Source organism: Lactuca saligna, chromosome 5, assembly GCF_052625555.1.
Source record: "Lactuca saligna cultivar CGN05327 chromosome 5, ASM5262555v1, whole genome shotgun sequence".
Lineage (NCBI taxonomy): Eukaryota > Viridiplantae > Streptophyta > Magnoliopsida > Asterales > Asteraceae > Lactuca > Lactuca saligna.
This window is the reverse complement of record NC_136421.1, coordinates 210,768,947-210,841,035: the sequence shown is the minus strand read 5'-3', so window position 1 is coordinate 210,841,035 and position 72,089 is coordinate 210,768,947. Positions and strand designations below refer to the sequence as shown.

The following is a 72,089-nucleotide window of genomic DNA, read 5'->3' as shown; positions in this document are numbered from 1 at the left end:
AGTTATAATCACGAGTTTAAATTGTTTAATTCGTCTCATGATATCCTCTTCACTACGAGTTGTCCTTCTTCTACACAACGTCTAATAAAGTGATATTTTTTGTCGATATGTCGTGATCTACCATGATCTCTCGGTTCCTTGGTCAAGGCAACCGCACTTTCATTATCACAGAAAATCTCCATGGGCTCCTTTATGGCAGGTACAACTCCAAGATCACCAATGAAGTTCTTTAGCCATATTGCCTCCTTCGACGCTTCGCTTGCTGCGATGTACTCTGATTCGCACGTTGAATCAGCTACGGTTTACTGCTTGGAACTTTTCCAAGTTACTGCTCCTCCATTCAGGGTAACGACCCAGCCCGACTGCAAACGGTAGTTGTCCCTGTCGGTCTGAAAGCTGGCGTCACTATACCCTCGCACCTTCAAGTCATCACTCCCTCCGAGGACTAAGAACCATTCCTTCGTCCTCCGAAGGTACTTAAGGATATTCTTCACTGCAATCCAATGGGCTCTGCTAGGGTTCCCTTGATATCTACTAACCATGCTCAAAGCAAAGGCTACATCAGGGCGAGTACAAGTCATAGCGTACATGATTGAGCCTACTGCGGAATCGTATGGAACTCGGCTCATTTCAGCTATCTCGGCTTAAGTACTCGGACTTTGAGTCTTACTCAACTTGGCATTGCTTTGTATCGGTAATTCGAGTTTTCCATACTAAAACGTTTTAGTACCTTCTCTAAGTAAGTGTTCTGACTAAGTCCTATTAGTCTCTTACTTCTCTCTCTTACTATCCTTATTCCTAAAATATAGGAAGCCTCTCCGAGGTCCTTCATAGCGAAGCACTTCCCGAGCCAGGACTTAACTTCCTGCAGAGTCGGGACGTCGTTTCCTATGAGTAATATGTCATCGACATATAGAACGAGAAAGCTTACTACACTCCCACTGGCTTTGACATATACACACGATTCATCTTCGCTTCGTACAAATCCAAACTCTTTGACTTTCTCATCGAAGCAAAGATTCCATCTGCGAGACACTTGTTTTAGTCCATAAATGGACTTCTCAAGCTTACACACTCTATTCGGATGCTTCGGATCCACAAACCCCTCTGGCTGAGCCATGTAAACATCCTCAGCCAACTTCCCGTTAAGGAAAGCGGTCTTGACATCCATTTGCCAAATCTCATAATCATGAAATGCGGCAATAGCTAGCATCACTCTAATAGATTTTATCTTCACAACTGGTGAGAAGGTCTCTTCATAGTCAACTCCGGGAGTTTGATTAAAGCCCTTCGCAACTAATCGCGCTTTAAACGTGTGTACCTTTCCATGCACGTCGGTCTTCTTCTTGAAGATCGATTTGCACCCAACGGTCTTACGTCCGGGCACATTATCAACCAAATTCCAAACTTGGTTATCATACATGGATTGGATCTCGCTATCCATTGCCTCTTTCCATTTCGCAGACTCCGGGCCTACCATGGCTTCCTTATAGCTATTAGGTTCATCAAGGTTTATTAGTGTACTATCACTAATATACGTGTCCCCTTCGGTAGTAATATGAAAACCATACAACTGGGGTTGAAACCTAACTCTTTCGGAACGTCTAAGAGGTAATGATATGTCAATTGGTTCAACCGGAGTTTCCTCCTCGGGTTGAGCACCAGCAGTAGAGGTTCCTTCATCTATCGACTCTCGAATCTCTTCAAGATTGATTTTCCTCCCACTGTCTCCTTGGCTTATGAGTTATCGCTCTCGGAAAACTCCTCTCCTCGCAAAAAAGACAACATTTTCCTTCGGTCTATAGAAGAGATATCCAAAGGATTTCTGCAGGTAGCCGATGAAAATACATCGCTCACTACGAGGTTCGAGCTTGTCGTGAGTATCTCGTCTTACGAAAGCCTCGCAACCCCAAACCTTGATATGTGCTAACGAAGGAGCTTTCCCCGTCCACATCTCGTGAGGTGTTTTGGCAACCCTCTTAGTAGGGACTCGGTTAAGGATATGTGCGGAAGTCTCTAAGGCATACCCCCAAAAAGAGATAGATAACGAAGCACGACTCATCATAGAGCGAACCATGTCTAACAAGGTTCGATTACGCCTTTCTGCCACACCATTCAGTTGTGGTGTCCTAGGTGGCGTCAATTGTGAAACTATTGCACACTCCTTGAGATAATCGTGGAATTCAAGACTTAGGTACTCTCCTCCTTGATCGGATCGAAGCATCTTGATCTTCCTGCCGAATTGATTCTCCACTTCATTCTTAAACTCTTTGAACTTTTCAAAAGTTTCTGACTTTTGCTTGATTAAGTAGATATACCCATATCTACTATAGTCATCGGTAAAAGTCACGTAGAAGCGGTTACCATCCTTCGTGGTAGATCTAAACGGTCCACATACATCGGTATGTATGAGGTCCAATAGACCCTCACCCCTTTCGCACGTACCAGCGAAGGGTGACTTAGTCATCTTTCCAAGTAAACAAGACTCGCATGTGTCATATTCCCTAAGGTCGAATGACTCCAACACTCCATCCTTTTGGAGTTGGGCTATGCGTTTCTTGTTGACATGTCCAAGACGACAATGCCATAAGGATGCCTTATCCATACTATTGGAAGAATCCAAGTACAAAACATCATTTCCTAAGTTATCAACAATCATAACAGTTTCATAAATTCCATTACATGGTATAGCTTCAAAGTAAAAGACACCATTTAGATAAGCTAAAATAGAACCATTCTCATTATTAAAAGAAAATCTAAAACCTTGTCTAAACAAACCATGAAAAGAAATGATGTTTCTAGCCATTTCTGGCAAATAGCAACAATTGTTCAAATCTAAAGATAAACTATTCCTAAGCACTAAAGAATACACTCCAATCTTGGTCACAGGCGATGATCTTCTGTTCCCCATGATTAGATTTATTCTTCCATACTTCACGTCTCTACTTCTTCTTAGTCCCTGCACATTGGAACAAATGTGGTAACCACAACCGGTGTCAAGAACCCAAGAAGTATAGTGAGATGAATCGTTAGATTTAATTGTATATATACCTGCGAAAGATGGCTTGATCTTTCCTTCCTTGATGGCTTGCAGGTACTCCGGGCAGCTTCTCTTCCAATGTCCTATCTTGTGGCAGTGGTGGCACTCTGCCTCCTTCGGATTAGAGCAGGGCTTAGCGGGATCAACTTTGGTCCCACTAGAAGAGGCACCATCTCGAGCTTTCACCTTGCGATAGTTCTTTGATGAAGCCTTCCTCTTCTTTCCCTTTCCTTGTCCAATTGCCAAGACAGGAGCGACGGGCGGATTGGGAGTTGGTGCAACAGACTTCTCCTTGAAGTTGCTCTCAGCGACCCTCAAGAGACCTTGGATTTTGCTTAGGGTGACCTCTTCTTTGTTCACGTGATAGGTGTAACGCCCGTAGATCCGGGCTAGTCAATTTAGAGACGATAGGCGTCAAAAATGAATTTTTGATGAAAGATTATTTAGAATGAATAATCTTAACTAAGTTATAGTATATGTTACAAGGTTTTCGTACATATAAAGAACGCCAAAATCCGAGTTATAACGAAGAAGTTATGACCTGTCAAAGTTTCGCGGCAGAACCGGCACGACGCTGAATGACGTAAAAAGTGAATTTACGTTAGAGTGATATTTAGCCTTATCACTCTAAACTAAAGTCGTAGAATACGTTAAACCATGAGCGTGGATAAAAAGAACGCCCAAATCTGACTTCGTATGAGGAAGTTATGATTTTTCGAAGTTTCGACTTAGCGGTATGCAGCCCGAATGCTCGATTTGAGACCGAGCGGTTTTTAGCCAAAACAATCTAAATGAGAATCAAAGTTCTCGTTAATAGGAGTAAAACGATAAAAAGATAGGCGAAAACGGACATCGGATAAAGAAGTTATGATTTTATAACGGAGTTTTCCTGTCCCGGCCTACTAAAAATAAATAATAAAAATAAAGTCAAAATTAGCCGATGGAGTCTAAATGAAAGTTGTAGATCGTAGTCTCACCTACGCGGGGATATAAAGAACGTCGAAAACGGAGTTCGTATGAGGAATATATGAATTTTTTAAGTTTATTAAATATTTTCGATATTTTATTTAAATATAAATTTTCGATGTTATCCAAGGGGGGAGTCACCGGGCTTATCCAGGTTACGCCCCGCGTAACCTAAGATTACGCCCTGCGTAAATCGGCCTTCCAGCCCCTATAAAAGGGTGTCGAGGACAGCCGAGTAGTTTGCTCATTTCTTCCCGTTTTCTCGCGTTTTTGCATCGTTTTTCGTGCAAGAAACATCCTGAAGCCCCAATATCATTCCCAAGCCCCGAAGCAAGTCCCGAGGCCCCGAAGATCCCGAGAAGTGCGATTCCCGAGCCGAAGCTCTGCCCGCGAGGATCCCGGTTTTTGTGAAGATCTTCCAGATCTACCGAAGAATATTACTTCTACAAGTCGTAGTGCTGTCCGATCATCTTCTAATCAAGTGAGTGTGTGGTTACTTTCTTCTAACGTATAATTATTAAGTATTTAGTATAAAATACGTGTTATGTGTATATTTTGTTGTTATATGCGTGAATTTATATTCACTTTCTTGTATCTCATAGATCTGATTTATTCTCTATGAAATATGTGTTATGTGGGTGTGCCTCATCTGTTATGTGGAATAGGTATTGAATGAGAATGTTATACAGGTTTTAAAATATGTATAAAAATATATATTTTTATCTACTAATATGTTGGGTAGAACATGGGTAGATAGTTGATGTGTGATAAACAGATGAGAGGCCCCGATGTTGTTGTTGTTGATCTAGTTATTCAGCGAGTATGGATTAGACCAAGAGGTTAGTTGTAGATCCGGGAGTATGGATCAGGTAAAGAGATAAAACTTGTTATTAGTCCGGAAGTATGGATTAAGACTAAGTTAATTGTCCCTAGTCCGGGAGTATGGATTGGGCACAGTTATTGATCCAGGAGTATGGATCAGATCAGGATTAGGGTATAGTTAATTGTCCTTATTCCGAGAGTATGGATTGGGTACAATTATTGATCCGGGAGTATGGATTAGATCAAGATGTTAGTTTTAGATCCGTGAGTATGGATTAGGGGAAAAGGTTAGTTTTAGATCTGTGAGTATGGATCAGGTGAAAAGGTTAGTTTTAGATCCGTGAGTATGGATCGGGTGAAGATAATAGTTTTAGATCTGTGAGTAGGGATCGGGTAAAGAGGAAAATTTTAGATACGAGAGTTTAGATCGTGTCGTTGTGAGGATAGATGGGGGTGGGATAAGAGTTGCCTTTATATGGTGAAATTGTACAAGTTTGAATGTTCTATATTTATAAATATATGATATAACATTGTGGGATGAAAACCCTATATGCTCACCAGGCTCCCAAGCCTGACCCACTCAGTTTTCTTTGTATCACAGGTATCGATACGAAGACATATTTCATAGAGAGATTTAAAGGAGATATAAATCAATTGTGTAATTAAATGTAAGTTCTGTTTATGCTTATATGTCTGTATCGGAACATGACATCCCGAGGTTTTATTATTAAATGAAAATACATTCTCTTTGAGAAATGTTTTGATAAGTTATTATCATATCTTGTTTTGGGAACAAATTCCGCATCCATTTTCTTTAAAAGATTACTCTAATTTTATAAAACAAAGCATAAACAAATCGGTCTTTTCTGGCCGTGAAAATGGGGATGTCACAGTTGGTATCAGAGCATTAGTTTAAGCGAACTAGGAAATTGTAGCAAATTTCTAGACTTAAGCTTAGAATGCTAACTAATGATTGTGAGGAGTGTGTCTAATATATGTTAGGTAGTACACCTAAATTGACACAAGCACTAGTTTATTTTAGGAATGATGCCTAAAATGCTTTTATGTGCTAAATGTTTTGTGTGATAGCTATATTGATGCTATTATTTGTTCGGATCTATGGTCTGTTGCCGACCAGATCTAGAGACCTTACGTGTTTAGGATTCTAAGCGTACGGCTATGATATTAGAACTAGCATGTAAACGTTTTGGAGTAATAAGGATGATTTAATTATCTATCGTGATTGAGGATCTGAATTCACCTTATTTGGTGTGTAGATCAAAAATGGTAAGAACCAGAAGTGGAATTGGAAATGTGAACGAAGACAGGAATCAACCACCTGTGGTTGAGCAAGCACCTGTTGTAGCAGCAGCACCAGAGCCAATGACGATGGTTGGGGTACAAGCGATGACAGATGATGTTGGATCGCCAAATGGAGGAGACAAGGCGATTACTCCAACAGAATCGTGAGGAAGTTTCACTTCAAGTGGAAGAGCCTGAAGTGAATGGAGGGCATTTGGAGGGAGGTAACTACAGTGGGACGGTTGGACGAGCAGAACCCCCAGTGGTAGAAAGGAATGACCCAAAAAGGGAAATAAATAGGGATGGGCGTATGTATAAGAATTTCTTGTGTGCCAAACCTCCAAGTCTTTTTGGGAGCCCAAAACCTGTAGAGATTATGGACTGGATCTCCGAAATGGATATGATGTTTGAAAGTTGCGACTGTAGCAAAAAACAGAAGACTGTCTTTGCAGTTAGACATTTAAAGACTGGAGTCTTGAGCTGGTGGAAGCTACTGGCAGATACGATGCCCCAAGGGGAAGCACTAAGGATGTCTTGGGAATCATTCCTTGAGCAGTTAAAGATGCAGTACTGCTCAGAGATAGATCTGATTGATCTGAACAATGAATTCCAGAACCTGAAGAAAGGTAAATTGAGCATTGATGATTATGCTATGGCATTTACCGAAAAGATGAAGTTATTTCCATACTTAGTGCCAACTGAACACTCAAAAATTGAGAGGTTCGCAAATGGAATGCCTGTCGACTTTGGCCCAACGGTCAAGATGGCAACTACTTTGAAGACAGTAGTCCGAGCAGCTAGAAATGTGGAGACCCAGTTAAAGGAAAGGGGTCTGGAGAGAATCGAGGTGGGCAAGAAAAGAAAGATTGAAGGATCTTCAAGTTCCGATGAGAAGAGAAAATTTTCGAAGTCTGATTCGAAGAAGCTCGAAGAAGGAGCACAATGGTGTGACAAGTGCAAAAGGAAGCACATTGGGGAATGCTCTAAAGAAATGACCTGCTTCAAATGCGGGTAGACTGGTCATTACGCCAGCAAATTCCCAAACAAAAGAGAAGCCTGCTTTAAGTGTGGTGAAGAAGGACACTTCAAGCAAAACTGCCCAAGAAGAGAAGAGGCTATAAATCCAAATGCACCACCAAAGCCAAGAGCATTCCACATGATCCTCGATGAAGCAGAAAACAATGCGAGGATTCAAGGATGAAGACTTCATGTCAATATATAAAGTCTGTATCAGGAAGTGTAGCCTACTAGAGGCGTAGTATAGGGTGAACTTGAACTTTTGTGTAATCGTTTCAAGGAATTAATATAAACCCTAGTTTTGCTAACTGATGTGTTGAATGATTGTCTGATTTTCTTGTATGGTGACTCGGTCGACTGCGGGACAATACTTGGGTCGAGTATGAGTAGGTGTGAAAGGTCGTAGATGCATATACTACCGGAAGCACAGGACTCGCAATTGGATCAGGGAAAGTCACAAGGTTACCAAGAAGCTAGTAATTGATTCCACTTTATTCGGGTATATCATTACCATTGTTTCGGTAATGACTAGTAATATGGTTCTTGTTCCGACCCTAGTGGTCATATTTAAATTTGAGTTCGAGTACAAGGAGTATGTTACGTGGTCTAGAGGACCAAATTAGATGTAACATCTGACTTAAGTCAGAAGGTTGAAGTTAATGCGATTGATAGTGTCGCGCTCGTTGTTAAAAGAAGTTTGCAGGTAGAAATGCTAGATGTTGAAATGTGATTATATCACATTAGAATATGAAGAAAGGTATATTCTATTCTGGAATTTAACTTTATTAAAGACCGAGTCTAAGCATCGCATCATGCGATGAGAGGTTAATAGAGCACGACCCATTGGTGTGTTACAATAGATAAATGAAAGTAATTATCCTAATAAGAAGAAGGATTCCACAATAAGGACTTATTTGGTAACTTGAGGTTACGATTGAAAGTACAACATAGTACGATAAGCAGATGCAAGATTGGGCATCTTCTGCAGTCAAGAAAGCCATAGAGTTAAATACTCTTTCGAGGAAACATAGAAATTACGGTTAATACCTAGGATGAAGAGATATCGTATGGAATCATTATAGAAGTTCTATTTTCGTTGATGATTCCGGGACGTAATCATCCTAAGGGGAAGATAATTGTAACGTCCGTAGATCCGGGCTAGTCAATTTAGAGACGATAGGCGTCAAAAATGAATTTTTGACGAAATATTATTTAGAATGAATAATCTTAACTAAGTTATAGTATATGTTACAAGGTTTCCGTGCATATAAAGAACGCCAAAATCCGAGTTATAACGAAGAAGTTATGACCTGTCAAAGTTTCACGGCAGAACCGGCACGACGCTGAATGACGTAAAAAGTGAATTTACGTTAGAGTAATATTTAGCCTTATCAATCTAAACTAAAGTCGTAGAATACGTTAAACCATGAGCGTGCATAAAAAGAACGCCCAAATCTGACTTCGTATGAGGAAGTTATGATTTTTCGAAGTTTCAACTTAGCAGTATGCAGCCCGAATGCTCGATTTGAGACCGAGCGGTTTTTAGCCAAAACAATCTAAATGAGAATCGAATTTCTCATTAATAGGAGTAAAACGATAAAAAGATAGGCGAAAACGGGCGTCGGATAAAGAAGTTATGATTTTATAACGGAGTTTTCCTATCCCGGCCTACTAAAAATAAATAATAAAAATAAAGTCAAAATTAGCCGACGGAGTCTAAATGAAAGTTGTAGATCGTATTCTCACCTACGCGGGGATATAAAGAACGTCGAAAACGGAGTTCGTATGAGGAATATATGAATTTTTGAAGTTTATTAAATATTTTCGATATTTTATTTAAATATAAATTTTCGATATTATCCAAAGGGGGAGTCACCGGGCTTATCCAGGTTACGCCCCGCGTAACCTAAGATTACGCCCTGCGTAAATCGGCCTTCCAGCCCCTATAAAAGGGTGTCGAGGGCAGCCGAGTAGTTTGCTCATTTCTTCCCGTTTTCTCGCGTTTTTGCATCGTTTTTCATGCAAGAAACATCCCGAAGCCCCGGTATCATTCCCGAGCCCCGAAGCAAGTCCCGAGGCCCCGAAGATCCCGAGAAGTTCGATTCCTGAGCCGAAGCTCTGCCCACGAGGATCCCGGTTTTTGTGAAGATCTTCCAGATCTACCGAAGAATACTACTTCTACAAGTCGTAGTGCTGTCCGATCATCTTCTAATCAAGTGAGTGTGTGGTTACTTTCTTCTAACGCATAATTATTAAGTATTTAATATAAAATACGTGTTATGTGTATATTTTGTTGTTATATGCGTGAATGTATATTCACTTTCTTGTATCTCATAGATCTGATTTATTCTCTATGAAATACGTGTTATGTGGGTGTGCCTCATCTGTTATGTGGAATAGGTATTGAATGAGAATGTTATACAGGTTTTAAAATATGTATAAAAATATATATTTTTATCTACTAATATGTTGGGTAGAACATGGGTAGATAGTTGATGTGTGATAAACAGATGAGAGGCCCCGATGTTGTTGTTGTTGATCTAGTTATTCAGCGAGTATGGATTAGACCAAGAGGTTAGTTGTAGATCTGGGAGTATGTATCAGGTAAAGAGATAAAACTTGTTATTAGTCCAGGAGTATGGATTAAGACTAAGTTAATTGTCCCTAGTCCGGGAGTATGGATTGGGCACAGTTATTGATCCGGGAGTATGGATCAGATCAGGATTAGGGTATAGTTAATTGTCCTTATTCCGAGAGTATGGATTGGGTACAATTATTGATCCGGGAGTATGGATCAGATCAGGATGTTAGTTTTAGATCCGTGAGTATGGATCAGGGGAAAAGGTTAGTTTTAGATCCGTGAGTATGGATCAGGTGAAAATGTTAGTTTTAGATCTGTGAGTATGGATCGGGTGAAGATAATAGTTTTAGATCCGTGAGTAGGGATCGGGTAAAGAGGAAAATTTTAGATACGAGAGTTTAGATCGTGTCGTTGTGAGGATCGATGGGGGTGGGATAAGAGTTGCCTTTATATGTTGAAATTGTACAAGTTTGAATGTTCTATATTTATAAATATATGATATAACATTATGGGATGAAAACCCTATATGCTCACCAGGCTCCCAAGCCTGACCCACTCAGTTTTCTTTGTATCACAGGTATCGATACGAAGACATATTTCACAGAGAGATTTAAAGGAGATATAAATCAATTGTGTAATTAAATGTAAGTTATGTTTATGCTTATATGTCTGTATCGGAACATGACATCCCGAGGTTTTATTATTAAATGAAAATACCTTCTCTTTGAGAAATGTTTTGATAAGTTATTATCATATCTTGTTTTGGGAACAAATTCCGCAACCATTTTCTTTAAAAGATTACTTTGATTTTATAAAACAAAGCATAAACAAATCGGTCTTTTCTGGCCGTGAAAATAGGGATGTCACAATAGGCCATCCTAAATTGATTGTAGCTCGGAGGCAAAGAGTGAAGCACCATGTCGATCGCCAAATCTTCCCCAAATTCAACATTTAACTTGCGAAGGCGGTCGACATACCTTTGCATCTTTTGCAAGTGCACGGTAAGAGACTCTCTATGACCCATCTTAGCGGAAATCATGCTCGTGAAAATCTCATAACGCTCTTGTCTCGCGTCTTGATGGTATCTCTCCAATAAGTCTTGGTGCATTTCGTACGAATACATGTCCTCGTAGGACTTTTGGAATTCAGAGTTCATTGTTGCGATCATGATGCAATGCACTTTCGTTGCATCACGCTCGTGAGTTTCGAAAGCAGTGATTTCGGCGGGAGTAGCAATTTCGGGGTTGATTTTCTCGAGCTTCTCATCGAGGACATACTCCTTATCCTCATAGCGAGCAATCGTGCGAATGTATCTTATCCATTCGCTAAAGTTCGTTCCATCAAAGGTGACCTTTTGACAAAGGCTCATCAAAGTGAAAGAACTCGCAGCAGCATTGTTGGCGTTCGACATCTATAAATAGAAAGGACAAAGATAGATTAGAATATGAATCCCTAATATTCACCCAATAAGAAAATTAGGGCTAGGATCCAACAACAATATTTACACATTAGAAAAGGGATGCCGTAATCTAACATGCAAACAATTTGAAGGTAAGTGAATGACGATTCACTAATTCTCCACCATGAAAAACATAACTTTAAGTCCTAAATGTATTGAGAATTCCTAGGTTTGGATGAGATTCATTGAAACTTTTCAATGACATGTTTAAATCTCGATATGCCCCTCTTGTTTGTGACTGGGATACCGAGGATCACAAAGCGGGTGTGAATTACCATGCAAATTCACATGGTGCCTTCATTGTAACGATCACCTATTCGATGTGCCGGTAAACCACACACGCTCCATCGAACTATGATAAACAATGAATCACCCTTTGCCACCTTCGTTTAGAACCAATTAGTGTGCCGGTAAACCACACACGCTCCACTAACTTCTTAGCAAGGTGCAAAGTGTAATTTCATGGGATTGCATCAATTCACTTTTTCCTAAAGTAACTAAGATTGTGAAATTTTAAGAAAGCATGTAGTTACTTTGTACTTCTTATTATACTTTTAATGAGAGGATAAGGTTGCCCTATCCTACTCGTTCGGCTAACGACCCTCCACCAATCAAGTGAGCGGTGGGTGTGAGTGTACACCCATTAAGCGTCATTTTATAGGCCGCAACCTTATACCCACCTTATAGACCGGTTTCGTGAATGAGGCCTACTAACGGTAAGACTAGCATTTAAGTTATACATATATAGATATTAATCTTGTAATATTATATTAGTATAGGGTTGTATTTTAAACTTGTAAAATTCTAGGGTTTGAAATTTAAATTGTCTAAATTAAACTTTTAATCACAAAACATAAATTTCAAAACTTGAGGATAGGTTTTAAACATTTAAAACATAAAGGATCAAATAACAAATAATTTAAATTAACAATTAATCACATAATTATTCATATTTGATTAATAATTATCATATAAGAAAATTAAATATTTTATTAATTGATGATTATCTTCAATTAGATCAAAAATATAGTCATATATATCATAAAATCGGATTAGGGTTGATCTGATATGATTAAGGTAAGTTTCCATAAGATAAATATGAAAAAATCCCGTTTTTGGTTAATACTGACGCTCGGACTCGCCGAGTACCCACACTGGACTTGCCGAGTCAGGCCAACTCGCCGAGTCCACTATGGGATTCGCCGAGTCCATGACTCAGAAACACAAAAATCGAATTTTGCAGTTAAGATTCAAACATTCAAGCATCAATTTAATAGAAACCAATCTAGGCTCTGATACCACTGATGAGTTTTGTACATAAGAACATTCCTAAGTGCGCATACAAACCCTAATGCTCGGATCTAGGTTTCTCTATTAAACATGCTTTGAATCCAAGACTTCTAATGACCAATTAGGTGTAAGAGCAACACAAACCAGAGTTAGAAGCATACCTTGAAACACTTGTTTGATCTTCTTGTTCTTAGAGCTTTAGAGTCACAATTATCACTCCTCTAATGGCTTACAAACACCAACTAGCAAAGAGGATGATTTGAGAGAGAGGAGAGAGGATGGAATTCGGCCAGGGTATCCTTACTTTAGAGGAGGTACCGAATTCCCTTTGCTATAGGGTCTATTTATACTTGTAGACTCCTTAAGGGTTACAACTCAAACCCTAGTTGGATAATCTTCTCTTAAAGCAATCCATATCCTTACCATAGATAGCCTTGGACGATTTTGAGCTTATCCTAGCCTAGAAATCGTCCAACCCCTATCCAATAAGGATTTACAGTCTAAAGTTTAACTATCAAACAATTGACAGTTTATACCATCTTATTTAATTAATCTCCTTAAGTCACCAAATTAATATTAATTAATCTATGACTTATATTAATCAAATAACTATATTATTATTCCTTATATTATTCTCATAATATATTAATAATATCTATTCTCTCATAATAAATCATCCTACCAAGTTGCTATGGTGAAGGCAATCCAAAAGGACCATGCACAATCGGATCAAATACTTGCTTAATATAGTTGCAACCTTAGACACTATTCCAACATATATTTGGTATGCCTACCAAATTTATTATCATATACCTGATGGATGAAGATATTTTGCATGATAAAATGATTTTAATACTTAATCCCATTTTGGTTCCATGTAATCTTGTATCGTTTTCAGTTTCCCAACATGTTATCTTTGTCCAAAACGATGAACAGTAAGTTGTAGTTATTTTGGTTGGACTTGAATTACATGCTAAAAAGATTATCACATGCTTATATTGTGGTAATCATACATTAGATGAGATTTGTGCAATTTTAGTCAGATCACCAATACATATGGTCAATTTCGGATGAGATGGAAAGGATCTAGACAATTCGAAGGAGAAAGTTATTATCATTGTATTGTTATTGATGATTTATGTCAGGTAGTATGAATTAACTTGGAAAAAGATTATAATTTATATCATTATGAAATTAAATGTTATATATATAAAAAAAGTAATCAATAATACTCAACATGTTTTGACTAATGTTTTGTTGTCATGCATGCTTGTCAATGCTACTTGGTTTTATTTAAGCATTCTTGTCTATGCTAATTAGTTTATTTAAGCTTAGGGAAATTGTTCTATACTTAAAAGCTACTTAGATAGATGCAATTTAGTCGTATATAATATAATCACCCACTAATGCATACATTGAATATTTTCATTAGTTTGTTTTATTTTGAGTGTGTTTTCTCATTTTTATTTATTATTTCACCAAATGCTTCCTGATGGTGTTCAAATAATGTATAAGTATGTCAGAAACATCCACCCACATATTATAGACATCCTACTTCAATAGATTTTTTACAAGCAATATTGCTTTGGAAAGCTGTTAATTAATTCAAAAATAGAAGGTATGATTTTCATTACAAAAATTAGGCCATCTTATTGAGACTTTATACATGTTTGATGGCTTTCGTTATTATTATTTATATTTTGTTTGCAGTCGTCTTATGGTTTTTTTACTACTTTGATCGACCTTGTGTTGCTCTTGAAATTGCTACTCAATAATGTGTACTTTGTTCCAGCAACACTTCATCCATTGCTTGCTAACCAGGGTGTAATGTAAATCAACTCCTATTTCCTCTATTTTAACTATTCTGAATGAACCATTGTTTTCATTTTTCATTGTAAAAAATGGGTATGAATCACCAGTGGACTTGAAAGAAGTAGATTAAAAATAGATAATAAAAAAAGGTGCGGTTGAAGCTCTAATATTACAAATTTTGTTCATTTTGTCTATAAACCTCTAATTTTGTGTTAAGGAACACTTCACATTGTAAACACAAAATCTATATGTGATTTGTATTATGCACGGTTAAACTAAAAATGATGAGAAAGTTTTTTTATGTGACCTTTTAAATTGTATATTTATTGAACAAGAGGTTAGAAGTTCATATGTTAGATCTTGATTATTAAATGATTATTTATTTACTAAATTATTGTTTATTTATTTCATAGTTGCTTTTAAATGATTGGCATGAACAGAGAGGAAATAGACATTTTTTACAAATTTGCCACGTTCATTTATTCTTCCCCTAATTTCATAGGTAAAAGTATCCCTCTTCCTTCACTAAAAAAGAAATCAATATCTAAGGTGTTGTTTGATTTTCTGAAGCAAAAATTCATGAAATCTACGGATCACCTCTGCAACCCTCTGCAGTAGAAGAGGTGGACCAAACGGCTGTAGACTATAATAAGAAGCGTGTTTGTTTTTTTAACATCTGCATACTGCTGCAGATATTAAAAAAATTAAAATAAACTAACTTTATAAACCGAAAATAGCTTTTTAATACGTAAAATTTAATAATGTATAACATTTCGGCAAAAATTAATGATATTTCAGTAAAAAAGAATGATATTTCAACAAAAAATAAAGATATTTTCAGTAAAAAATAATGATATTTCATCAAGAAATTATCATTATTGAATATATAAAAAAATGAAAAATAAATTCTATAAGAGTAAACGAAAAAAAAGGGAAAAATGTGAAATAATATTTTAATAACATATAATCAAAATTTCAGCAATAAAAAAAGAAGAAGAAAAGGTTGGAAGAGGTTGGAAGAGGCAGTATAAGTGTTGCGCCAAACAGAGCACGCACAGAGGTTTTTGACTCAGAAGACTTCTAAAAAACAAACAACTGCGAGATAAAAAGTGTTGCGTGTGTGCTGCGCCGCGCAACAGTAAGAGGTTTGAAGAGGTTTTTTCCAAAAAAACAAACAGCACCAGTAATTCATGATGATGGAGGCGAAGTGTTATGCACCCATTTCTGCCACATACTTTGTCTAGGGGTAATGTAGGAAACTTAGCAAAACAATGGGGATCTTTGGTAGTGGAAACACAACATTGGTATTTTTGCTTTGGTATTTACAATACTATAATTTGGTATCCTTTTCATTTTTTATTCTTATTTTTAAGTTTATTTTTTATTTTTAGCATTATATGTAATTATTTAAGTTATAAGGAACATTTATGTTATTTTGTGTATTGCTAGAATATTAGTTTCCATGATGACATTTAATATTTTTAGCATTCGACTTTCAATTTTCCTTTTTATAGCCATGTACTTTGAAAAAGGATATCTTACTTGTTACGTTTAAAAAGAATTAAAGAAGATTATATTTCTTGCTATAACAGTGACCTTGTCTATTTTAGTGTGTATGTGGCTATGATTTACCAATAAAAAAAGTATAATTGTATAACCGTGGTAACATTTAATAAAATTATAGCAATTTTTAAATAAAAAGACCATTTTACCCCTATTTATAAATACATATACATTTTATGTATCTATATTTGTAACTTATTTCTAAGAGACCTCATATTTAAAATTTTAATTTATAAGGACCACTTATGTAATTAGGAGTATTACCGGTATATTAGTTTCCGTGATGACATTTTAATTGTGTTATGTTATGAACTCACTTAATCTAATGAGTAACACACAATAAGAACAACTCAATGTAAAGAACATAATGCAATTCCTTCGCTATTACTCAAATGCTTTAAGAACAAATGGATCGGATAGCTGATTCGAGACAGCTACTCTCCCACAGGAAATATATCCAGAATTTACACACGGATTAATCCCTTACCCCTTGGCTCCAAAACCAAATCTGAACGTCCGATTCATCTACATTAGGTCGCCCACACCCACATAGGTAACGATTCGGGACAGGGAGTTGCAGATATGTAACATTTATGGACGCATCACTTAGATGCAACATCAACACTACGCCAATATTGGTATATGTACTACTTCGTATGTCGTTGACTTGACGCATTGAGATCTTGGAATTTTCTTTTCCCTACATATCTTCTTTAATTGGTCTTAAAATCTTCAAACTGAATTTTCTGAAGTTTTTCTTAAATTTCTTTTCAAATAATGAAGTTGTTTTTTATGCGTGCCTATATTTGTGGTTGTGTGTGTGCTTATGTCTGTTTGGCTATCCCCATATTAAAATTATACATTGATTGAAAGGAGTGGAGTGGGGTGGAGGGGATTTTCCCTTACAAGATTAGTCTCAAGTCTATTTTTAGACGATTATTCACAAAAATGAAAATGACGTAAACTAATATTAGAATTAAATGCAGAAAAATCTAGAAGATTAGCCCCACGTCTCTATCCTGCTTCTATGTAGCTTGTTGTTCCTTGAGCTTATCAACAATTTCCAAGGTTACTGGAATACAAAAATAGTTGTACTATTTTGTTATTTTAGATATGTATTTTTAAACATTATCATTTATCACAAAGATGAATCGATAGAATGTTTCGTAATTGTGGATTTGGATCTACAGATGTATAATGTGATGGATTTTATCAAGTAATCAAGGAAGACACAATTTATATACAAGAAAGCTACATGCTTTATGAAATATTTACTTGAAATATTTTTTATAGTTTTCTTTATATGATTATTATAATTTGTAGATCTGATGTGTTGATTATATTAATATTTAAAATGTTACTTTATGTAGTTTGTAATTAAAAAAAAAAAAAAAAAAATCACCACATTACATAAATGGTCCTTATGGTATAGAGAATAGGCAACTTTGGTCTAATTTTGTTTTTGTTTTCGTGAGAATGGTGGTCCGTGTGGTTTATGTTTACTACACACACAGACCACATCCAAGGAATCAATGTGACCAGTTCTATTTTTTCCGGTTTAAACACTCAAAGTACCGACCGATTATGTTGTTTTTGGTTTAAACATTCAAAGAATCGGTGGTTTCAATTCCTGACAATTGGTACCCGACAACCAAATTTACATGATGGGGTTGGTTCAAAAATCATGAATCTTGATAGGATATTTTGCTACATCTTACAAAATTAGTAGATACAAACATCCTTCGAGAGGTTGGCTCAACCAAGTGGACCCGAGAAGGAAAACATCGACTGGAAAGAGCCACAAAAAGTCTAACAGCTATTGGAGGTTTTATTGATCGCATTTTCTGAATGAAAGTAATAGGAGGTTTAATATGAGGTTTTATATCAATAGATGTACAATATAAACTTAGTTCAAGTACACATAGTTGCATTGACTAATAGTATATTTGAAAACAAAAACAGAAAACATTATTTTATATCTAACAAAAAAAAAAATAGGAATGTGTATATTAAAAAAAAAAACTTACATTGTTTTTCAATCTAACAAAAAATAGAAACGTGTACATTAAAAAAAAGATAACTTACATTGTTTTTCAACAAAATGAACTCGTCTAAAAGAACCAAATCTCATCCGGGTAATAATTTGTTGAAAGAAAATTATTTGTCACCATAATATTGCATATGTATTCAACTAGAAATAGAAAAACATGAATAAAATGAAATACAACGATAAAAGAAAATGAAAATCAATATGGTGAAGTCCTAAAGAAAAAAAAGTCAAAAACCATTGGTTTTCCAAATTGACAAACCATTTTTTTTGTCTGGTTTCATGGTTGACAATCCTGACAAATTTCGGTTAGCCATGCTTGACAAAGAACAATCTCAACTAATCCTTGTCCATTGTGTTTTGTTTAGCCATGCTAGACATGTTCCACAGTTAAAATAAGCGCTGCCATGACTAAACTATTTGTCCAAAAGAACTAATTATCTCTACAAAATTAATTTCCGAAAAAATTATTCGTACTCGTCGCTTTGCGTAGGTAAACGACTAGTGCATATATATATATATATATATATATATATATATATATATATATATATATATATATATATATATATATATATATATATATATATATATATATATATATATATATATATATATCGATTCGTGATCATGTTGAAATCTTTAAATCTAATCGAATCAATACATAATTTAAATGTAATAAGAGGAGAAAAGTTTCTCCTCATATTTGTAGCTTTAGATGTTTTTTGGTTCATATCTAATTACAATTTTTAAAATTTTTTTTAAACGATAATTATGCTCTACTTCAATTCTACACCTTAATTTCACATATATCCCTAATAATATTTTATCCCTTAAAAAAGATTTGTAAAAAGATTCTTATAACAAAAATATTGTGAGATTTAAAAAAAAAAGATTGTAAAAGTATATCGCTTTTTCAATAATTTGAATATATATATATATATATATATATATATATATATATATATATATATATATATATATATATATATATATATATATATATATATATATATCGATTCGTGATCGTGTTGAAATCCTTAAATCTAATCGAATCAATACATAATTTAAATGTAATAAGAGGGGATAAGTTTCTCCTCATATTTGTAGCTTTAGATGCTTTTTGGTTCATATCTAATTACAATTTTTAAAATTTTTTTTTAAACAATAATTATGCTCTACTTCAATTCTACGCCTTAATTTCACATATATCCCTAATAATATTTTATCCCTTAAAAAAGATTTGTAAAAAGAGTCTTATAACAAAAATATTGTGAGATTTAAAAAAAAAAGATTGTAAAAGTATATCACTTTTTCAATAATTTGAATATATACTATGCATAGGCTCTGATGTAATTTTGTATATTTTATTCATTAAAAATTTATTTAGGATTTTGTTTAAATACATTTGTATGCAGTTATTTATTAAAAAAATTATCTTTAAAAAAATTTCCTTAAAATGAGATCACTTTCATAAGGAAACTTTGAAAAATTATTTTTTTGAGAAACTATTTGTGAGATCCGTGTACTTCACATATTGATTAAAATAAAAGTTAAATATTAAATTGTAAGTATTAAAACATCAATAGTGTGTTTAACTCAAGATTAATGATAGAATTATCATGTCTTACTATAAAATATAAATTTGAATATAAAAAAAAAACTTTACTCATACATAGTAATACCAGTGTTTTATTTAAAATATTTATAATGAAATAATTTAGTTTGCTAATAACTTCTATTATTTTATTATTTTCAAAAAGATGTTTAAACAAATTTTATTTGGAAAATAAGAAAACAAAGAACAGAAAATCCAAGCAAAATATATATAAAAAAAAAGTATGTTCGTAGCAAAATTTTAGATCTGTATAACATATATAAATACACTGAAAAGTTTTTGAAAAAAATAGAATATATGTGAATTTGAATGATAAATAGTAGTAAAATTTTAGGTTAATAATATTGAATAAGAAAAACAAATGGAAAATTGATTTAAATGACCTTAAATGTAGGAATTAAAATTTAGAAGGAATGTATATTTTTAAATCCTCATAAATACATAATTAGGTGATATTTTTAAATATTGATAAATACAAGAAAACGACATTTTGATTTTATTAAATTCAAAAACACCATAAAATGTCAAGTATCATAATGACAAAAAAAAAAAAAAAAAAAAAACTTTCATTTATAGATGATTATTAGAGAAGATTAAAAATCCTCTTACATTTTATTTCTATTATCCTCTTACCCAAATTAAATGGTGACAAGTGGACTAAAATATTATCAACTAGTTTATAACCTGTGGAAACCACGGTTACAAAATTAATTAAACTTTGTAAGTAAACATTCAAAACTATTAATTAATTATTTTAAATAACATATTAATTAATATATACTTTTATATAAAATTAGAACTGTTGATTCAAATAAATATGTAAATTTTATTTGGATAAATTTTATTTTATTATAGTTTGTATAAAATTTATTTTATTTCTTATTCAAATGTTATTAATTTAATGTAATTAAAATGAGAAATTTAAATTTTGAATTTTGAAATTTAAAAGGAGAATCAATAGAACAAGTGGCATAATATTAATTACAAAGCTTAAAATAGTGACAGATAGTAAAAGAACTACTATTTTATTAATATAGAGATTTCATTAAATGTATTATTAAACGTAACAGATGTCAACGTTTAATATGGTAGGAAGATAAATATAAATAAAGTATAGTAGAATTTTTAATTTTTCTATTTTTATTGATATTTAATTAAATATAGAAACAGCAAAAACTTTACATTAAAAAAGGAATCGGTTGGTTTGGAATGCAATTATGGTTGTCTACTATTAAAACAATATTTAATATTTAATTGTTTAATTAGATCATTTGAATTCAATTATACAAAAAGGATATTTAGAATTTCAGATTGATTAATACTAAAACCTAATTATTAGATTTTAAATTAATTTTGGTTATCAAAATAATAACCGAATAATAATTCAATATTTATAAGATGCACCTCCGCATCCGGCACAAGAAAACCAAACGTCTCAAATGCAAATGATATGAACGCGTGTTGATTTTCCTATGCACGGTTTCTCATGTTTAGTGACCTTGCATGAAATTTGGTTTACCATACAAAAGGGCTTAGCGGCGCAACTTGTTGCTCGTTTGCTTTATCATTCGTTGTATGATGATAACTAAAATCGTATAATACTTTCTAATATATATATATATATATATATATATATATATATATATATATATATATATATATATATATATATATATATATATATCATACATACTTATAAGGCTAGCATTTTTTCTTGAATCTCATGCATTTGAAACCCCCATTCTTTTTTCCTTTCACCACATTCATTTGAAACTACCATGAACTTGTAATTTCATATAATAATAATTATAATTTGGTAATTAGGTTAAATAAATTTCAAATCTAAAGTGTATTCATATATAAACTAAATTTCAATATTAAAATAATATTTTTAATTTTACTTATAAAATTATGTTTTTTAACTTTTAACATATTATACTTAATTTATTAGTTTTAATATATTGTTGGATGTAAACCATTATCATTTTAAATGTATAATTTTTGAATAATTTTTATAAAATACTTAAATTATTAATTAAAATATAACATTATAGGCTCAACTTAAATATAAATTTTATTTAACTTAAACAACCCAAAGATTATTTTTTAAATAGTTAAAAGTGATAAATTGTAGTGTCTTTCTAATAATGATTGTAAGTTGGTTAATAAGGTTAAATAAATATCAAACCTAAAGTGTAATCATAAATAGACTAAATTTCAATTTTAAAATAATATCTTTAATTCTATTTATAAAGTTATGTCTTTAAATTTTAACATATTATACTTAATTTATTATATTTAAAATGTTGTTGCATGTAAACCATTATCAGTTTAAAACTATAATTTTTGAACAATTTTGACAAAATACTTAAATTGTTAATTTAAATATAACATTACAGTGTCAACTTAAGTATAAATTTCAGTTCCACTAAAAAAACCAAATAATATTTTGTAAATAGTTAAAAGTGATAAATTATAGTGATAAATGCAAAAACTAAATTGTAATATCAGTTTAACTAAAATATTTCCTAAATATATTTATATAATCGTTAAAAAATTTCAAATAAGTAGCTTAAAATAACTTACAATAACAATAGTTAAAAATAACTCTATATAAATGATTATATTGTTACCTTTAAAATCAAAAAAATAATGTTTGATGTTTTAAATAATTATAATGATAGAAATTAAAACATTAAGCAAATAAAATTTAAAAAATTAGTTAAACATAACAACTATAAATAATATTAAACCATATATAATATTTAATTTTATTGATGTGTAACTCGCGAGTAGAAGTCATTCAAATGATTGAGATTATGACGTTATAATAAATTTATATCTTATCATATAATTAAAAATAATCAATATATTATATCAAATTAATATACGAATTATTATATCAAATTTAACAACAATATTAGTGTTATATTTTAAAAAATATATATTTGTAAAAACTTCAACTATATAGGTGTTTATGCGCATTACAATGTCAACTAAAATATAAATTTCAGTTCCATTTAAAAAAACTAAAGAATATTTTGTAAATAGTTAAAAGTGATAAATTGTAGTGATAAAAGCAAACACTAAATTGTAATTTCAATTTAACTAAAATATTTCTTAAATATATTTTTATAATCGTTAAAAGTTTTCAAATAAGTAGCTTAAAATAACTTACAATAACAATAGTTAAAAACAACTATATATAAATGATTATATTGTTAGCTTTAAAATAAAAAAACAATATTTGATGTTTTAAATAATTATAATGATAGAAATTAAAACATTAAGCAAATAAATTTTAAAAAATTAATTAACAATAAAAACAACTATATATAAAATCAAATCATATACTATATTTAATTTTATTCATGTGTAACTCGCGGGTAGAAATCATTCAAACGATTGAGATTATGAAGTTATAATATATATATATATATATATATATATATATATATATATATATATATAATCATATAATTCAAAATAATCAATATATTATACCAATTTAGTATATACAAATTATTATATCAAATTTAATAACAACGTTATTGTTATATTTAAAAAATCATATATTTGTAAAGACTTCAACTATATAGGTGTTTCTGCGCAACGCGCGGGCATTCGCCTAGTGTGTGTGTATATATATATATATATATATATATATATATATATATATATATATATATATATATATATATATATATATATATATATATATATAATCATAGATATTTATTCATATATTACTTTATTGAATTGTTAACTATGTTGATAAAAAGCCATAATATAAAATAATATTTTTTCTGAATAATTTTTTACATATAATATAAAGTTATGATGTTATTTTATCAACATTTTTTTTTTATAAATTATCATTTTACAACTAAGTTATTTATTTTTATGTTTTTTTATTGAATCTTCCACATTAAAAGGAGATTTAATAGCATGTTTACGTAATTCAAGCCTTTTAATTCTATAGTTGTGTATTTGTGTTTTTTAGATATTCGTTTTTTAAAAAACAAATAAATAAAATGAGAAATTAAATATCCTCTTATTTTTGTTTGTAATATTTAATGAAATTTTAGTATACTAAAACATATATAATCATTTAATTTGGTAAAAGAATTTATAAAAATAAAAATAAAAGAATATTTAATTTCTCAAACAAAATAAATATAATTTCGTCATTTGGATTTTTTTGGTTAAAACTATTTATATCCAAGTTCATTTGATCGGATCGGGTGACCCGATCCATAAAAAAATAACTAGGTTATATTTGAAACGGTTATAACTGAAAACAGGATTATAACACTGAAATTCGATTAATTGAATCTCTCCAAATTGTAGAAGCAGATCTCCGATTTTAATCTTTGCGGCTTTTACAGATCGCGATTTCAACCGGTAAGAGTTCAATTTTATGGTTTTGAATCACGAAAATTTTGTTTATTTAATCTAAGCTTGAAATTTCTGGATATCTTGAACCCATTGTCATTGCATGTTTGTCTATATGATCATGCATTCATGCCAGACAAAGCAGCTGTTCTGAATTATCTTCATTGCTGTAGTTAATTAATACTCGCTGCAGCTCTGCCACGTGCTATCAAAGGTGGCAAGCATTAGCACCCCATACATACACCCTCCGACCTCAGTCTCAGCCTGAAAATTTCCTCTGTCAGAGAATCACTGAAATGAAATGAATTCGGAGAGCTTAATAGCATCGGCGGCGATCAACATAGGGCTCGCACTTGTGATCCTGTGTCTCTTCTCCGTGTTCCGGAAACAGCCTGCCAATGCCAACATATACTACCCTCGTCGTCTCGCTCTTCGCCATACGATTTCCTTCGATCATTCCTCCAACCGATTCTTTCCTTCCGTTGATTGGATCCGAGATGCTGTTAGAGTTACGGAGGACGAAATCCTTTCTACCCTCGGCCTTGATGCACTCGTTCTCATCAGATTTTTTAAACTCGGGTAATTACAAAAACTTTCATTTCCCCCTTTTTCTCTCTTACAATAATCCCTCTCTTCAATAACACGATAGATAGCTGTAGTGATTGTTTCCATGGCAAAATAACATAAATTAGGGCACTCAATACTACCGATTTTAATCTATTAGAAGTCCTGCATCAATTCAATTGACAGGATAAAGTTTTTTGTGGTATGTTCTGTTGTCGGATTGATGGTTCTTTTGCCACTCAACTATTCTGCTGTCTCCCCTGAGCTATCTTCAAGCTCGCGTTCCATGGACTCTTTCACCATTTCCAATATACCTAGAGGATCAAACAGGTATGGATTCTCATCAAAATCAAATTGTATCTTAGGGTAACAGATTATACTAATTCACCTCTTTCTGTTCCACAGGCTTTGGGTGCACTTTTCATCACTGTGCTTTATATCTTTCTTTGGAATATATCTCCTTCACAAGGTACTCATTTACTTTTCTTGATGTTGTACTTCATTTATAAAGTTAACTTTTTATTGCATTTGAATATTTTGGTGAGGTTCATAACAGGTGATGTGATCTCTAGGAATACAAGATTGTCCTTATGAAAAGAATTCAACAACTTCGTAACCTAAGGAATCAACCGAGTCAACTCACTGTTCTTGTTCGACAAGTTCCTTTATGCGATGAACACAAATCACTCAGCTGCAGTGTTGATCATTTCTTCTCCAAATACCACCCTAATGCTTATCATTCCTATCAAATTCTATATGCTGGAAACCATCTTGAGGTACTACTTATTTACATTTACTCTCACATTCACATACACAAACACAAACACAAACATGAATTTAATCTGTACTTTGTAGGAGTTGCCTGTTGCTTTTGTGACATTTCGGTCACGTTGGGATGCTGCCCTAGCTGCCCAAACACAACAACATCCAAATCCATTATTATGGATCACTCAAATGGCTCCAGAACCTAGAGATGTATTGTGGAAGAATCTTTCAATCCCTTATAAGCATTTGGTACTTTATAGAACTGGAGTAATTGTCACAGAAATTCTTTTCACTATATTCTTTGCTATTCCAGTAACTGCAGTCCAGGGAATAACACAGTTTGAAAAACTGAAAAAGTGGTTCCCTCCAGCCATGGCTGTTCAATTGATGTAAGTTTGTTTTTTTTTTTATGTATTTTCATTTTCATTTTTTTAAAATAAATTTGTGTTGCATTTCAACAGACCAGGATTGAGCTCGGTTATTACAGGATACCTTCCAAGTGTGATTCTTAGTGGATTTGTTTATGTTGTTCCTTTTGTTATGAAAGGAATGGCAAGAATAGCAGGTTATGTTTCAAGAAGTCAACAAGAGCAAAAAGCTAGCAACATGGTTTTTTATTTTTTAATGGGAAATGTTTTCTTTTTAACTGTTTTATCCGGATCTTTACTTGATCAAATTGGGAAGACTTTCATTCATCCAAAAGATGTCCCAAGTCGCCTTGCTACAGCTGTCTCTGCTCAAGTAAGTCCCATACTTTTTATATCATTTTCAAGATTTATATATTCTTAATTTCTTTTCCTATGTTCAGGCAGATTTTTTTATGACATACATTTTGGCAAGTGGGTTATCTGGTTTCTCTCTTGAGATTCTTCAACCTGGATTACTTACATGGGATGCTTTAAAAATGCGTACATGGGGTCGAGGAAAAAAGAAATCCAATTATCTTTCTTCATTTCCTTATTATAGAATTATTCCCTTTGTTTCTCTCTTTTTGCTTGTTGGCATTGTGTACTCCATCATCGCACCATTGCTTCTTCCTTTTCTAGTTGTCTACTTTCTTCTCGGCTACGTGGTATTCATCAACCAGGTTTGTTCTTTACTATAATACGCAACAAATAGCAACCTACTTTAATGTATTTGTTTGTTATAACTTATAACATCTTTTTTCATTTTGTTTGAAAAATCTACCCAGTTATAGCAATCTTTATAGTTATACTCGAATGGATTTTTGAAAGTACAATGTCTTAATACAGATGCAAGATGTGTATGAAACAACATACGAGACATGTGGGCAGTATTGGCCCCACCTTCATCACCATGTGGTGGTCGCCATCATTATCATGCAAATCACCATGATCGGTCTCTTTGGACTAAAGTCAAAACCCTCTGCATCTTTTGCGACAATACCACTCCTTGTTCTCACTATAGCTTACAATGAGTATTCCAAGTTCCGGTTTCTTCCTACATTTTACAAATGCTCTATAAAGGTATACTTGATTTTCTTGTACTGTGTTTGACGTGCATTGGACTGAGACTGAGATTGAGATTGAGATTCAACTGATGTTAATAGGACACAAATATTGTACTTTTTTTTTGCCGTAAACAAGAAGTTGGTTGGACAGGGACTCACTCTCATTCTCTTGTAATATTTTGTCTATGAAAAAGACGTTGATGCCCTAATGAATCTTGTGAATTTATTGTTGGTTAGGATGCGAAAGATAATGATGAATTTGACAAAGATGGTCCGAATGATGCTGCTTGTCGTGAAGCCATAGATGCATATCGTCCACCTTCTTTGCCTCAAGTGTGTGTTGGAATGGAAGAATCAACCTCAACGCAACCGTTATTATCATCGATTTCTTAGTTGTTTTTTTTTTCTTTCTATTTTTGGGATAGGGGCAAGGCTTGTTGGGTATGCAAGGATTTGGATGAACCTATTTTGTAGAAATGTGATGTTAATCAATTTGATTGGTTTTTGTTTGAAAAAAGGGTGTCATTCTTTGAATATGATCATGTCATTTTTAGGTTATTAGTAACTCAACTAAACATGTAAAAAAAAAATCCATACCACAAGTAGAGAGTTTAGTTCACTCATTTTGCATTGTCTAAAATGTATAAGTTAGTTTAAGAACAAAATGTCGCACATAGAACAAGTGGTATCATGTGTTCAAGGTTAGAGAGAAGAGAAGGTTCAAGAACTGATTTGAACAAACGCGCCCCAAAATGAAGGATCGCATAAAGTGTGCCCACTATGCTTGAAAGTGTTAATGTACCACACAGCGGTACGACACAGTCTTTTATGTATTTATACATGTTGGAGTCTCACTTCTTTTCATAAGGGCTCTTGTGGAGAAACAATATATATATATATATATATATATATATATATATATATATATATATATATATATATATATAAAGACACATCCTTATGTCTTTATATATGTTGAGCCCGGTCTCCCCATGATGGTTCTTTTTTAAAGACAATTTTGGACACTAGCTCTTTTTGAGAGACAATCTTAGGTTCCATATATATCCGACTAGAATCCATATTCCACATACCAACATTAGAAGCAAAAAAAAAAAAAAATTTAAAAAAATAAATAAAAAATAAAACCGAATTCCATACCTTTCGTATACACATGAACAAATCAAAGAAGTTTGGAGGTTTGGGCATCAAAACTTAGTTGGAGGCTTCAACCTTATAACCTTCCGAGTCTATCTTTTTCGGTGTTCTCCAACAACCCCATCATAACAAATCCATGACATGAGTATTAAAATTATTTAAAAACCAATGTCACAATAGAGAGAGGTTAATAGGTTATCTAGTTAGGTTTCAGCGATCGATAATCGCTAATGTCAATTTGCGATGGATCATCTTCAAGATGGTTCCATAGCCAATTAAAGCCTAACAAAAGACTTAGCGAGGGATATAACTACGGGAAGGTTTTTGCTTGCGACAAGCTTAGCGGCAAATTTTCCTTTGCGAAATTTAGGGAATTGGCTACGAAAGTTAATATGAAATCCATCGATGATCCTTCGCAAATCTTCGATATTAAAATTTTGATGTCCATTGGCCATCGTTGATCCGTGGAAAATATAATATATCTTTTTAATTTCTATTTAAACATAAAAGGCCCATAATTACATATTTTAAAAACAAAATACAACAATTATAAATTTCAAACTCCAAAATCCAAAATATTATACAATCCAACACCAAACATTAATATTTGATTACCAATACAACTAAAAACCAAGGTTGTTAATAACGTAAGGTGTGATTTGGCGGAAATGTTAAGTCTTAAACTTTTTTAAATCATAGCGAACCACGTCGTTTGTAAAGTGTGATTTAAGACGACAAGTTGTATACAATTAAGAATTATATATATATATATATATATATATATATATATATATATATATTCTACTATTATTTATTTTTATATACATATTCATTTTTATATACTTAAGACGATATTTTGTCAAAGCTTGGTGGCAAGTACAAACCTTGGAGCCATGACGCGCTATAGCGAAGCTATGACGAACTTTCTAGAAAACAAATTGATGCCTATTTGACTTCAAAGTGTAATGTACCATTTCTCCAACTTTAACATCCATCTCCCCATGCATCTTCTCTTGGACACGTGCGTACACAACCTTCAATTAAAACATGACTATAAAAGGTAGACTTTGTATGTGTATAATGCCAAAATATATATCCTAAAGATTAATTTTTAACCTAAAAAAAAAAAAGCAAAGTAGAGATAAATGTGGTTTTGTCACTTTTTAATAAGCAATTGTATTGAATCATATCACTAACCCGTCTGAATCAACGTGATATTAAAAAACATAAATGTATTGTTTTTGTTATTAATTGAAGGAGGATTTTGATGGAATTGATTCATGGCTTAAATAATAGAGCTTATCCAAATTCAAACTAATCACTAGAATTAATCTAAGAAAGATTGATTAAATTTATCTAATTTTAATGAGAAATCAAATGGATGGATGAAGTGGATTGGAAAGGCAGTTTATTAGGGACAAAATTGCAAAAATGGTTATCGGTGGTATGTATTTTTTTTGGGTTTTAATCCGAAGTACAATTTTTTTTGGTTTTATAGTCCTTGCTACTTTGGTTGGGTTTTTAGTCTTTCTGTGAAATGATTTAATACCTTTGGGTTATTTATTTTTCAATTTTCTTTCATTTCTTTTTGAATCTAACATTAATATATTTAGAAAGATAATCAATTGTGTCTTCAAAATTCTCTTCTTCACTCCTAAGAATTACAAAATTAATCCTTTTTTTCAATCGTAGAAATAACCACTTACTAATCAAAATTCACAAAGTAACTAGATAAAATAAATGATCTCCAACAGTCATGTATATTCAACTCATCAATTTTCACAATTCTTCTAACAGTAGGTTCACAATTTTTCTAAAGGTAGGCATGCAATCTGTTCAATCAGGAACACAGTGATCTTATTAGAGTATTCTGAAAATACTCAATTGCACAGATCCTTTCTTCTTCCCGACAATCCCTCCACTCTTCTCCATAGTATCTAAAGCACCCAAACAACCCTTTACAATATCATTAATATATGTAAAATCAAGCTCCACAGTTCCATGATTTGAAGCTTCAAAGATTGGAATTGATTCGCTTTTAAGATATCTCGAGTGAAAAAGAAATACGCCATATCTGGTCTTCCTCAAGGTCCGTAAATAGTGAAGAATCTCAAACCAATTAACAATAAACCATATATGTGATTATAAGTGTGTGATTTTTTCACCTGCAAACACATGCTTTTTTTTGTAGCTGCGTATAAGCTTGTTGGTTGATCGGTTCGATCTTTTTCAGAAAAGGGTACTTTGTTATTTAATCTGTATCGGACATCCGCTTGAGAAGCTAAATCCAGATTACCTCCACCTACTGATCCCCATCGTTCACCATCACTGCTCACTCACCGGTGATCAAATTCAATCTCCGACGACACCAAGATGCATGATTTTTTACTTGAATATGTGAAATAAAATTGGGTGTCGAGAAGAGGGGACGGGCAAATAAGCTGTGAACAAACCATGAGAGAGAGAAAAAGAGAGAGCCCTATATTTTAATTTAATAAAAAATTAAACTACATAAAAAAGATTAAAAAATATTTCAGAAAGGCATATTAATCATTTTAGTTTGGCAAGGGATCACAACCAAAATAATCATCATCAATCCAAAAAAATCATGGTTTGGATTAAAATTCCAAAAAATTATATACCACAGAGACCATTTTTGCACTTTTGTCTTTATTATGTGAATTAATTTAGTCAAGATATATAATTTTTTCTTATACGAAGTGATGAAGACGACATGTAATGGTGTATGGTGTTAGTTTTGGATTAAGGTGTTTAAGATCATAACTAAATTGGTATATATTTGAATTGAAACATAATCATTTTTAGGTTGTCTTCGCAACTAGTAATCGAGTAATGATAACGGCTATTTTATACATATATTTTCGGCGTTTTCTTATTATTTTATACTATGTTTTTATATTATTTGGAACTAAAAGGTACTTATGATGCTTTTAATTATATTTTACAGATATAACATGTTGTTAGAGCAACAAGGAAGCAAAAAGACTGGAAAACGGAACTGAAAAGACGCAAAATGGATGTTGCTACAGATTGACCCCTCGTCAGCATTTTGGCCATATCTCATGACTCGTAACTTCTATTGACGAGATTTAAAATATTCTGAAAACTAAACAAAATTTAGGACAACTTTCGTTTTTTGAGAAAATGCTGATTCTGTAACAACCCGAAATTTATATCCTTAATTGTAACCCTTTTCGCGACTCGTTCCGATCACCCAATCGTCGTTTCCGATTTCGTTTCCGTTTCCGACCTTTTATTAAGTCGTTAATGTGAATTTTATTTTATGACTTAATAAGTGTCTTAATACCCTTAGAACTCATTCTAACGTCTCATATTAATGATTGGAACATTTTTAGAACCAACCATATCGGGTTACGGCAGTTTGGTCGGGTACGACCAAAAGCCTCGTCTAACGCCGGTATCGAGTAGAATTCTACCATGTCCCAAACTTGGACACTATTTAAAGTGACTCAAGTCTCCATTTTGAAGCTTTTGCTCCATTTTACAACTATCACTCCAACCTCTCTCCTCAAACTAGATTTTAGGGTCAAAATCTCAAGTTTAGGGCTTCAAATCACCAAGGTACCTTCCTTAACTTGTTATGCAACATCTTTAGCCCTCAAATTCGAGTTCAAACCATGGAATAGGACCATTAACATGAGTTTACGGCCCTAGAACAGTCCTAGGCCGTAAACTCACATAAAGAGGGTTTTTGGAGCAACAAAACCCCTCCTTGACAAGTTTGGGACTTAGATATGGCTAAATGGCTTCAAGATTTGGACTCTAAACATTTAAAACATGGAATTTGTGAGGTTTGAAGGAGTTTATGGCCAAGGATCATTCTTGGGCCGTAAACTCATTAAACTAGGGTTTTCATGCCCTTAAACCCTTCCAAACCACTCCTTTGTCTTAGTTATGAATTATAGAATATTGGTTTTAGCATTTGGGCACCTTAAACATAATTTTTGGGGGATTTATGTGAGTTTACGGCCAAGGCATATGCTTGGGCCGTAAACTCCTTATAGATGGGTATAAAATCAATTATAAGGTGTTAGAAAGCCATCCAACACCACCAAAAGCCTTGGAATAAATCATAGAACCAACCAAAAATAGTTTAAGGACTTTAAACACATCAAAATCCCACATTTGAGAGTTTACGGCCATAGAACATGTCTCATGGCCGTAAACTCATAAAATGGTGTCAATTGGTGCCCCAAACTCATTTCTAGGCTTGTGGGAATTTTTAGAATCACATGTGATTAATTTTAACACCTTAACAACACTTATTCTATGAGATATGTGAGTTTACGGCCATAGAACCCATGCCTAGGCCGTAAACTCCCTTAAGTGTTGTATTTGATGATTTTAATTCAATCCAAGCCTTAGTTAGAATTATTCCAAGCATTTCCAAGTGTCCATACCCATTAGTGAGCCATTAAACACCATAAACCACCCCTCTATGCGTTTACGGCCGTAAACTCATGGGGAATGGGTTTTTAGGCCGTAAACATCATTAGGGAGTTTACTTTTGGGGAGTAAACTCGAATCCCAAGTCCCACGCTTCAATTCCCATCCGTAGATGTCACCCGGGTCACTCCAAACACCCGTTTTGAGGTGTTTTCGTTCGTTGGAGTGTAACTTCATATCTAATTAGAGTTGTAAATCTAATTAGATATATTTGTATGCCATTTCATTTTACATAGGAACCTCGCGTGTTATCAGGCCTCGATTCGACGTTTAGCACCCGAAATCGACACATTTCCGCGTCCGGTGAGTTCATACCCCTACCCTTTTTCAATGGTTTTTCAATGTTTTCAGGGGGGGAATACAAGCAAAAGTACAAGTATATCTTGTACTCAATCACATGATTTCAATTAAATGGTTTCATAATTGTACACTTTAAGAATTGAAAACCTTTTAAACAAACCGTTTTAACTTGCAGAGTTGCTTGTTTTTAACCCGATTTTCAATTCTTATTATACACTGTTATATAATGTACTTGATAATTGATTGTTCACATTTAAACTGATAGAATACATAAACCATTGTAATGTCTGTAATAAAACACTAAGGTTTGAGTGTAAAAGACAGACTCCATTAGAAAACATGAAACATCTATATGTCCTTAACAATACACCTAGGCTCGAGTGTGATAGATAAATACACCTAGGTTCGAGTGTAATGTCCTTAATAATACACCTAGGGTCGAGTGTAAAAGGACAGCCATCATTAAATAACACCTAGGCTCGAGTGTAATGTCCTTAATAAAACACCTAGGCTCGAGTGTAAAGGACAGGTACGTAGAATAAAGTCAGTTGTAAATACTACTTTCCTAGTCGAAAAGTAAAGAGTAATCTTAATGATTAGAGACACGTCCTTGTAACACTTCCATGGCACGAGATAGTGGAGGACTAACCCTGTAACCAGAATCTCCGTTCGTAGGAGAGCGTGGCTTGAGTGTATAGATCTATACGGGACTGACAATCCCACACCTGGCTGCTAGCTACAGCCGAACCGAAAGGTTCAAGGGTGACGAGAGTCATAAAAAGGATATTAACCACGGTTCGATTCATATCTAGTCTGAGTATGGTTAAGGACTCGCAATCTAGATTATTAACGTTTCAGATTCATTTACTAGCTTTATGTACGTAGTAAAGCTAATGTACATTTAGGGATTGCAAACACACACACAGTCAGGAAAACATGGGGTTTTCCTGGGAAGAACACTGAACATAACCATAACCAGTAAACACACACACACACAGTCAGGGAAACATGGGGTTTTCCTAGGGAGAACACTGAACATAAACAAAACCGGTAAAGACACACACACAGTCAGGAAAACATGGGGTTTTCCTGGGAAGAACACTGAACATAACCATAACCAGTAAACACACACACACACAGTCAGGGAAACATGGGGTTTTCCTGGGGAGAACACTGAACATAAACAAAACCGGTAAAGATATACACACAGTCAGGGAAACATGGGGTTTTCCTGGGAAGGACACCGAACATAGTCAGAAACTAGTAACAGTTCACACACACACACAGTCAGGAGAACATGGGGTTCTTCCTGAGTAATAGTAGTACAAAATTAGAGAAGTGTAATAAGTCAAACAATTGAATTACATTTCACAAGAACAATCATGTTTTAATTAAACATCGTTTACTTTACTTTCGGATTTGGAAACTAACTTTACATAAGAAAATATGGGATTTTCTTGGATAACCACTTTTCAGGAAAACAAAGGAACTCGTACATTTTTAGAAAAACTAACCGCTTATGAACTCACCAGCTTTATGCTGATTTTCAAACCGCTTGTATTCTCAGGTCCATGTTAGACAGGTACCCGAAGATCCTTTTGTGTGAAGACGGAGTTCTCAGAAGACTCATTTTGTATTGTTCATATATACTATGTATCACTTGTATAACTTATGCTTTTGAAACAAATGTAAATCTTTCATATATGTAATGTAATGGTTGATTTACTTTACTTACTATGTACATTGGATTTGATACTCTACGTGGAGTCAACCCCGGAAATGTTTCCGCCTTCGGTTTTCGGGGTGTGACAGATTCTCAGTTCCCTTGCCACGACAAAGTGTTTCCACGACATCACAGATCGGAAAATTTCGTGCACGAGAAGATTCTATCTCCCACGGTGTGGCAATCCTTTCTCCACGTCATGGCGACGCTGAAACCCATAAATAGAGCCGAAAATTACCCCTAACAATATATCTTGAACCCTAATTTGTTTCCTACGATTATAAACCTTAAAGAAGTCGTTTTGAGGGTCTAGATGGTAGCCAGATGGTCGTTAAGTTGATATGGAGCAAAGATCTGAATGATTCGAGAGTAGATTCATGTCGAGAATCATTTTGTTTGCTTTTCTGATCATAATTAATATTCTAATTGTGTTCCCTTTGTTTTTAATTTCTAAATGTAGGTGTTAAAACATTTTGCTTTGTGTTGAAGATTAGATGAATCATGAGATTTTGGATTAAATTGCATAGTTGGGTTGTTTATACTTATTTAATTTATTATGTCAAGTTTAATTGAATATCCATATATGTTAAAGATTTTTGCTTTATTACCTATTGCTAAGTTTATGAGATTAGAAGAAGAATCTAGTTATATATTCTGAATCATACTTGTTTTATTACAATAAAATGATTATAACTAATGTTGGATCAAAACCTAAGGCTATCCCTATTCATAACCCACTCCAACCCAATCATCTATTAAAAAACTATTTTTTCTCTCTTCCACATCAACAACCCAATTAAACCCAACCTTTTACCCCCATTAGCTATCCAATCAAATCCAATTTTATATTAAAAAAATATATCGATATTAGTATCATATTGTAGAGAAAAATTAATCTCGTATTTTGGTATATTTTATTTATTTATTTACTTCAAATAAAAAACTATCATTAACAAAATTATATTTAATTATAAAAGTCAATTCAACTCTACTAATAAATGATAGACACATAGTGGATTCGTTAATATTCAAAAGAGGCGAGCATTTGTGAACTTAGATTGCCACTCCGACCTAGGTCACCAAACTTTTTTTTAGTTTTCATCTTCTTTTAATTTAAACGTGGTGAGCGGCTCACCCAAATCATCCCATTGGGAGTAGTCTTAATGCGTGCATGTTTTAGATGACCAATCTTAGTATGGTTTAATTCTAATAACCTTTAGGATTAATAAAAAATAAATCTTTCATGATACGTACTGAACAATGAATTTAGGGTTAATTAATTGCATGCCGATGAAATTAAAACTCATTATAGTCATTAGTATTTGTGTATGGACCAAATACATAAATCAATTTAGGAATCGGTAAATAATGAATAAATCCATTGCACTAAAGTAATTCTTCATTATTTTGAGATGTAATCTAATTTGAATCAAAGTATCTGAAGTGATTCATTTCCAGTCAGTTTATTTAGTTAGTTTAGTTATCACTTGAGATTGAATAATAAAACCCTCCTTTTATTGCTTTCTTTTATTTGGTATAACCTAGAATAAAAAATTCTAATATTAATTCACTAATTTTCCCCTTGTATTTGACACTCTTGTTTATCAAAAATATATTATACTCGATGAAGATCACTGTCTGTAAGGTGTGGTTTAGATGCGATAGACTAGGAATTATAAATTAAAAACTAGTGCATAAATAACACATCAATGTTTTTGGCGTCGTTGCCGGTGAACGGTTTTCAATTAATTTAGTTTATTTGATTATTCGTTATTTGTTTTTGCATTTTTAGTTTTATTTTATTTTTATTTTCATTGATACAATGTCACTTGTCGGGAAGTTTTTTGTTGTTATGTATAGGAATTCTTAATCATACGCATTGCTTGGTTTTACTTTTTGCATGGGTTTCAAGATTGCAGGCGGTTAGAAAATTCTTGACTTGTTTAGTCTACTACTTTGGTGATTTGTCCAACTCAATCCACGATGCGTAGTGTAGCAAGACGTATTGTGGTGGTTAAGTGAAATATCGAACTCTTGCTATTATTGACTAGTTGGTTCAACTTCTTGTTATACTTATTAGTTAATGGTGCAAAGAAAACAAAGGAACTAGCCTAACAACCTCTGAAAGTTTTTGTTTTCACAAACCACTTCTTGCATATTGTAGCATGATTACGACAAAGACGAGTGATCATGATATCCTATTAATTATTTTATTGTGATTTTGTTTGTTATTTTATTTTTAGTTTGTTAAAATTTTGTTTTCCATGTTGATGCTCTTGATGTTTCAAATCTTTGTGAAAATTTTTCCCTTCGTATACCTTCAGTATTTTCAGCAATTTGTATCGAGTGCGGTTTTGTCACCATAGAAATTTTACGATAAGCGTTGCATCACCTAAGTGTGGTGTCACTTACCCACACGAGAGAGGGATCTAGGATTTTATAAAAGTCCATTACTAGAGGGAAGAGCATATAAAATCTACAACTGAAGTTCATTTTTTTTAGTCGCAAAAAAATCCACTATACAGCTTCCACTCTATGACATGTGCACACCCACGACATGGCGACATCTCTTGCATGAAAAAATCCACTACTAAGCTGAGTTGAGTGGAATTGTCACTGAGTTGGGGCTGGGTGGGATTCGTTTTCACGACATGACCACGAGTTGGTCACGACGTGAAGGTCAACTGATGGAAGTGCTGACTGTTGACTTTGACTGTGATCGTTGACTTGTTGACCTAGTTTGACATTTGGTTAAAACGACTAGATTTGGAAGTTAGACTAAGGTGGGACCTTGTTTGATTCTATAGGTGTGTTGTAGTGTCATTAGCGTGGCAATGGGTTGTGTTTTATTTGATCCAGTGAGACAGGTGAATCTTCTCACTATACTGTATAGGATGCTAGTTGTCTTTGTGACTCTTGCATGTGTGTAATAGCCTAAAAACCAGATAAAAATTTTCATTTTCAATTAAGAATTACAACCATATTTTGTTTCCAAATTCTATTACAAAATAAACATGTCAAACTATCAGAGTAACAACATCAGCAAGGACGGAAAATAGTGGAGAGTGAATGCCAAGCCATCAAGTCGGGCCCTTCCCATTAGTACTGGAAGTACCTGAAACAACAATATAAATTGTAAGTAAAGCTTAATGAGTTTTCCCAAAATACCACATAACATGAAAACAATTGGCTTGGGCTACCCCCATGGTCTTTTTCCCTGAAATGTCATGGGCTACCTCCATGGTCTGATATCCAAGTGCCATGGGCCACTCCCATGGTCTTTTTCCCTGAAATGTCATGTGCTACCCCCATGGTCTAATATTCAACTACCATGGGCTACCTCCATGGTCTTCCATGTTATGGGCTACCCCCACGGTCTTCCATACAAGTGTTATGGGCAACCCCCAAGGTCTTTCAGACAAACAAACACATAGACAATTATCATTCCACATGACAAGTAATGGGCCGACATTGGTGCCTTCAACCCATGGATATAGTGAGAAGACTTATCTCGGTCTGCTGGTAAATACTAATTGCTCGGCTATCGATATGAAAATACCACACTGAATATACACAATTTTCCCTAATCAGAATTAGGTCACAAAATCAAAACATGGGCCAAAACCCTAAGTCTAAATCCTAGAATATGTCCCATTCGCCTTTCCCATAATGGACCTAACCATATTTGTCCCATCCACAATAGCGGGCTCCATGGCCCAAAAGGCGTAAACCATGACATGAAAGGCCCATAACAGAAAACTAGGCCCACCTATCCTAAACAGGCCGAGGCCCAAAACTAGTTAAGGCCTAAAAATCCAATAAATGACAAACAACCCACTGGGCATATGCGTTAGTGTACTCGATCTTTAGGCATTACGCGTAGCGTACATCTTAGTATACCAACGTACTAAACTGTTAAGCACTTTCAGCCATTAAGTGTTTAATCCATGTAGTCACTTTGTCAACTTCCAGATCTCGGTCAATTAAGGGGTTCTAGGGCATAAAGTTGGCAACTTTATGCCTTTGCATGTCTTATGGGAGCCCAACATCCTATTTTTTCCATTAAGACTCACTTTAAGGACCTTCATGCATGGTTCCAAAACCACCATCAAGATAGCATTTTTTATGCCTCTAACACACCAAAGGGACTAAGATATAGCATTACAAGCTTCTGGAGTTGCTCAAACTCACAAAAGAGAATCCATGGACCAAAAATGAGCTTCTGAACAAACCCTAACTCCAAGTATGTTGGGGTGCAAAGTTCTTCATGTATGACTTTGTAGATGGTTTGACTTTTGTAGACCCACTTGCATGTGGTGCATTAGCCTTATGACTAATGAGTATTAGAGAGTGAGAGGGAGAGAGAGATACATGTAAACACCTCTATATAAGGTGAGTTTATACCACTTGTAGAGGTGTGCTTGAGAGATGTAGCTTATAGTGATTAGTGAGTGAGATATTTATGAAGTTCTAGACTAGATCCCTTTTTATACTCATTTACTATGATCGAATATATCTTTTAGCACCCAAATCACCATGTTCATTGTGCAAACTTTAATTCCGCATGCCAAACCATGTTCTTATGTCACTACAATTGGTATCAAAGCGGGTCTTCAAGATCAAGGTGATTTTTGAAGAACGATTCTTGGTTTGGCAACTTTTGTCGCAATTTGAAGCAATTTTGGTGGGTCTCTCTCTATGATCTCTCTTAATCTCATTGAATCGTGCGTTGCGTTTTTTATTCATGATCGTTTGTCTCGTTGGATCAAATTTTTCTTTAAAAACCCCATTGATGATCCAATAATTTCTTTTTAAGATCAAATCCAATCTAAAACAAAAATCAAGTATCTGTTACTGTTCATGTCCGAGTTTTGAAGCCCAAAATTAATATTCTTTTATTGTTCATTAATGGACCAATAGGTTGTGATCCATTATCTTTACAGTTTATTCGATCTAAAATTGATTCCCAAATTCATAATTTGTTCGATACATCATCTTCATCAATTGGTATCATCTTCAAATCGCAAATATCGTTTCTTTTATACGTTCATTGTATTTGTGAATCGATTACTTATTTGTATCTCTCATGCAACTGGAAATTGTTTATCAAATATTGTATTAATTTTGAATCGTCGATTAGTTCATAAAAATTGATATCGCATTTCTTTGAATTTCCAATTTCATCGGTAATTCCAAATTGCTGTTCATATTATTGATATGACTTGAATAATTTCTTGTTTACTTCCACCGATTATTCATTCTAATTCAATTACTCTTGAAAGGTCCAAGGAATTCAAAGTCAAAATTGAATTTCTTATATATTTCGATTCTTTATGATCAGCTGGAAAGATTTAACGAAAATACTTGAAAATCGAGATTGTCAAAGTGTATACAGGAAAGATTTGGTGATTATTGAAGTAACGAAGATAGATAGAAACAAAGTAATTTTGATGAATTGTATGTGATTTTGATTCAAAAGAAAAAGTCAGAATTGTTTTTGATGTCTTCGTTTTAGATTGGTGATTGAACAGGTTTCATATTGAGAATAAATATCGATATCGAGCAAGGTTTGCTATGGATAGATTGAGAACAGTCGTTTGAGTTTGAAGGTTGGAATCGAAATTTTGATGTTAATCTGATACAAAAGAGAAGAATGAAATGTGAAGAAAAAGTGAAGGGGAGGTATCGAATCGGTGTCAAGTTTCGATGGATTGATTTTGAAATAATGATTTCGATTTTGTTGGGGTTCAAATGTTGTCAAACAGATGGAATATGATTGAAGCAGTTGAGGTCGATGACATCTGATTTTGGATTCGATTGTGATTTTGGTTATGATCGAAGCAGTTAATGTCAATGTGTTAGGAGTCGATTTCGAATGTTTGAGTTTGAGTTAGATATTTGTTCGTATGTGAATGAGTTGAAATGATCGAAACATTGAATATCCAAGGGATGGTCAAACCTAACGAAGGGGAGAAAGAAAGGGATTTGTACGAAGGGTGTTTTTGGTGATTGAGATACGAAGGGGTATAAAGGAATTGTACGAAGGATTGACTTTTCATATGAATGGCATAAAAGTGAAAAGTTACGAAACTGGTCCCTAATCTTACGAAAGTTTAACATTTTCGAATGATTGGAACAAACCCTTCGTATGGTAGCTAAAAGCTTAGTATGATTTGAACAAATGACACATTTTCGAAAACAGCCCCTGAACCTTCGAATATTTGGCACTCAGAAAATTAATTGAAGTTTCGAATGTTTGACACTTTTCACCCAATTTCGAAAATTATTTAAAGTTTCATATGTTTGGGGGATTCTTCGTATGATTTGAAGACAAAGGGCATAATTGTCGAAAATAGTCCCTGAGGATTCGAATGCTTGGCGGTTCGTACCCAAATTCGTAAAAGGGCTGTTTTTGCTGAAAATTGAAGAAAGTGCATTTCAGGCCCCTGCAGTTTGTGCAAATTGATGCTTTTTACCCAGCTTTGGAAAAGGGGGAGAGTTTTGCATATTTTGTTGTTTTGGGCGCAACGGGTCACTGCTGAATTTGAAATTGAAAATTCCTACCTATTTTTGAGAAATTTTGTCAAAGGCAATTCGTGAACGAAGCTAAAAATTGAATATTTTTTGGATTTTCCGGAATGAAGCACAAAGTTTCTGCCACATGTTAAGGGGGAGTTTTGACACGAGAAATTCCGAATAGATCACATTCTTTTTCCTTGAAGGTTTTATAATCAAATTTCGATTATAAAAAGTGGGAGAAGTTTATATGGAAATTCAAACTTGAATTTTTCATATTACGCGGATTTGAAGACCAAAGTGATCATGTAGTTTTGAAGCTTGCGGAATGATGCAATTGAAGTTCGGAAATGATTTATTTTTGAAACGGGTTTGGAAATATTGAAGATTTTTGGGGTGTGCTTTTATGCTCAACTTTAGAGTGATCGATTTGGAGTTTGAGAAGCTCGTGATCATTCGTTGATGCTCATATTGTATGGTCTCACATCCTAGAGCCCAAATTGAAGAATCATGGAAGAATTGAAGATTGAAGTTCATTTCAATATGTGTCACATTTGAGGCTCGAACCGTGTAGTTGCTCGACTTTGGAAGATTTGAAGTGGGTCATCCATTCCTAACTTTGAGGGGGAGAATGTTGGGGTGCAAAGTTCTTCATGTATGAATTTGTAGATGGTTTGACTTTTGTAGACCCACTTGCATGTGGTGCACTATCCTTATGACTAGTGAGTATTAGAGAGTGAGAGAGAGACTGTTAGGTGCATTTCATGTACCCATTTTGTAGCTTTATTTTATAAAAGTACATTGCATATAGGCTTAAACTCATGCATTTTGCATGTTTTTCAGGATTTTTCATGAGGCAATTTCATTCAAATACTTTTGTGATATTACAGGGACTTTTGGAGGAAGGATATTTTTGGAGGAGGTAAATAAAAGTTGCGGACAAAATTTCAGGACTTGCGGAGCACCGAGGAGCAAGATATCAAAGAAATGAAGATTTTGGCTTTACAGAGATTTACACAGCCGTGTAAATGCAAGCCTTGCGTTTACGCGGACCGTGTAAACATAGATTTTTACGCAATATATTTTGTGTTTACGCGGGCTGTGTAAATGACAATGTTAATTTACGTGGACCGTGTAAACGTAAACGTGGGTTTTAAAGCAGTTTTTCACCATTCTTAAAGGGGGAACCGACTTTTTACAAAGGGTGTCGAGTTTTAGAGAGGAGAAGGCGATTTTCTTGAGGATTTTGGAGTTGATTAACACTTGGGAACATTTGATTTCATTTTGTAAGAACTTTAATTTCATTTTCTAGATTTGTGATCTTGTTCTAGCCATGAGTGGCTAGAACCCTAAATTCTCCAACTTTATGTCTTGACATTTGGATGTGATTTCAATCATATGATTTGATGTTTGCTTTCAATTTTCTATCTAGTGAATTTGATTTTGTCTCAATCGAATGTTTGATTTTAATTGTGATTCTTATTGGCCATTTGAATTAGGGTTAGATCATTCCAGTTATCTAATTGCAAAATCCGTAATTATTTTGTAAATTGGACTAGGTAACAAGCACTAATCTGATTTCTATTGAATGAAATTAGTGTAAATCTTTTCACACATTCTTACGCTCCCGAACTTGTGAGGAGTATTGAGTGTTTTTGGGAACATTCACATAAAGCTTAAAGCAACCTTTCAATCCAATTCTAAGAGCTTGTTTAGATTAGGTTAGTAAGGTTAGGATTAATCAAAGAGCTTGTTTTGGTTCATTATTGTGGTGAATCGGAAGTGTTAGAGCTTGTTAACACTTTCAAGTACCAACTTAGATAGAATTAAACAAATATCTTGTCATCCATGGAATCACATTGCTAATTTGTCTTGCATAGAGTTGGAGTTCTCACAAATCCTGAATTTGTTTCATTTAATTGATCATTTACTTATTGCTTTATCCTCTTGTTTAAATCATTGCATACCAACCCCCCATTTATGTGACCATTATTGTACCTTCCGCAAAAAGGTATAAACATTTGTTCCGTGTCTCTGTGGATCGACCCGACTTACCTTGTATTACATTTCTAGTACGAAGTAGTAGTGTTTAAGGAGTTATTTTACCCCTTTATTTGTTGGGTTTGACACGCTCAACAAATTGGCGTCGTTTTCGGGGACACGGTGTTACTAATTGTTTATGCCAAGCATTTTGTGAGCAGGTGCTTTCAGAAAAAAAAAGTCAGGTAGAAGATAAGTTTTCAATTGAAGGAAGTGGTGAGAAGGTTAATGTGTTTTAAAGGCCCACCTACTTAGAACAAAGCACATTTAGGGACCAAGTCGAGCCAACGACTTAAAACAAGGGCAGCTATCCGGGAGGCAACCCAGGGTTATTTTTCTCCTTTCTTTTTAAAACTTTTTAGTCTTTGGTAAATTTTAATTTTTTTTATGTCCCAAATGGTTTTAACTTATTTTTTATACCTAGAAAATGAATCTTCGGCTCCAAAAATACTTCACGGATAGCTTGGGGAGGATGAAGAGGAGGTTCTCACCACAATTGCAAGGCTCTAAGAACGATTTGGTAAATTCTTTCCATATCTTTAGTCATTCATATTTTGCTTAAAAATTCAATTGGTATGCATTTGTGACTGTTTTGGACCCATTCCCAACCCACCTACCATCCTCCACCATTTGAGTCTCAATAGGCCGACAATGCCTCTCTCCAAGCATCGAGGATAATGCTATATTTTAAGCTTGGGGAGGGGCATCCATCCATGCATAAATCGCGTTGTATGTAGGTTGCAGGTAGTTTTGTACATATTGCATTAATTTTCATTTCATTTTCTTTTTCATTTTTTTCTGCGTCGAAAAATTTTCAAAAACCAAAAAGATTTTCTTTCTATTCTAATTTTTATTATTTTCTTTGCATCTAAATTTTTGCATTGCATTCATTGCTTAATTAAAAAAAAAAATTCCAATCTCAAGCAACCGAATCTTTTCAAAACAGTTGAGCTGGTAAATAAGTCATGTGCCTTGAAATTGGCTTGCTCTTTTTATTGGAAAATCTAAAAGCAAGTTAATCACATACGAACACACCTCTCGAAGCTACTCGTGCAAAACAGAAAGTGAGAAGATTGTCAACACTGGAGCATAACAGCAGGTATGAGTCGATTCTTTGGGACATATGACCGGTCTTATGAGTAGTAATGCTCAATTGAACTTAAAATGCCAAATTCAAAAGTTCATAAAAAGAATGCAAAATCTCAATGTCCCGCCTTCCAGCGCTCTTAAAAGTCCTTTCTACTCATTCCCTTTAATATACGCTGCTTAAGGACATAGCTTTCAACTACACTTACGGGTCTTTGCATGTTAACATTTAGTCCCGCGAAAAATATCTAGAAGTCCCTCACGGTAATAAACCGTGAGATGTCCCACAATAGAAAAGGCAAGGACGAAAATATAAAGAAATTGGCCAAATAAATAAATTAATAAGAGTGTTATGTGTTAACTTAGTTATTTGTATATGTGTTACTTAAATAAAACCTATTATTAAGTTAATTTGTAACCTTTAAGATTCGAACAAGTAAACTCTGAGGGGTGTTTTACACCTAATTGCCTAAAGCTAACTTGTTTGGGGCTGATTGAGTTGAAAACTCGTTACATGGGTTCCATAGAAAGTCATGAACTTAATAATAGCAAATAAAGCTAATCTGTGGCCTTTGAGGTTCGGGCAAGTAAACCTGAGGGATCTCTTTAAATCTAGCACACTAAGGTCATTTGATTTGGATGTGTTGGTTGGAAGCCTGTTACACGGATTTCAAAGAAAGCCATGAGCTTTATTTGTAAAAAATATAATGAAGAAGTTTGTATATAATTGTGTTTATAGTTTAATTGAATATTGTGTTTAAAAAAACATACTTGACTGTCAAAAGATTCCCTTGGACTTGGATTTGAACTTATGACATTGGACTGAATGTTAATTACTTTGACTGGTGTAAGTGGTTTGAAGTTTGTAACCAATCTGGATAAATATTAGGGAATTTTTAGAAAAGATTTTTTCAGAAAAAGATTGTTGCTGACCAACAAATAGCTGGAATTGGGCATTGTTATATTTTATAAAACAAAGATGGTTGAGCATGTTTTGTCACATATAATTTCACGAGAGTAAGACCATAATTTGTTCCAAGAATTGACTTGATGATATTGAAAAGGAATAAGTGTTGTGATCTTTGATCCTGTTGAGTTGTATTAGGGAGTGGCCAAAGTCTTATTTCTATTATCATATAATATTTTGAGACTAAAGCCAAGTTGACTCAAGGCATGACAGGTACATTCTCAACTATGGTACAAAACAGGGTAATTGGGTTGGATCTTTTCATGTTTGTTTTGATTTCATGCATTAAGTTTCAAATAGTTTTAACTTTAATTTTCTTTTCTTCTATTCTATTTTATTTTCTCCAGCTTAAATCTTCTTGTTCTTTCTTGAGGACAGGAAAGCTTTAAGCATGGGGAGATTTGTTAGGTGCATTTCATGTACCTATTTTGTAGCTTTATTTTATAAAAGTACAATGCATATAGGCTTAAACTCGTGTATTTTGCATGTTTTTCGGGATTTTTCATGAGGCAATTTCATTCAAATACTTTTGTGATATTACAAGGACTTTTGGAGGAAGGATATTGTTGGAGGAGGTAAATAAAAGTTGCCGACAAAATTTCAGGACTTGCGGAGCACCGAGGAGTAAGATATCAAAGAAATGAAGATTTTGGCTTTACATAGATTTACACGGCCGTGTAAATGCAAGCCTTGCGTTTACGCGGGCCGTGTAAACGTAGATTTCTGCGTAGTATATTTTTGCATTTACGCGGGCCGTGTAAATGACAATGTTAACTTACGTGGACCGTGTAAACGTAAACGTGGGTTTTAAAGCAGTTTTTCACCATTCTTAAAGGGGGAACCGACTTTTTACAAAGGGTGTCGAGTTTTAGAGAGGAGAAGGCGATTTTCTTGAGGATTTTGGAGTTGATTAACACTTGGGAACATTTGATTTCATTTTGTAAGAACTTTAATTTCATTTTCTAGATTTTGTGATCTTGTTTTAGCCATGAGTGGCTAGAACCCTAAATTCTCCAACTTTATGTCTTGACATTTGGATGTGATTTCAATCATATGAGTTGATGTTTGCTTTCAATTTTCTATCTAGTGAATTTGATTTTCTCTCAATCGAATATTTGATTCTAATTGTGATTCTTATTGGCCATTTGAATTAGGGTTAGATCATTCAAGTTATCTAATTGCAAAATCCGTAATTATTTTGTAAATTGGACTAGGTAACAAGCACTAATCTGATTTCTATTGAATGAAATTAGTGTAAATCTTTTCATACATTCTTACGCTCCCGAACTTGTGAGGAGTATTGAGTGTTTTTGGGAACATTCACATAAAGCTTAAAGAAACCTTTCAATCCAATTCTAAGAGCTTGTTTAGATTAGGTTAGTAAGGTTAGGATTAATCAAAGAGCTTGTTTTGGTTAATTATTATGGTGAATGGGAAGTGTTAGAGCTTGTTAACTCTTTCAAGTACCAACTTAGATAGAATTAAACAAATATCTTGTCATCCATGGAATCACATTGCTAATTTGTCTTGCAGAGAGTTGGAGTTCTCACAAATCCTGAATTTGTTTCATTTAATTGATCATTTACTTATTGCTTTATCCTCTTGTTTAAATCATTGCATACCAACCCCCCATTTATGTGACCATTATTGTACCTTCCGCAAAAAGGTATAAACATTTGTTCTGTGTCTCTGTGGATTGACCCTACTTACCTTGTATTACATTTCTAGTACGAAGTAGTAGTGTTTAAGGAGTTATTTTACCCCTTTATTTGTTGGGTTTGACACGCTCAACAGAGACATGTAAACACCTCTATATAAGGTGGGTTCATACCACTTGTAGAGATATGCTTGAGAGATGTAGTTCATAGTGATTAGTGAGTGAGATATTTATGAAGTTCTAGACTAGTAAGGATTGAGCGATCACCATGCATATGTATATTGTTAGGGTGTTGTGATGATACTTGAGGCAAATATGGGTAGGTATGGAAGGTAGTATGGGCCTGTACTACTGAAAGCATAGGACCCATACGCGTAACAAGGAAGTCATAACCCCTAGGGTTTAGTTGGGAGTTAGTTCCCTGTTATTTGTGTGCATTATCTGATATCTTCTTGGTGTATTTTCAGTATGGTGGTTACGAGATGTTTTATGATTGGATCCGGATCGGGATTAGGGTAGGGCGATCAGGGTGCCCTAGCAGCTCCCAAGATTATCGGCCAGGATAGGCCAGCATTGACAGATGATCGCGTCAGGGAGATCATCCGTGATGAGGTGTTCGAGATTTTCTGGGGTCAGACTCTGGAGATGTTTGGGTCTATTAAGACAGCCATGATGGAGTATTTTGATAATAGATATGCAGCCCTAGCTGAGATGGCTGCAACAGCTATAATAGCGGCAATGGAGGAGCCAGTCGGGGCTTCTAGTATCGGGACTTCGATAACACGAAGCCCCTAACCTTCGATGGGACTCTGGATCTGATCGTAGCCATGAGGTGGTTGTATGATGTGGAGGGATGTTTCTTCACGTGCTCATGTCTTGTTGACCAGGAGGTCAAATGTGCCCTAAACTTGCTGAGGTCTGGGGCAAGGGACCGGTGGAGATTGATGATATGGATGACCAGAGTGCTACTTTTACTTGGGAGCAGTTCAGGGAGATGTTATGTGCTTGCTACATTCCACGGGTCGAGCGCGAGCGGCTTTCGTGGGAGTTATTGGATCTGAGACAGGGTACAAAGTCGATGACGGAGATCACCCGCACGTTTACTGAGAGGGCGATGTTTTGCTTGGAGTTTGCTTATGAGTAGGCTCATATGACACGTTATCTGAGTATGATCAAGGCGGATATCCATCAGTTTGTTGCTACCCAGCGATGTGATACATTGTTGGAGTTATAGGAGGCCGCTAGGCAGTGTGAGTCGGAGATTGAGTTATAGTTAGGGGAGCAAAGGCAGGACCCGATGCAGTCACAACCGGCACCGAAGCGATCCAAGACCGCTGATACCGAGTCTGGAGGACAACCATGCCACACTTGTAGTAAGTGTGGAACGGCTCATTCGGGGAGTTGCCGATCAGGGAGCGGGTGCCACAAATATGGCAAGTAGGGTCATCTTCCTGGGGATTGCAGGCAGCATAATCCAGCTCCCGGGGTCAGAATTTGTTACTATTGTGAGCCGGTGGGCTATATGAAGGACCAGTGTTCCCTACTAGCCACCAAGCCAGCGCAGGCTCCCGCGTCGGCTACACTGAGGATTACCAATGGGAGGCAGGGTAGAGCGGAGCCCCCGAAAGCTCAGGGACACGCCTTCCAGCTCACAGCAAAGGAGGCCAGGGAAACACCAGATGTGGTTGCTGGTATGTTTCTATCCCTTATTTTACTGATTATATATGTTTTATACTTATCTATTTTTACCTATGGTTAGGTACGTTTTTAGTGAACTCCTTGCCTGCATTGGTTTTATTTGACTCGGGGGCGAGTCAGTCGTTTGTATCTCAGACATTTAATAGGGATTTCAGAGTGCCAGTAGGAGAGCTAGAGTGTCCATTGCGAGTCTCTATCACCAACGAACACGAGGTTTCTACTTCTTCAGTCTACCGGGGATATGAGTTAGATATCTTTGGGGTGTCTTTCCCGATAGACTTGATTCTGATTCCCATGGGGGATGTATGCGTGATCGTGGGTATGGATTGGATTAATCATTTCGGTGCCATGATTGGCTGTGGGGGTCAGCGGGTAGTGGTTCAGACCCTAAGAGAAGGATAGTTATTTGTCTATGGAGAGGGTACCAGATTGGGATCAAGGTTTGTTCAACAGCTAGGGCTCGACTAGTACATTCAGCACAGGTGTGTAGGCTATCTAGCGTATGTGGTGGATACACGGGTCATGGATTAGATTCTAGTTTCAGAGGCTCCAATACGCAAGGAGTTCCTTGACGTGTTCCCAGAGGAGTTAACGGGAGTGCCTCCGGAGAGGCAGGTCGAGTTTAGGATCGACCTAGTGCCAGGTGTGGCCCCTATCGCCAAGGCGTCGTACTGTTTGGCATCGCCAGAGATTCAAGAGTTGTCATCACAGCTGCGAGAACTGTTGAGCAAGCATTTCATCCGTCCGAGCAGTTCTCCGTGGTGAGCGCCAATCCTCTTCGTTAGGAAGAATGATGGTTCACACCATATGTGAATTGATTACCGGGAGTTGAACAAGTTGACAGTGAAGAACCGTTATTCACTCCCGAGGATTGATGATCTCTTTGATCAGTTGCAGGGAGCATCTTGGTTCTCCAAGATAGACCTGAGGTCCGGGTACCATCAGGTCAGGATTAGGGAGGGGGACGTGGAGAAGATCGCGTTCTGGACTCGTTATGGACATTACAAGTTCATGGTGATGCCGTTTGGGCTCAGCAACGCACCAACAATAATTATGGACATGATGAATCGGGTATGCAGACCGATGCTCGATCGCTCAATTATTGTATTCATATTTGATATATTGGTGTACTCCAAGACCCTAGAGCAGCACGAAAAGCATCTACAGGAATTATTGGGAGTTCTGATGCAGGAACGACTTTATGCCAAGTTCTCGAAGTGCGAGTTTTGGTTACGAGAGGTTCAGTTCCTTGGACACCTCATTAACTAGGAGGGGATTTTGGTCGACCTAACCAAAATCGAGGCAGTTATGTAGTGGGAGGTTCCGAAGTCTCCCTTGGATATCAGGAGCTTTCTAGGATTGGTAGGGTACTACTAGAGATTCATTGTAACATCCCAATTTTCAAGACCAAAAATTTTATTTTTAAATAAGTTATTACATAAAACCATTAGTATAAAAAGACATTCATAATAATATCTTGTGTCAAACCAAAGTGTCAGTAATCAAAACATATTATCATAAAACCATATCAGAGTGTAATCCCAAAGATCTCACGTGCGGAAAACATAGTGTGATGCGTTGCGATCAAGCCGGCTCCTTTCCTTTAAACACGAAGTACCTGAAACCAAAACTGAAAACCGTAAGCACGAAGCTTAGTGAGTTCCCCCATCATACCATATACCACACAATCACAAAACATACATACTGCCAGGCATTTCTGGGGTGCCCGACCTACCCGGTACGACCATTCTGGGGTGCCGACCTACCCATGTCAAGCCATTCTGGGGTGCTGACTACCCATGTCAAGCCATTTTGGGGTGCTGACTACCCTTCGGTCCTAATGATCGAACCTCTGGGACTATTTCACCCCTTACTACTACTATCACATATCATAACGTAACCGATTATCAGACATATTTGGGGTGTCTGAATTACTCTTCGGTCCTAACAACCAAACTCGGGGACTGCTCCCCTCCTACTACCTCTAACTCATATAACATATCATGTTAGCATATAAACATAACATCACATACTGTCAGACGTATCTGGGGTGTCTGACTACCCTCCGGTCCTAACAACCGAACCCTACTACTATCACATATAACATATCAGGCTAGCATATAACATATCAGGTAGTAGCAAACCTAGATGATATCACCCAATTAATAATTGGGTCCCACTACATAACCATAAGTACATTCTTTGGGTAATTACTACATTACCCCTAGCTTGGCTTATTCAAGCCCATGGCCCAATCTGTAGGCCCAAAGTCAACTAGGAATCAAAGCCCAACACATGGCCCAATTTTCCAAATTGGGCCTAGGCCTATACATGGTCTCATTCTAAGGCCCAACATCATATAATCATTAAGGCCCATACTATGTCCCATCTATGGCCCAATTTTCCAAATTGGGCCCAAGCCCCTTACATGGGCCTTACCCCAGGCCCATTAGATTATTCTAGTTCATTAGCTTGACTTTGGATGGCCCAATAATTACCCAACCCTCAAGGCCCAAAAGAAAGGCCCAACAATAAACCCAAGTGAAATTAGGGTTTCACATAAAATGATGATTAGGGTTAAGTTTCCTACTTAACCCATTAAGGACTTAATCCATTAAGTCCATTATCGCTTAGATTAATCTTTGCCAAAGTTTATTATTTAATATCTCAAGTTATTAAATAATTCTTGTGTGTGTGACCCGATTAATTCTTAAAGTTAGAGTTTCATTGGCATTAGGGTTTTCCAATCCAAAAATTAGCCCATTTATCAATTTGTTGGTCTTTTATGTCAATTAGGGCTTTATTGGGCCTATTAAGCCCACTAAAATATTATTAAGCCCATTAGGGTGTCATTGGATCCATTCGAGTCCATTAAGCTTCATTGGGCCCATTAGAGCTTCTTTGAGCCCATTAGGGTTTCTTAGTCCCTTGTCCAATCATACAAACGAGTCCAAACACCATCAAAGCACACCGCCACTCGACACGGCGGCCGGTGGCGGCAGCCACCACCCTAAGGTGGTGATTTTCAAGTTCCTTTCATTATTCCATTTTTTGTTACAATTACAATGAAAATACCAAAGTAACACACCCACTAACTAAGCTAAACATGCACACACATAACCACCTTGGTTGCTGTCGGTGGTGAGTGGCGGCAGCCACCATGGCTGGCGGCCATGGTGGGCATTCTTTTCCCTTTTCAAACCAAGATAAACCACACACAACACACACGCGACTGGGAGCACACAACCTTAAATTTTCTTCTAGCAAAACGAACCCAGCCACCCGCCTAAGGTGAGTGGCGACGGCAGTGGCGTAACAACGACTCTATGATGGCAGAGAAGGAGCAACGCTCATCGTCGAAGGACAGCAACATCAGCAACGTTCATCATGGCGGTGGTGAAAGGTGGCCATGAGGAAGGTAGGCGGCTGATCATTTTCAACGGCCCCCAACAGCGGGCTGACGGCTAGGGTTGTGATCTCGACAACCGAATCACATCGGAGTAGCATCCTTGTCTTCGTCGGCCGCTAGAATGCAACAACGGTTTAATCCGACTTCGATGGCGGCTATGAGGCTGATGACTAGCATTGGTGACAACGAGGTCAGCTGATGGCGATAACGAGATGGATTCTCGATCGGTCGGCAAGGCAGGAGGTCGTTTAATTGCTTGGTGGCCGCTAGCTTGTCGGAGAACGGACCAGGTGGGGGGAAAAGGGACGGCTGGCGGAGGTTGAAGATGAAGAGGATGAATGGAAGCGGATGAAAGATGAAGGGTTTAGGGTTTGCTGCAACATATATACCCACTCTATCTAAATGTTTCCATATTGACAATAACAATCCCTCCCTTCATATTTTCTTTCAAAGCATAGCTAATATTTACCATTCAAACCCTGAATACATAAATTTCTTTCATAATAAGTCTGGATTTTACACTTTTAACCCCAAATCTCTTAAAGTGTGACAATTAGCTCTATGAGACCCTCATTTGATATATAATTATTTATTTTAGGGCTACTATTCGCTCGTTATTTTATTTATTTATTTAGTAAATAAACGGGTGTTACATTCATACAGGATTTCTCCAAGATTTCAGTACCCCTCACTCGTTTGATGAGGAAGGGGTGGATTTCCGGTGGGGCTCCGAGCAGCAGAGAGTGTTTGAGACCCTCCGGTAACGACTATGTGAGGTTTCAGTATTGAATCTCCCGGAGGGAGTTGAGGATTTTGTAGTATTCTATGATGCATCCATCACAGGATTGGGAGTGGTCCTCATGAAAAGAGAACGGGTGATAGCCTACGCATCATGGCAGCTGAAGTCGCACGAGATGAGATACCTTACCCATTATTTTTGGAGTTGGGAGTGGTGGTATTCGCTCTAAAGATTTGGAGACATTATCTCTATGGGGTCTGTTGTACCATATACACGGATCACAAGATCCTGAGACACATCATGGATCAGCCGAACCTAAACATGAGACAGCGTAGGTGGCTAGATGTAGTCACTACAACTATGAGATATTTTACCACCTAGGTAAAGTAAACATGGTGGCGGGCGCTCTGAGCCGCAAGTCAACTGGATCTTCCACTCCGATAATATGTATGAGGATATCAGTGGATTCTCCACTTGTGAGCTTGATTAGGGAAGCTTAGGCTGAGGGTATGCATCAGGAGAATTGGAAGCTTGAGAAGATTAGTGGTGAGAACACCCGGTTTGTGCAGGATAGCCGAGGGCTATTAACTCACTATGGTCGGCTCTGGGTTTTGATGTCTTGTGGGGTCAGACAGACTGTATTGGAGGAGGCTCATAAGTCTTGCTTATCTATTCACTTGCGGCACAGAAATGTACCGGGATTTACGTTTGAGTTATTGGTGGTCAATCATCAAGGGGGATATCGTATGGTAGGTTGAGAGGTGCTTGACTTGCCGGATGGTTAAGGCCGAGCATCAAAGGCTGCATGGTCAGCCACAATCGCTAGAGATTCCCATGTGGAAGTGGGAACAAATCACAATGGATTTCATTACCAAGATTCCAAGGACGACGAGGGGCTTCGACGCTATTTGGATCATTGTGAATTGATTGACCAAGAGCCCCCACTTTTTAGCGATATGGGAGATTTCATCGATCGAGCAACTGGACGGCTTATATATCCGTGAGATTATTGTTCGCCATGGGGTAGTCGTCTCCATTGTTTCATACAGAGATGTTCGGTTCACCTCACATTTCTAGCAGAAGTTCCACGAGGAACTGGGCACTTGACTGCACTTCAGTATAGCTTATCATCCGCAGACTGATGGCCAGAGTGAGCAGACCATACAGACTCTCAAGGATATGTTGAGAGCATGCGTTGTTGATTTCGGTGGGAGCTGGGACTCCTGCCTACCTCTAGCAGAGTTCTCCTAACAACAACTTTCATTCCAGCATTGGCGCTCCGCCTTATGAGGTGTTGTATGGACGGAGATATTTCACCCCAGTCTGTTGGGGGGAGGTCGGCCACAGGGTGATGGGTTTGACCGAGGTGGTCCTGCAGATTACCGAGAGGATTCAACAGATCAGACATTGGTTGCAGACTGTACAGAGTCGTTAGAAGAGTTATGCTGACAGACGCAACTTTGAGTTGGAGTTTCAGGTCAGTGACATGGTACTCCTGAAGATCTCGCCCTAGAAGGGTGCAATCTGCTTCAGGAAGAGGGGGAAATTAGGTCCCTGATACATCGGAATGTTTTGGATCATTTCCAGGGTTAGCAAGGTGGCATATAGACTAGAGCTACCAGAGGATCTTAGTCACATCCACAACACTTTCCATGTATCATAGTTGCGAAAGTGTGCATTAGATGAGGAGGCAGTAGTGTCCTTGGATGACATACAGGTCGACGAGCACCTGAATTACACAGAGAAGCTAGTGGTCGTACTGGAGAGGAAAGTGAAGGTTCTATGGAACAAGGAAGTACCTTTGGTAAAGGTATAATGGGAGCACCGGAGGGGATCTGAGTGGACTTGGGAGCCAGAGGCTGAGATGTGGGGGCATTATCTGGAGTTGTTCATCGCAGAGGACTTTGAGGAAGAAGTCTAGTTCAAGTGGGGGAGAATTGTAACACCTCGACTCTCAGGTATAAAATTTATAGTCTTATATTTCCATTTTTAAAGTTTGACTCGACGAGTTGGTTGCCCTGACTCATCGAGTAGGAACAGATTCGGTCGTGGATTTTAAGTGACGAACTCGCCGAGTTGAAGGACACGACTTGACGAGTTGGAGCTGGAGGATGAAACCCTAATTTCCGGGGGTTTGAACCTTATTTAAAGCGTCATTAGCCTCCCTTACAGACCCCCTTGAGCTCAGAAACCTAAATCGCATTTCCTCTCCGTATTTGCGTGTTATTAAGCTTGGAAGGTGGATCTTGGTGAGAAGAGCTTGAAGACCAAGGAACTTGGAGCAAGTAAAAGTTGTGGATCTGAACTCTACTCCATTTTAGCATCCCTTGAAGGTAACAAGTTGTTATGTTGACTTCCTTCTAGCTAGATCTATCCATGCTTGAGATTAGGGCCATTTTAGCATGTTAGTGATTTATTTCGTGTGTTGGGCATGATCTGAAGTTGCAACTTTAGATCTAGGCTCATCTTGGTCCTTAAAGTCATAAAGCTTCATCCTTTAGTAAGATAATGCCTTTTCATCACTTAGAACCTCTTCTTTAGCTTAATTTGGGCCATTAGCACCTTGCATGTATGTAAAGTTTGCACCTTTATGTAGGAAGTATGCTCTAGGAACTCATATTTGCAAAATGGAGCTTTGGGTGGCTTATAAACATCTGAATGCAGAAAAGACTGAAGGGACTCGACGAGTTGCATGGACAACTCGGAGAGTCTGATGAAGATTAGCCTTTGAAGGTTCTGCATGAACTCGACGATTCAGCAGGACGACTCGACGAGTCAGTTAGGGTTTTCTCGACTTGTGGACACGCATGGAATCGACGAGTTTTCTGGAAACTTGACGAATCAACTGGGGGTTTTCACGACTTCTCGTGTTCTGGAAGGACTCGACGAGTTAGTGATCTGCACTCGACGATTTGGGTCAACATGGACTGTTTACCTTGACCGTTGACCTTGACGTTGACAAAGGGTTGACTAGTTTGACTTCTGGGGGTATTTTGGTAAATTGTACATTTATGGAAATGGTCTTATGGTAAATATAGGTGGTGGAGTTCGTGGTTGTGATTCAAAACTTTGAGCTTATCATTTCAGTTTGACATTTGTGAGGTAGGTTTTCCTCATTATACTTAAGGGTCGAAGGCACCAAGTTCGACCCTTTGGATTATTATCCTAATATGTTATGCGAGTATGATCCGTTAGATCAGTATACTGGTAGATAGGATGTTATTATGTTGCTATGACCTGTTAGATCGGTTGGTTTGTCTATAGACTGTTATGTGATCATCTGTTATATGTGCACATGTTTGATTGGTGGTTGAGGCTTATCTGCTTTGTGCGAAAGCCAATAGACCTGGGTGTTCCAACCCGATGGTTGTGGGTCGTGAGTATTCCATCTTGAGGATGATTGGACTCATAGTATGTGGGCATTCCAACCTGTTGGTTGTGGGTCTAGGGTATTCCATCCCGAGGATGAATGGACCCATAATATGTTGGCATTCCAATCGGATGGTTGAGGGCCTGGGGTATTCCAACCCGATGGTTGACTGGACCCATAGTATGTTGTTGGTGATTATATGTATATTGTTGTGTGTATGGGTATTTTAAGGGAACTCACTAAGCTTTGGGCTTATAGTTTCAGTTTTGGTTTTAGGTACCTCAGATGATCGCGGGAAGGCAAAGGCGTGATCGTATAGCCCCTAATATTTTATGACTATGTTTATGGGATACTCTGATATAGAACTGTTTCGAAAGAAAATTTGTAATAATTGTTGGTTTCTAAATGTTTTTAAAAGTTTAAATTCGGCATGATTTTTATGGATGTTACATAAGGGTTGGTCACGAAGTGAGGATGGACAATTGACATAATGGGCTGTTGACTTTGATTTTGACCTTTGACTTTTGGCTTGGGTTGACTGTTGGTCAAATTCTACCTTTAGCAGGTAGACTTAGGGTTTATCTTGTGTCGATTGATAGGAGGTGTCGAGTACCCATCTTTTAGCAGGAGAGCAATTAACTGTCGTCGGCTTTGTGTTTCTGGTGAGTGTAACGCTCGTGTTTCCAGGCTAGACATTATCATTGATGTAATAGTCTAGGTTAACCCTTGTAACTCTTTTTGGAGTATTAATGATGAAATCTTTGAGTATTATGTGAATTATGTGTTTATTTTCTTAGTTATTATAATTTAATGAATTAAGAATAAATAAGCATCAAATTTGAAGTGTGGGATAAGCCCAATATTATGCATAAAGATTTAGTGGTCGAAACAAGGATTCCGAAGATATAATGAATGTCGAAATCCGAGTTATAACGAAGAAGTTATGACCTGTCGAGGTTTCGTGACATAACTGGCAACGCTGAATGACATAAAAAGTGAAATTTATGTTAGAGCGATATTTAGCCTTAGTGATCTAAACGAAAGCCATAGAGTTCGTTAAACCGAAAGCGTGCATAAAAAGAACGCCCAAATCTGACTTCGTATGAGGAAGTTATGATTTTTCTAAGTTTCGACTTAGCAGTATGCAGCCCGAATACTCGATTTGAGATCGAGCGGTTTTTAGCCGAAACAATCTAAACGAGAATCGAAGATCTCGTTAATAGTAGTGAAACGATAAAAAGATGGGTGAAAACGGACGTCGGATGAAGAAGTTATGAATTTATAACGGAGTTTTCCTGTCCCGGTCTACTAAAAATAAATAATAAAAATAAAGTCAAAATTAGCCGACGGAGTCTAAACGAAAGTTGTAGAGCGTAGTCTCACCTACGCGGGGATATAAAGAACGTCAAAAACGGAGTTCGTATAAGGAAGATATGAATTTTTGAAGTTTATTAAATATTTTCGGTATTTAATTTAAATATAAAATACCGATATTATCCAAAGGGAGGAGTCAGCGAGCTTATCCGAGTTACGCCCAGCGTGACCTTAATTACGCCCAATGTAATTTGGTGGTTCAGCCCCTATAAAAGGGATTTGAAGGCAGCCGAGTTCTTTGCTCATTTCTTCCCTTTCTCTCGCGTTTTTGCATCGTTTTTCGTGCAAGAATTATCCCGAAGCCCCGATATCATTCCCGAGCGCCGAAGCAAGTCCCGAGGCCCTGAAGATCCCGAGAAGTGCAATTCCCGAATCCCGAGCCGAAGCTCTGCCCGTGAGGAGCCTGGTTTTTGTGAAGATCTTCCAGATCTGCTGAAGAATACTACTTCTACAAGTCGTAGTGTTGTCCGATCATCTTCTGATCAAGTGAGTGTGTGGTTACTTTCTTCTAACGCATGATTATGAAGTGTTTTATACGAAATACGTGTTTTGTGTATATTTTGTTGTTATATGTGTGAATGTATATTCACTTTCTTCTATCTCATAGATATGATTTATTCTCTATGAAATACGTGTTATGTGTATGTGTCTCAACTGTTGTTTGGAATATGTATTGAATGAGAATGCTATATAGGTTTTAAACTATGTATAAAAATATATATTTTTATCTACTAATATGTCGGGTAGAACATGGGTAGATAGTTGTGTGATAAACAGATGAGAGACCTCGATGTTGTTTTTGATTCAGTCATCTAGCGGAGTTTAGATGACGACCACAAACTTTTCTAGACAGTCCTGTGGAACGCTAGCAGATTCGTCACCTGTAAGTGTTAATGAACTTGGGTGTTCATTCGCTGTACTCCATATCCCTCATGGCTGCCTTATTTGACATATATTGTCGGGAAACCCCCGAATGCATGTGTTGTCGCCCTGATGAAATATTTTAAGACTAGGTCCCTTGTGTTAGTTGTTTTAGGGATGTAAAGTGAGAATAACGGGAATGAGTAATTGGGTTATTGTTGGTTGGTGGAATTAAATATAATTATTTATTTGGGTTGAAAACCCTATATGTCCACCGGGCTCCCAAGCCTGACCCACTCAGTTTATTTGTATTACAGGAAGTGGCGCAAGGGCGTAAGATGGATGAATCATCAAGTTGTTTTGTTTACAAGTTTGTATATGTATATATTTGTTGAATGACTTGTAATGTTATCGTTTATGCTTTATGGTCTGTATCGGAACACGACATCCCGAGTTTTGATTATATAATGAAAATACATTTCTTTATGAAATGCTTTGGTAAACATTATTTTATCACGTTTTGTTTTTGGGAACAAATTCCGCAACTCTTTTAATCAAAGGATTACTCTGAAATTATTTGAAAAGCATAAATTAAACTGGTCTTTTCTGATCGTGATTTTGGGGATGGCATAGTGAGTCTCCTCACTGTACCTGTGGTTGGAAGGCACTAATTTTGGCCCACTAGGATTTGTAATGTTGGTTATCTTTGTGATTTTTGCATGGTATGTTGGGTTAGGCCTATTGTATGACAGGCTGGGCCTATTTATATGATGGGATGGCCTTATGGATCAGGAAGGGCTAGGCCCAATGTATGTTATGTAGGGTGTTAGTTGTCTATGTGACTCTTGCATTTGTATGTCGGGCTGGGCCCATTGCTTTTCGAGGGCTAGGCATATTATAGTGGGTTGGTCCCGATGTGAGGGCTAGGCCCAATGATATGTATGGTATGTGGTATTTTGGAAAAACTCACTACGCTTTGTGTTTATGGTTTTATGATTATGGTTTCAGGTACTTCCGGTTCGAAAGGGAAGGGCTCGACTTGATCGCAGCACATCCACCATGTTTACGTAACGTCATGATTTTAGGATTGTACTCTGATAATTATTTTTACTCTGATATTCTTTTGAGTGATTGAAAAAGGATAAATAAGGTTATGGTGGAATTAAAAATAAAAATTTTACTTTATAATTTTTGGGAGATTACATATTTTAACATATAAAAACTATTTTTAACAATTTTTTAATTTATACAAAAAAGAAGGTTTTTTTTTATTTGAAAATATGTTTTTTTTATAAATATGATTTTATAAAGCAAAAATAAACATATTCGAAGCTACGATTTTAAAAATATATATGTAAAAAACTGAATTTATAAAGAATTCGCAACAAAATTTTAAAATTTGAGACGAACGTGTAAATTTTGGATAAAATTTGTAATAAAATTCAAAATCTAGGACAAAAGTGTAAATTTTGAATGTGGATAACTTGTTCATAGGGTAAAAAGGGATCAAAATGTATTAACTTTATAATAGATTTCCTTGATATCTATGATCTAACTAAACTATTCGTCGCTTTCATATAGGTCATGAAATTTGTGTAGAATAATAATGTTATTTATGAGATACAAACTAAAAAAAACATGATACATCATTTTTCAAATTGTATCCTTATTTTTTGTTTAACTATCAAAATTAGGTTACAATTAGTTACTAGTTTAAGGCTATGTCAAATTTCTCCCCCATGCTATTGTCTAGATAGTTAGGTAGTTTAGATATGCTCATTTCTTGTATTATAACTATGATTAAAGTCAAAATTTTACATATTCTATTCTATTCGCCTACAATACAATACAACCATTTTAAAACCATGTGCTAGCTCGTGATAAACGGTCTCTACTTTTCTTCTTTATATAAATTATAGTTTAATACTTTATCTCAAGAAAGTAAACATTATTCTATTCTACTTATCTCAAGAAGACAAAGAACACGGAGTAAGGATTAATTTTACTAGTTACCTCAAGAACAAAATAGACGGAGATGAACACAAGTCAGTAGAGAGTTGTGGGGAAAACCCACTGAGTAATTGAGGACATAGGAAATAGGCAACGGGCGGGAAAGACTGGAGACACACTTAGGATAGAGGAAGTCGGAGATTGGGTGGGTGACATGTCACGGACTTAAGTTTGACACTACTTCTTGCCCATGTGGCGTATCGAGCCCCCCCCCCCCCCCCCCCCCCCAACAAAGCCTCGTTACCAACCCTCCCAAATTACACATGCTAATAGGTTTTTGCCTTGCCACAAGCTCATCATGGAAGCAACACTAGCCCCCGGTCAGTTGTATCTCTAGAACGCTATGACCCCCTTCATTGTCAAGCTCTTCAGCGACTAGGACAGAACAACAACAACTATCATAACAATGCCCTTACGCTAGTATGACCCCTTTTGAACTCAATCTAAGCTAACTTTTCGATTAATACGGTCATTGGATAGTTGACCCGTGATGACAGTTATGATGTTAAGGTCCAAAGACCAATAATGTGTAACTTTTGTTTAATTTTAGGGTTTCCTTCACTTTCTCTTATACTTCTTAACCCAACTTTCTTATTTTGTAAACTTAAAAGGTCAAAATATATTGTGATAATCAAATATATATATATATATATATATATATATATATATATATATATATATATATATTTATCGACATTCTGTTTATCCGTTTTTTTCATAACTTTTGGGACAAATTCTGAAAAAACCTTTTTGTTCCGTCTGAAGTGTTGTTGCAACCTACCCGTTTCCATCTAAAATTTTCAAGGGCGTCCTTCTAAAAATTGTAATCTAATCAATAAAAATTTAAAATACAAAGTGTATCCAAGGACACATATGAGGATAATGTAAATTTGTCCTATCAGAGAGTTTGAAGTTGTAAGCAACATGTAAGGAAGTACTTAGTATAATTTTCTATTTCTAGAGATTAACAACAACTGTATTTCTTTTGTTCATAATAAAAAGAGGTATGTTATGTGTATAAATAATTTGTTAATAACAATACACATAAGTTCAAAGGTAATCTTCAGAAAAATCCAAATATTTTGATTATTGATTCAAAATAACGTAATCTTTAGAAAAGTCTCAATTTTTAACCGAATTAACGAAAAAATACGAGATACTGACTAAATCTACGAAACCAACAAAAAAAGGGTTATTTGGAAGTTTTAACCAATATTCAGTCTTTTTTTAGAAATAAATTTTAATTTTGGATTAAACCGTAACCTAAAATATTGAGATTTTCGTAAAACTAATTAGGAAGTATTATGGGACATTTAAATTGGGATAATGACTTGAAAGGGTAATATATTTTTTGATTTGTACACATTTAGTCACTGATTTTTTTCATCCACATTTTCCCTTAAACTTGTTAAACTATACACATTTAGTCCTTACTACCGACTACTCCAGGTTAGCCGGTAAAATGACTTAATAGGGTAATATATTTCTCACTTTGTACACATTTAGTCCTTAATATTTTTGTACACATTTAGTCCTTAATATTTTTTTTGTTGCAAAATAAGTCATTTTTGTATTTGTACTTATTCAGTACTTATGAATGATTTATTTAGGTTTTTCTCACGATATCTTACGTGGGATAGCCATATAGTGGTGGGATAGGTTGAGGTGATCCTTCTATATGTCGTAGGCCAAGATACCTGGTGCGGGCCGGCTATAAGCCGTAGGCACGGAGGCTCGAGAAAAGCGGTTGGGTTAAGGTGGCATGCCGAAAAACCCTGGGTATTACAGTCCGATGATTGATTAGACCTGTTGCATGTTGGCATTCCAGTACGATGACTGATTGGGCCAAGGTATTCCAATCTGATGATCGTAGGCCCGTTATGTGTAACATCCATAAAAATCAAGCTAATTTAAAACTTTTTCAACCATACAAAATGTAACAATACAAAATGTAACATCCCCCAGAAGTCAACTGGTCAACCCATGGTCAAAGTTAAAGTCAACAATCAAGGTCAGTAGTCCATGTTGACCTCAACTCGTCGAGTACCCTCAGCTACTCTCCGAGCTCCTTGTAATACTTGTCCGCTCTCCGAGTCGCCAGAGTGACTCATTGAGTTCCTAAGGCTCGCGGTCGAGGCTTCTATGGCCACTCATCGAGTTCCCCCTCCCACTTGCAACTCGACAAGTTCACACGCATCCAACGCTTGGGAAAAACCCTAACCAACTCGCCGAGTCACTCTACTGACTCACCGAGTTTACGATAATCTTCATCGGACTCGCCGAGTTGTTCATCCAACTCATCGAGTTCAGGGCCATCTTCATATGACTCGTCGAGTCGACCATGCGACTCGTCGAGTCCCTTCAATCCTCCATCCATACAGATGCTTTTTAAGCCATGCATGGCCTCCATATTGCATATCTAAGCTCTTAGGCATGTTTATCACATAAAGTTGCAAACTTTACGTGCATGCAAGATGATAATGGCCCAAAACAAGCTAAAGAAGTGGCTCAAGGCAAGGGAAAGGTCATATCTTGATAAGGAGTGCAACTTTATGACAAATAGGGGCTAAATGAGTCCAGATCTGAGGTTGCAACCTCAGATCTTGACCCAAATTGAGGAATCACCACACAAAACCCTAAAAAGGGCCCTAAACCCATAAATGAAGAGATCTAACTAAAAGAGAGCCAAGGTAACAACTTGTTACCTCCAAAATGATGCCAAGATAGAGAAGAATTCGGATCAACAACAACCCCTTGCTCCAAACTTCTTAAACTCCAAGATTTTACTCCAAAAGTCCCTTTTTTCCAAGATAAGAAGCACATAATATAGGAAGCAAGCACGAATTAGGGTTTCTGAACTCAAGGGCGGCAGTAAGAGAGGCTAAGGAGGAATAAGTGGTCCTTAAATATGGTGAAAACCCTTGGAAATTAGGGTTTCATCCTCTAGTTCCTACTCGTCGAGTCCCTTCTTGGACTCAACGAGTTAATCACTAAAACACGCGGACCAACCCGCTACTACTCGACGAGTAGGGAAGCCAACTTGTCGAGTAGACCTTGAAATCAATAACATTCTCACATAGAACAATACCTGAAAATTAGGGCGTTACACAAAACCATTAAGTTATTACAAAGTTTTCTCAAAATAGTTTAGACATCAAAGTATCCCAGAAATCAAGATCATAAAAATAAGAGTAGGTGCACAATCATGCCTTCGCCTTCTCACAATCATCTTAAGTACCTGAAACAAAATCCAAAACTATAAGCCCGAAGCTTAGTGATCTCCCCCAATATACCCGCACAACAAGTAGCAAACATATAATAACAACATATTATAGGCCCAATTAACCGTCGGGTTGGAATGCCCTAGGCCCTCAACCATCAGGTTGGAATGCCAACATACTATGGGTCCAATCATCCTCGGGATGGTATACCCTCGGCCCACAACCATCGGGTTGGAATGCCCATATACTACGAGTCTAATCATCCTTGGGATGGAATACTCACAACCCACAACCATCGGGTTTGAATGCCCAGAGCTGTTGGCTCTCGCACAAAGTAGATAAGCCTCAACCACTAATCAAACATGTACACATATATTAGATAATCACATAACAATCTATGGATAGAGAAATTGATCTAACAGATCATTACAACATAATAACATCCTATTTACCAGGATAACGATCTAACAGATCATAATAGCATAATATCATCCTATCTATTAGGATACCAATCTAACAGATCATAACAACATAATAACATCCTATCTAACAGGTCATATGATACTCGAGAATATAACATATCAAGACAACCATCCAAAAAGGGTCGGCCTTGGTGCCTTCGACCCTTGAGTATAGTGAGGAAAACTCACCTCACAAGTAGCTCGGGATGATAATGTCAAACTCCTCCAAATATAGCTCCAACTCAAACACCTACATCCACCAATGATCCACTTCCATAAATTCCCAAATTACTAAAAATACCCCCATAAGTCAAAATGGTCAACCCTTGGTTAAATTCATAGTCAACGGTCAAAGTCAATAGCCTATGTTGACCCAACTCGTCGAGTGTAGCTCACTGACTCGTCGAGTCCTTCCAGAAGTCAAGAAATCGTGAAAACCCTAGTCGACTCGTTGAGTTTCCAGACAACTCGTCGAGTCCATGCAATATCTAAATGTTGGAAAAACCCTAATTGACTCGTCGAGTCGTCCCACTAACTCGCCGAGTCCATGCAGAAACCAACAACGACCAATCTTCATCTGACTTGTCGAGTTGACCATGCAACTCGTCGAGTCCCTTTCAGTCAATTTCTCATCCAGACGTTTTATAAGCTACCCCAAAGTTCCAAATTACAGATCTAACCTCCTAGGGCATGATTTCCACGTAAAGTTGCAAACTTTATGTACATGCAAGGTCCTAAATGCCAAAACCAAGCTAAGGTAAAAGTTTTAGGTAATGGGAAGGCCATAACTGGCCAAAGACTAGAACTTTATGACTATAAGGGCTTAGAGAAGTCCAAATCTGGAGTTACAACTTCTATTCATGCCCAATACCTAAAAATGACCCACAACCAACTAGAAAATAGCCCTAAACCTTTGCATGAAGAGATCTAGCTAGAGAGAAGTCAAGGTAACGACTTGTTACCTTCAAGATGATGCCAAGATGAAGTAGAAATCAGATCCACAAGCTTCTCCATGCTCCAAGCTCCTTAAACTTCAAGCTTTCTTCACAAAACCCACCTTCCAAGCTCCGTAACACACAAAATGGAGAGTAGGCGCGGTTAAGGTTTTCTGAGCTCAAGGGGGATGGTAAGGGAAGCAAATGGAGGTTAATGACCCTTTAAATAGGGTGCAAGACCCTGGAAATTAGGGTTTCATCTTCCAGCTCCTACTCGTCGAGTTAGGGCCCTCCGATTCGTCAAGTAGACCTCGTAAATCACGCGGGATGACTAAAATCTACACGATGAGTTGGGGCCACTAACTCGTCGAGTAGGCTTCTTTAATTGCATGAAACCCCTAAAATCTCATTCTCGGAAATTAGGGTGTTACATTATGCATGATAATACGTTTGTTGTATCGAGTTTTTTGGGGGAAACTCACTAAACTTTGTGCTTACCCAGTTGTTTATGTTTTTAGGTTCTATCCTTGATCGTAGGAAGGTGAAGACATGAATTTACATACTCATCAACAATATTGAGGATTCTGCGTTTCTTATATTACTCTGATTTTCAATAAATGTATTTTGGAATTAACGTTTTTTTTCTTAGTAATGGATTTATAATTAGGGACTTTACCTTATTTAAAAATGAAAATTTTTCTTTGTGAAAATGAGACGTTACACATAAACATCAACAGCCCTACACATTTCATCAATGGTTCACGTAAGATGTCGTGAAAAAAACTTAAACAAACCATTCATAAGTACTAAAACATTGAGGACTAAATGTGTACAAAATAAAGAATATATTACCCTATTAAGTTATTTTTCCCAACTAACATGGAGTAACAACTTAAACAAACCATTCATAAGTACAAAAACATTGAGGACTAAATGTGTACAAAATAAAGAATATATTACCCTATTAAGTTATTTTTCCCAACTAACATGGAGTAACCAGTTATAAGGACTGAATGTGTACAGTTTAACAAGTTAAAGAGGTAAATATAAACGAAAAAAATTCTGTAACAAAATGTGTACAAATCAAAAATATATTATCCTTTTAAGTCATTATCCCCATTTAAATTTAATGAAAGGGGTAGTTTGCAATTTCAAAGAAATACCAACAAATTTAAAGAAAACGGGTTTTTGACTTTTGGGGATATTCTGCCAACTTCTAAAAGTTCAGGGACCTTAACTGAAAAATCCTAGAAATAGATTTCCATTTACTGGGCCATGCCGTGCGTATTCAGTCGTACTCCTCACGTATTTCATCCGTAATCTTTACGCATAAGGCTATTCCACTGCAACTCAAATACCATAAACTATATATATACGACCCCTAAGCTTGATCATACGGAGTACAAATCAAAGAGAAGCATACAACACAGAGAGAAAATACGTGCGACCTGGTAAGCTTCTACATATATTCACTACGTGATTAAGTCCTTAACAACCCTCTTGATCATGAACCCAAGCCTATAATCATAAAAGCTAGTTATCAAAAACTCTTTCCTACTTATAATTATTCATAAAAAAGTTACCAATTTACCATTGGAGATATTCTAAAATTTACGGCAAACTAAAATTGAGATTGTTTAGGAAAAAAAGAAAGATAAATACATAAACATACCAAACATATTGCATGTTACGATTAAGAGTTACTTCTGTTAAACCAACAAGTTGGATTATAGTTTCAATGGATGTTGTATGTGTAACCATATATAGTCAAGCTTGGTCAACATGGTCAAATTATTGAAAACGCGATTGTACAAAATTTTGTTTTTATGCAAAACAAGGATATAAAAATAAAAACATGTTGATTGAGCACATGAGGAATAAAAGGACATGAGCAAAATGTTTTTTTAATAACTATAAGATCTAAAACTTATTATAATTAAATTATAATATTCAGATGAATGTTTATTTGATTGCTTTGGAATCAAAGTTATGACTTTATATCAATTATAATAAACTAATTAAATAAAATAATTGGAGCATTTCTACTCATCGATCGATCTTATATATCTTTTTTAATTTGATTTATCACATTTTCCTATTAGTTTTTATCAAAGAGAAATATATTTACTTAAACCTTCTTCTTATTCAGCATTAATTTTTTTTTATTAACTAATTTATGCTTATATTTGATAAGTTAATTATAAAGACATTTTATTTAATATGTTATTTTTAAACACATATAGTATTTATAAAATTAAAATTAATTAAAAATAACTAAATATAACCAATATGTTATTAATTTATTATACATACAAAATAAAATAAATAATATTAAATATAGAGTAAAATAATAATAAAACTTGAGTATTTAAATATAAGTATTATATTACAACTTAAAAAAAACATAGTTAGTTAATATAAAAAATATTATATTACAACTTGATAATATATTCACTCTGATTGTAACACAAAAATATTCTATGGGTTTTTAATATTGGACACCTCAAAAAATGTTTCGAGATGCTCTACTGATTATGTAATATTCCAAAATTATTTTTAAATGAAATTTGAGGCACTTGGCATGACTTGATAAATTTTCGTTGATATAACATGATATTATTATTTAAGAGATACACACAAAAAAAAAAAAAAAAAATCTTTTTTCTTAAAAGATTTGGTTACTTGAAATAAATCCGAAAATTTCCTAATATCAATGAAGAAAAAGATAAGGATAAATATATTTGTAGCATATATAAGCACATCTGGTCTCTCCTACAGTTGCTCCACCGATATTATTGTCTCTTTTACCCTACTGCTTCAGATTCATTAATATCCCCAAATTCTAATTCTATTGGGTTTTTGAGAGTTCCTGTTTCCTCTATATAGTGGGTTTCATCCAACAATTTATTAGCCATAAATCCAGCATAATCAAGATCAAATCTTTGCTTTCTAAACATATATTTGACCCAAAGAATTCCCCTTTTTCAAAAAAGAAAAGTTCAATCTTCTGATTTTGTTTCTGGGCCTGTCTTCCTCGATCTGTGTTTTTCAGGTCTGCAATTTGATAATATGGGAAAGGTAACGGTGGCGGCAGCGGTGGTATGTGCCGCTGCTGTTTCTGCGGCTGCTGTTTTGGTGGTGCGCCATCGGATGCGGAACTCTGGAAAGTGGGCAAAGGCTATGGATATACTCAGGGAGTTTGAAGACAAGTGTGGGACTCCGATTGCGAAGCTCCGTCAGGTTGCTGACGCCATGACTGTCGAGATGCACGCCGGACTTGCCTCCGATGGCGGCAGCAAGCTCAAGATGCTAATCAGCTACGTTGACAACCTCCCTTCTGGGTATGTACATACGATTTACAGTATCTCTTTTATCTCTATATAAATTATCCATTCAGAATATTCATCGTATATTAAATTTTCGAGATTTGCTTTGAATTGGTATCCGGCGGAGTTGACTTTTTCAAATTTAACCGATTGAATTAAGTTAATTCTTCACCGATTAAAAGATTTAGTTTGCGTTCTTAAATTCCAAGATTTGGGTATTTTCTTTTGCCTTCAGATTCTTAAGATTTGTTCAGACAAAGTTCATAATATTCAATCTGTAAATTTCTTTGACCTTTTGGGGTAGGGTTTTTAAATTCTGATTTTTCTTATGATGTATTAGTATTTGAGAATGCCTATTTGTTGATTTGTGTATCTAGAGTCGCCCTTGATTATCGAGAGACATATGAAGTTATCAAACTATCCTTAGCTTTAAACATCTATTTATTTGATTAATTTGATTCTGATTTTATGTCTAATCATTAAAAAACGAACATCAAACTTTTTTTTTCTATTATATTTTTGTTGCGACACATTGTTTCGAATTAAAAGGAATATGTAAACAAGTTTTTTCTATAGTAAACCATGTCTCAGGAATCTTGAAGGATTAAAAAAGTATCATACTGTTAATCATGAATATGATGGTTTCCAATTTTAGAGCGTTTGTTTTTGGAAGTTTGTTGATCTTTATTTTGTTGTTTATTCCAAAAGTAACGAAATTTGTACCTGTTTTTACTTCTAAACTTATTTTATCCAAATCTTGTTGTAGTTTTAAATCTGTTTATGTGAGCTTTGACATTCATTGAAATTTGAACCATTCTTCATAGTTGGTTTTTCGGGTGTGAAAGTAATCTTGTTTTGGTAATGAATTTGAATCATACATTTATTTTCCCAAATATTACATTTGTTTGTTGTTTGATTAGGAAACTGAAAGCAAAAGGGAATCTTTCTTTTAATGTGTATTTTCAACATTCCTTTGTGTTAATGCATTGTTTGATTTAAATATAAACCACAACTTTTTCTTTACTTGGGATTCTTTCTAATTGTTGTGTATTACAATTTACAAGGTTGCAACATCCACTTTTATTTCTTTCTATTATAGCATTGTAGTTCCATCTTTTTCTTATTAAGGAATACACTTGAAAAAAGTACAAATTATATAGTACACATTATCTATTGAATAATCTCCCCAATATGTTTTAAACATCATTTATCCGTATGTGTTGACACTTGACTCCATGTTTTCTTCTTTCAGGGACGAAAATGGAATTTTCTATGCTCTTGATCTTGGTGGAACAAACTTCCGTGTTCTCCGTGTGAAATTGGGAGGAGTTGGTAATGTGAAGAAAGAATTTCAAGAAGTTTCAATTCCTCCAAATCTCATGATTGGCAAATGTGAAGTGAGTAATAACTAATAAGAATAATTCATGATATTTGGTTTTAAAAGAAGTAATATGATAAAAATGATAAATTTTTTTTTGGGTTTTAGGAATTATTCGATTTTATTGCTGGAGAACTTGCAAAATTTGTGGCTACAGAAGGTGAAGATATGCAAATTCCACCTGGCACTCAACGGGAACTTGGATTCACCTTTTCATTTCCTGTGAAGCAATCATCAATTGCAGGAGGGACTCTTGTTAGGTGGACTAAAGGCTTCAATATTGAAGATGCAGTGAGTTTCATTTCTCAATTACCTTTGTTGTTTTACTCTTTTGCCCTTCTTTCTTTAGACATTTCTCGTAGTCATTACGCGAATAAATCTTTTCTAGATTCTGTATATTTGGGAAGTGTTCAAGTTAAAATTATGTATTTACCATTGTCATCATTTGAGCATCAATGGTGTTGAATCGGAATCGGTTCACAAGATTCATAAGGGTATTTTAGTCATTTTTACTGATGGTAAAACATGTGATTCTTTTCACTCGGTTTTATTGACCTTTTGCTTATTGTGATAGGTTGGACAAGATGTTGTTGATGAGTTGACTAAAGCAATGGAAAGGATTGGCCTTGATATGCGTGTTTCTGCTTTGGTAATTACCTTTTTTTTTTTGCCTAATCTATTTTTATGTTAGGTTTATATCCAAGAAATTTATCCTATTTTCATTCCTTTATTACATAATCGTACTTCAAAAGAGCTACTTAAATACAAACCAATTGATAACACAATTATATAATTTATTAAAAAAATTCAAACTACAACGCCTTAACAAGAAAAAACCAAGATTACAATGCATTATAATACAAGAAAATTGAAAGTAGGATGCTATAATACACAAATAAATCAAAGTACATTCCATTTTCTTGCATTTACATTGTGTGTCTCATCATTTTCAATAATAACTATGAAAAGGGTATTCACGTCTTTTGCACATACGGGACATCCAGATCAAGATCAAGAGCAAGTCCGTGTCCCACCTTTTTGGGCGGTACAAAAGTAGAAAAGTTAGTAACTTTTGTCCAGTCAGTCCCAGTCCAATGCACGCCAAACACAGTATAACCTGTTCTGTCATGTCATGTGTGGCGGTTGATATTTATAAATTGATGGTTGAAAAATGCAGGTGAATGATACGGTTGGAACTTTAGCTGGAGGAAGATACAGTAATCCAAATGTTATTGCTGCAGTTATCTTAGGAACTGGAACTAATGCTGCATATGTGGAAAGAGCAAATGCAATCCCCAAATGGCAAGGTCTACTTCCTAAATCAGGAGAAATGGTTCGTTAATCGTTACATTACATACCCTTTATTTCTATTTTTTTTTATTATTAATAGTTGAAAAGTATTTGAAAAATTGATATGGCAAATTTGTAATAAGTTGGGACTTAATGGGGAGAACATCATTTCCTTGAGTTTCTCTCTGTTAAGTTGTTCTTTTTTCATTAAGTTAGAAAGAAACACTCGTATGTTATTGTAATGTATGATGTATGATTTATCTTATTTTATTATTTATAATTTTATTTGTGAAGGTTATAAATATGGAATGGGGAAACTTCCGGTCATCACATCTTCCTTTGACCGAGTTTGATGAAAGTCTTGACAGTGATAGCTTAAACCCTGGAGAACAGGTGCCGATTATTTAACCTTTTTTTTGTTATTTCAACACTTTTTATATATTTTATGGGTCCCACTTATAACATGGACAAATAAATATATTGACAGATATTTGAGAAGATAATTTCGGGAATGTATTTGGGAGAAATCGTGAGGCGAGTCTTGTTGAAAATGGCTGTAGAAGCCGAGTTTTTTGGCGATAGTGTCCCATTGAAACTGCAGAAGCCCTTCATATTAAGGTACAAATTTTTGTCTCATACACATATATTTTTTTTAAAAAAAGTATATGAAAAATAGTTGCTTATTTGAATATTTGATCCATTTATACTTTTATGTAAAATATTTATTTTGTATGGATGTAGGACACCGGATATGTCTGCAATGCATCATGACTCCACCCCCGACCTCAAAGTGGTTGCAACCAAGTTGAAAGACGTTCTCGAGGTAACATAATTTAATATTTTCCTTCGGATAAATAACAAAAGGGTAAAATGGTCATTTTACTCTTTTATATCTAAATAATGTATAGAAAGTATGTATAGCAAGTATAGACAAAAGGGTAAAATGGTCATTCACTGTTACACTTAAAAATAATGTATAGAAAGTATAAGACGAAAGATGAGAAAAACGGTCAATTTTCTATTATGATACTTAAATATGGTCTCCGTTTGACATGTGGCAGATAACCAACACATCTTTAAAGATGAGAAGAGTGATCGTGGAGGTATGCGAAACCGTGGCAACGCGTGGGGCCCGTCTGTCGGCTGCTGGAATCCTAGGAATCCTCAAAAAGATCGGGAGAGACACGGTGAAGGAAGGAGAAGAAAACCAGAAATCCGTAATAGCAATGGATGGTGGGCTGTTTGAACACTACACAAAGTTCCGGAAGGCGATGCAAAATGCAATGGATGAATTGTTAGGGGAAGAAGCTTCTAGAAACATGATAATCGAGTTGTCAAATGACGGATCTGGCCTTGGTGCGGCTCTTCTTGCA

At 35.5% G+C, this 72,089-nt stretch overlaps 1 protein-coding gene and 1 pseudogene across 2 annotated transcripts in view; both read left to right on the top strand.

Moving 5' to 3' along the window:
• Positions 1 to 23,832: 23,832 nt before the first annotated feature.
• On the top strand, positions 23,833 to 27,229 carry LOC144998799 (hyperosmolality-gated Ca2+ permeable channel 2.5-like; annotated as a pseudogene). The gene is made up of 9 exons (XR_013660437.1): positions 23,833 to 23,921; positions 24,086 to 24,491; positions 24,663 to 24,806; positions 24,882 to 24,945; positions 25,049 to 25,630; positions 25,703 to 25,982; positions 26,050 to 26,328; positions 26,495 to 26,728; positions 26,950 to 27,229. The product of XR_013660437.1 is annotated as a hyperosmolality-gated Ca2+ permeable channel 2.5-like (transcript).
• A 40,255-nt stretch (positions 27,230 to 67,484) lies between these two features.
• Positions 67,485 to 72,089, top strand: part of HXK2 (hexokinase 2) — a 4,872-nt gene continuing 267 nt past the window's right edge. Inside the window, exons 1-9 of the mRNA XM_078958528.1 lie at positions 67,485 to 68,063; positions 69,301 to 69,445; positions 69,535 to 69,717; positions 70,001 to 70,075; positions 70,604 to 70,759; positions 71,011 to 71,109; positions 71,204 to 71,334; positions 71,458 to 71,539; positions 71,778 to 72,089. The exon at positions 71,778 to 72,089 is cut by the window's right edge and continues 267 nt beyond it. Coding sequence (XP_078814654.1) covers positions 67,792 to 68,063; positions 69,301 to 69,445; positions 69,535 to 69,717; positions 70,001 to 70,075; positions 70,604 to 70,759; positions 71,011 to 71,109; positions 71,204 to 71,334; positions 71,458 to 71,539; positions 71,778 to 72,089 — 1,455 coding nt within the window. The 5' untranslated portion in view covers positions 67,485 to 67,791. The remainder of the gene's footprint in view (positions 68,064 to 69,300; positions 69,446 to 69,534; positions 69,718 to 70,000; positions 70,076 to 70,603; positions 70,760 to 71,010; positions 71,110 to 71,203; positions 71,335 to 71,457; positions 71,540 to 71,777) is intronic.